Consider the following 72,089-nt stretch of genomic DNA (forward strand, 5'->3'; position numbering starts at 1 on the left):
TGGGAGCAGTTCTGTCCCAAGAAGTAGAGGGAGAAGAGCATCCCGTAATTTATCTGAGCAGGAAGCTCACGCCACCCGAAAAAAATTACAGTATTGTTGAGCAGGAGTGCCTAGCCATCAAGTGGGCCCTTGAATCCCTAAAATACTACCTTCTAGGTCGGCACTTCAGGCTGATCACAGACCGCTTTCTTTTAACCTGGATGTCACAGGCAAAAGAGAGAAACGCCAGAGTCACTAGGTGGTTCCTGACGCTTCAAAACTTCAGTTTCTCTGTCGAACACAGGGCAGGAAAGCTACAGGGCAATGCCGATGCCTTGTCTAGGACGCCTTGTATGGCAGCTAAAGGTGTCCGACCCCACAGGCTCGAACAGAGGGGGAGGGTATGTGAGACAGTGACGAGCAAAGTACTGGAGGGCAGATATATTTCGCCTAGGATGCTCTCCTATGAGGTTTTAGCGAGCACGTGGGCAGATACGTGCCACCGAGCAGCCTGGGCTCGGTGAAGGAAGCCGGCAGTTGTGTGTCAGTAGCATTAAGTTACTGACACGTTGTAGTTGGTAAGTGGCTCCAAGCCGCATAATCCGGGCCGGCTTTTCCTGGAGTGGTCAAAGTGAAGGGTGGGATGGCCACTCCCACGTACCAGGGGAGGCTGGTACCAGGCCTTATAAAGCCTGGACCTGCCGGTCCTTTGAGAGGTGTGCTGAGACCTCTGCAGCTCTGAGAGCCAGGCTGGCTGTGCGCAGCAAGCGTTTGTTTTTGCAAGTGAGTAGTCAGGGTTGGTCTATGTCTAGTAAGTGCTCAGACGAGCAGGAGTTACTTCATGTTGGCCTGGTGGTAAAGCCTGTTTTTCTTTGTTTTGTGCTGAAATAAACCCAGGCGAAGCCTGGACTACGAACTTTATCCAGAGTGTCACTGTCTCTGACTGTTAACGCCCAGATCGCTACCTATCCTAACGCTAAGCCCTCACAATATACAGCTGGTATAAGTTATACATCTCCCTGTATATAATTATAGAGACCTTACTGGAAGGTATAACCTGGGTATTTCCTGTATATAATTATATAAATACAGTTGATATAAGTTATTCATCTCCCTGTACATAGTGATATGGAGTATGCTGGTATAACCTGGGTATCTCTTGTATATAAATGCAAACAATTAAAAAACGTATCAAAAACATGTGGGTTTTTTTTTGTTAGTAGTTTATGCAGTTTCTTATAAACAAATGTGGTTTTTGAATATCGTATGCAGTTTTTAATGTGTTTTTTAATCGTGGTTCAAAAATACAACAAAAAGCATGAACGTAGCCTAAGGGGCTACAAGCAAATTTTCATGTAGTCCAGGAAATGAGCCATGTTTGGAAAGCTTGTGCCAAGAGGTTAGATCATGTATGTAAATTCATTTTGCAGCTGTATGCAGCACAATTTAGGTATGAGCACCTGTACAGGAGTGGAGGGGGGGGGGGGGGGAGCGAGGTGAACTTTTGCACCCGGGCCCCTGAGCCTTTAGTTATGCCCTTGATTTAGACTATTTCTAAAGCACTTGTGCCAAACACAAGGCCCGCAGGCCTGCTGCCTCATTTTATGTGGCCCGTGGCGTGCCGACAACGCCCACCACTGTAGCGATTACCAGCTGGGGTGCCACAGCTCCTCACTGGTAATCACGCTGGCAACGCTGATCCCGACACACACTTTGATGTCAGTGTGCAGCCAGGATCCTCCTCCCCTGAGGTCCCTGCTCCTCAGTGCCGCAGAAGAGGACTCAGGGAGGAAGCGTGCTGGGTGCACACTCTGACGTCAGAGTGCATCCGGGCTCAGCACGAGCAGAGGGGGACCAGCGCTGAGAGCAATGAGGGGGTAAGTATATGGGTTGGAGGGGAACTATTATTACTGAGAGGGGGTCAATATTACTGAGTGGGGTTAATATTACTCAGGGGGGTTAATAATACTGTGGAGGTTAATATTACCGAGGGGGGTTACTATTGCTATGGGGTTATTATTACTGACAGAGGTAATATTATTACTGAGGGGGGTTAATATTACCGAGGGGGGTTAATATTGCTATGGGGTTAATATTACTGACGGGGATAATACTATTACTGAGGGGGGTTAATATTAATATGGGGTTATTACTACTGAGGGGGTTGTTATTATTATTACTCTTGGGGTCGCTATTACTACGGGGGCCACTGTGGGGGTCGTTATTACTACTGGGGCCACTGTGGGGGTCACTATTACTAATTTGGCCACTGTGGGGGTCGCTATTGCTAATTGGGCCACTGTGGGGGTCGCTATTACTAATTGGCCCACTATGGGTGTCCATATTATTACTGAGTCAACTATGAGGGTCACTATTATTACTGGAGCCACTATGAGAGTCACTATTTTTACTGGGTCTACTATGAGAATCACTATTTTTTACTGGGGCCACTTTGAGAGTCACTATTACTACTGCGACCACTATAGGGGTCACTATTACTACTGAAACCACTATAGAGGTCACTATTAGGGCTCGTTCACACAGGCGTAATCGTATTTACGCTGTGTATTTGCGCAATTGAAAATCGCTTATGCCTGCATATTTTGGCACGCAAAAAAAGAACGCAGATGGGCCCACTGAAATAGTGCACAAATATGCAGTGAATACATAGGTTTCCCGCACATTCACTGCATATTTGTGCGTCCCATTCACTTCAATGGCCCATTGGGGTGCTTAGTATGCAACAAAATAGGTCATGCTGTGTGAAAGATACATTCATGTGAATTAACTAATTGAAATCAATGGCTTCTATTCACTGCATATTATGTGCGCAAATACGCTTGTGTGAACAGGCCATTACTATACTGACTTACAATCAGCCATTTAAGGGTTCAGTCACACGGGGCGCATTAGGGCGCCGATGCGCCTGTCTTCCTGCAGGATAAGACGGCCACACCACAGGTTCGGAGAAAGAACACATGACCGACTCCATTGCCGGTCATGTGTTCTTTCTTCCAGCACTGCGGCGAGTCGTCCGCACCTGCAGTGCGGCCGTCTTCTTCATGCAGGACGACGAACTCATCGGCGCCCGGATGCCTCGTGTGACTGAGTCCTGAAGGTCACCATAAGCCTGATGTGGCCCTCGGTGCAAATCAGTTTGACACCCCTGTTCTAAAGTAACGGTCTGGGGTTCCACACATCGAAGGCCAAATCCCGATTGGTGGGGTGAATGGATAAAAACCAGGAATCCCCAGCTGTGGCCTCTGAATCGAGCCGTAAGTCAAATAAGTTCTAAGGCACAAAGGATCCACTTCTGCTACATAACAATTATCTACTACAATTAAAGGGCCATTCTGGCTAAAGCATATTTTTCCATCTCTGCTCCCATCACCAGATTGCTTGTCACACTCTGGTCATTTCCTATGTATATTGTAATGACTTCCATGCAGGGGCGTAACTATAGAGGATGCAGGGGATGCGGTTGCACCCGGGCCCAGGAGCCTTGGGGGACCCATGAGGCCTTTCTTCTCCATATAGGGAGCCCAGTACAATGAATAAAGCATTATAGTTGGGGGCCCCGTTCCAGGTTTTGCATTGGGGCCCAGGAACTTCAAGTTACGCCTCTGCTTCCATGCAGTGCAGGCTCCATGTTAATGTTGCTTTTCCTTTCACAGCAATACCATGATGCATCAACATAGCATTACATAATCAGATACAGCCTATACAAGCTCTCCAACACTACCATTACATCTTTAGGCCTAATTCTCACGGGCGGATTTCTGCCGTGTATGACACGGCGGAAATCTGCGGCGTTGCCCCGCAACTATTAGGTTCTATTGAACCTAATAGTATAGAGCTCGCGGTGCGGAATTCCACCGTGGAATTCCGCCCGGTGAAAGTACACGTACATGCCGCGGGCGTACGCGCGGATGGCTTCCATTGCAGTCAATGGAAGCCGTCTGTCACGGTATCTTCCGCTGTAGCACAGCAGAAGATAGCGTGAAAACGCTTCTCTGCCCACCGACGCCCGCATCATATGACGCGGCCGGCGTGTCATGCGCTGCACTGCACGGGTTGCGGGACGTTGCGCAGCGGATCCGAAGGTGAGTATGGGGTCTCTGGGGAGGGGGGCGTAATTCCGCTTGCGGAGCCCGTCACGGCCCTGGGCACTAGGCCTTATTCTATATTCAGCTAAATAAGCTACAGTCCTGAATTATACAGTGAGGAGGATGGGTGTGATCTCCTTTGTTATAACTATGTGACAGGCACCTCTAATCATCATCAGTAACTGTGATAGGAATGTTGCATCCCCATCTCGGCAGTTTCTACTGGGGCCACTATGGGGGCTACTATTATTGCTGAGGCCACTGTGGGTGTCATTATTGCTACTGAGGCTACTGTGGGGGACACTATTGCTTTTCAGGCTACTGTGGGGATCACTGGTACTACTGGGGCTAATGTGGGGGTCACTATTACTATTAGGGGCAATATACAGAGACAATATTATGACTGGGGCCGATATAGGGGACACTATTGCTAGTGAGGCCACTGTGGGGGTCACTATTACTACAGAGACTAGTGTGGGTTCACTATTACTACTGAGGCCATTGTGGGTGACACTATTATTACTGGGGCCACTGTGGTGGTCACTATTACTACTGAGGCCAATATAGGGGACACTATTACTACAAGGGTTGATATAGGGGGTCAATATTGCTATTGATGCCACTGTGGGAGTCACTATTACTACTGAGACCACTGTGAGAGTCACTATTGCTCCTGGGGCCACTGTGGGAGTCACTATTACTTTTGAGGTCGCAGTATTGCTACTAAGCCCAGAGTAAAAATCATACATCGTGATAAGCCCTTCCCCCTGACCACACTCTTTTGTACTGCTTTGACCTTTGGAAAATCTGGTCACCTTACACTAGCTCACTTATATATACTGGAAGGAGAGCTACATAATAAACTTAAAAAATCACTGCAATGGCCCTATAACCCCTTAACTCTACTGGACATAAGTTTATGTCCTAGTGGTGGTATACTTAATGGAGCAGGACATAAATTGCGTCCTGTGGATGGCACAGGTTCAGAAGCTGAACCCACGCCATCCCGCAGCAGAAGCCAGCTATGACTGATAGCTGGCCTCCCGCTGCAATAACAGGTAATAACGGCGATCCCTGTTGCTAATCCCTACGTGCCACGATCTATGTACATTGTGGCAGATAAAGGGTTCACAGAGGGAGCATCACTGGGCCAAGAGGAAGCAAGATACTTGTTTCCCAGCTTGCCATTGCCTATGATCGCTATTGTAAGCAATGAGGTATTGCAGTACAGAAGTACTGCAATGCATAATCATAGTGATCACAGCTGTCATGGTTCAATTCACGTACAAGGACATGAAAAATATCAAACAAAATTAAAAAAAACAACTTTTTTTGTGCATTTTTCCGTACTTGTAAAAAAAATGAAAAATGTTAAAAAAAATTCAAATATTTGGTATCATCGTAATTGTAACGAGTCACGACCTGTACAATAAATTGAACTGCACAAAAAACTGATAAAAACCCTAAAAAATATTGGCAAAATGTTTACTTCGTTCATTTTGCCTCCCAAAAAAACACAAAAAACATCGAAAAAGCCAACTCGCCATGAGTTGTACCAAAATGGTACAAATAAAAACAAAAGCCCATCATTCAAAAAACAAGCCCTCAAAGAGCTTTGTCCATTGAAAAGTAAAAAAAGTTATGGGACCTCGAATGCAATGATATAGAAAAATTAATAATTTTCAAAAAATGTTTTTTATTATTGTGTAGAAAAACCTAAAAAACCTTTCTCTCCCTGCTTTCTAAAAAATAAATACAATTTTTGCACCCAAAACAGTACCAACGAAAACTACAGTTCACCACTCAAAAAACAAGCGCACATACGGCCATGTTGACGGAAAAATTAGAAAGCTATGGCTTTTGAAAAGTGGAGATGAAAATACCAGAAAATCGCTGTCGTCCTTTGGGTCAAAATAGGCCCTGTCCTCAAGGGGTTAAGCAGAAAGCTACCATCTTACACTATTATATTGGTACTGGAACTGCGCTGCCCACTTAGCCACGTAATCTATATTTTGGCTCTTATGTAATAAACAATGGGACTTCTGAGGAATTGTTCTTCATTTAAGGCCTCCTTCCCACGAGCGTGACGGGCTCCGCAGCGTAATATTCCGCTGTGAAGCCCGTCACGGCGCCCCCCAGAGCCCCTATACTTACCTGCGGGAGATAGCGTGAAATCGCTTCCCCGCCCACCACCGCCGCGTCACCGCTCGTCACCGCTCATCACCGCCCACCACTCTCGCGTCACCAGCCGTGTCACGTGACGCGGCCGGACCGCGTCATTTGGCGTCATATGACGCTCGGCGGTGGGCGGGAAAGCGTTTTTTCACGCTATCTCCCGCTGGTTACAGCGGGAGATAGCGTGAATGGACGGCTTCCATTGACTGCAATGGAAGCCGTCAGTGCGTACAGCCCGTCCTCACCCGCAGAAAATAGAGCATGCTGCGGGTGAGGACGGGAGAAATCGCGGTGCGTAATTCCGCGGTGGAATTACGCATCGTGAGCATGGAGCTATTAGGTTCAATAGAACCTAATAGCTGCGTGCAACGCAGCGGATTTTCGCCGCGAATTACGCGGCGGAAATCCGTTCGTGGGAAGGAGGCCTAAAAAAAATATAAAAAATATTAAAGGGAATCTGTCGGCACCTTTTAGCCCCGTAAACTAATCTTATGGCCTCACAGTAGTTCCCCTCTGAGTCCAGGAATGTAAGTTTTATGCTCACTTTCTCCGCCGTTCGCCAGTGCATTGAGTAGTAACATTAGATTGGGAGGACTACTTAGTGAGGTGCTCAATGTACTGCAGCGGCTTGTCTGAGCGCTGACACCGAGGGAACAACAGGGAAGTATAAGGCTAATTTCACACAAACGTATTTGCGGAGGCTTTTCCGCACGTGAACAATTCGCCAGTATAACACGACCAAGCAATGCCTTTGCTTTCAATGGCGTCATTCAGACTTACCTTTTCTTCCAAGGAAAATATTTGTGCGAGCAAAGATAGGACCTGCTCTATCTTTGCAGGATGCATCTTTTATACGGGCCGTGAAAAGGTACGTCTTGCCCTGTCTTTGTCCGGGTTATGCAGAAAGCTGCTATAGACCTCTATGGCAGCTGAAAAAAAGGGAGGGGGAAGAATTTAACATGCGTACAACATAGGAAAAATAAGACAACTCCCCATGATTAGGCATTTAATTTCCATTCCAAGCCTTTCTTTCCGGTCGTTGCTTGCGATGGTTCAGCGTGTTTTTTTACTTATGTGCTGCAGCGCACGGTTTGAGTGGCTTTAAATACGCCAATTAAGATCAAGAGATGAGCTTTGTAATTCATTCATGTGTTAATACATTCCGTACGAGCGAACGTATTTATGCATGTGTTCGTGTGAATAAGCCCTAAGGCTGGCTTCACAGGGGCCTATTTGCGCGCACAATATGCAGAGAATAGAACCTATTGATTTCAATTGCATCATTCATATTTCTGTATTTTGCGCTTACATTTTGGTTGCTCAAAAAAACATGGGGTGTCTGCAAATGCGTGCGCAATACACAAGGAGATGCATGAAACACTGCGTAATTCCACTGGGGAAAAAAACGTACAGATAGTCTTCTACTTGCGAACGTTCGAGTTACGAACTTTGCAAGATAAGAACTATCTGTCCTGCACAGCATAATGTAATGCTATGGCATTACATCATACTGTGCAGACACCGGACAGGCTTCTATTAGAGATGAGCGAAGACACTCATCCGAGCTTGATACTCATTAGAGTATTAGGGTACTCGAGATGCTCGTTACTCAAGACGAACACCACGGGGTATTCAAGTCAATTTCATCTCCCTTCCCCGCATGTTTAGTGCCATTTTCTAGCCAATAAACATGCGGGGACGGCATTACCACTTCCTGCTGTGATGTACCAGCCCTCTGCCCGCCAACAGCAATGAGTGGCTGGCGGGATCAGGTGACCGCTGAGTACTTAAACTGGTCCCGCCCGCAGCTCGCCTCAGACGCATGCTGGCAGAGGTTAGGGAAAGAGCTGATGCTAATATAGGGAAAGTGTTAGAGTAGGATCCTCTCTTCAAGAACCCCAACGGTGCTTCTTAGGGCTACTCCTCATTGTGTGCATTACTGTTGGGGCCGGCGGGGAGCAGTAGCGCACCGATTTTTTTTTTAAGCATCTAGGCCATTACAGCTATACTGTAGTGTGTGTGCTGTGCATTAGGCAGAGGTCTCATCGCTAAATAGTACGCAAACATTTCCTGGACCACTGCAGATCATTTCAGCTATACCGTTCCATGTGTGCAGTGCCTTAGGCAGAGGTCTCACTCTCATCGCTAAATAGTAAGCAAATATTTCCTGTGCCACTGCAGAACAGCATTTCACAGATACTATTCTCTGTGTTGGGTGAAGTAGCCACGGTTATTCACACTTTCCACTGGCTGTATAGCTTTCTGACCCTGTGCAGAGCGTGTCGCAATAACTTTTTCTTGGGTGTGGTGAAGTAGCCCCAGTTAGCAGCACTATCCACTGGCTGTATAGCTTTCTGCCCCTGTGCAGAGCATCTCACAATAACCTTTCCTTGGGTGCGGTGAAGAAGCCGCAGTTATTCGCACTATCCACTGGCTTTAGAGTTTTCTGCCCCTGTGCAGAGCGTCTCGCAATATGTTTTTCTTGGATGCGGTGAAGTAGCCGCAGTTAGCAGCACTATCCACTGGCTGTATAGCTTTCTGCCCCTGTGAAGAGCATCTCAAAATACCCTTTCCTTGGGTGTGGTGAAGTTGCCGCAGTTCGCAGTACTATCCACTGGCTGTAAAGCTTTCTGCCCCTGTGCAGAGCATCTCACAATACCCTTTCCTTGGGTGCGGTGAAGTAGCCGCAGTTATTCGCACTATCCACTGGCTTTAGAGTTTTCTGCCCCTGTACAGAGCGTCTTGCAATACGTTTTTCTTGGGTGCGGTGAAGTAGCCGCAGTTAGCAGCACTATCCACTGGCTCTATAGCTTTCTGCCCCTGTGCAGAGCATCTCAAAATACCCTTTCCTTGGGTGCGGGGAAGTAGCCGCAGTTAGCAGCACTATCCACTGGCTGTATAGCTTTCTGCCCCTGTGCAGAGCATCTCACAATACCCTTTCCTTGGGTGCGGGGAAGTAGCCGCAGTTATTCGCACTATCCACTGGCTTTAGAGTTTTCTGCCCCTGTGCAGAGCGTCTCGCAATACGTTTTTCTTGGGTGCGGTGAAGTAGCCGCAGTTAGCAGCACTATCCACTGGCTGTATAGCTTTCTGCCCCTGTGCAGAGCATCTCAAAATACCCTTTCTTTGGGTGCAGGGCAGTAGCCACAGTTAGCAGCACTATCCACTGGCTGTATAGTTTTCTGCCCCTGTGCAGAGCATCTCCCAATACCCTTTCCTTGGGTGTGGTGAAGTAGCCGCAGTTAGCAGCACTATCCACTGGCTGTATAGCTTTCTGCCCCTGTGCAGAGTGTCTCACAATACCCTTTCCTTGGGTGTGGTGAAGTAGCCGCAGTTATTCACACTATCCACTGACTTTATAGCTTTCTGCCCCTGTGAAGAGCATCTCACAAAACCCTTTTCTTGGGGGGGGGTTGAGGTAGCCTCAGTTACCAGCACTATCCACTGGCTTTCTAGTTTTCTCCCACTCCATAGAGCCTCTCTTCTCTACAAGTCTCTGTGAGTGGTCAATGATCCCTAGGTATCAGCGCAAGATAGCGGTCTAATTTTTCCCAGTCACAGCATAGAGCCTCCGGTATCTACAAGTCTCTGTGCGTGGTGAATTAGCCCCAGTTCTCAGCGCTGTACGGTGGGGTAATTTGTGCAGCAGCAGGACAGGTTGGAAGAGGCAGTGGGGTGGCCAGGGGGAGAGGCAGGCCCAGAGCCAAGAATCCGCCAACTGTTTCCCACAGCACCCTCTCGTGGCAAGCCTCCATGCAGACGGCTAGGTGTTCAAATGTGTGGATGTTTTTAAGTGAGAGCGCGGACGACTAACGAACAGTGGTGTGCAACCTGTTCCGTACCAAAATCAGCCACCACTACCAGCCTGACCACCACCAGCATGCGCAGGCATATGATGGCCAAAAATCCCACAAGGTGGGACGAAGGCCATTCACCGCCTCTGGGTCACACCACTGCCTCTTCCCCTATGCCACAACCTGCCACACTGATCCAATTCACCTCCCAGGATGCAGGCACGAGCGCTTCCTGGCCTGCACCTACACCCTCACCTCCACAGTCCTTCACTCCATTCAGCAATGTCTCTCAGTGCAGCGTTCAGCTGTCGCTAACACAAGCGTTGGAGTGAAAGCGGAAATACGCCGCCACCCACCCGCATGCACAAGCTTTAAACGTGCAGATTGCCAAATTAATTAGCCTGGAGATGCTGCTGTGCAGGCTTGTGGAAACGGAGGCTTTCAAAAACATGATGGCGGCGGCAGTCCCGCGCTACTCAGTCCCCAGTCGCCACTATTTTTCCCCGCCCCACACCAGCACGTCTCCCGCAACATTAATCGTGCCCTCACCAACGCAGTTATTGGAAAGATTCACTTAACAATGGACACGTGGACAAGTACTGGCGGGCAGAGACACAATATCTCCCTGTCGGCACATTGGTTGAATTTGGTGGAGGCTGGGACCGAGTCAGAGCATGGGACCCCTCACGTGCTACTCACACCAAGAATAGCGGGTCCTACCTTGGTGCTGGTATCTGCGGCGTATTATCCCACCTCCTCCAAAACCCCCCCCTCCTCCTCCTCCGCCACCTCTCCCTCTCAATTAAGAAGTGTGAGCACGTTGCCAGCAGTCGGTAGCGCACGGCAGCACAGTGGTGGGTAAGCATCAGCAAGCCATGCTGAAACTAATCAGCTTAGGTGACAAGAGGCACACGGCCCCTAAGCTGTTACAGGGTCTGACAGAGCAGACCGATCTCTAGCTTTCGCTGCTGAGCCTCCCATCGGGCATGGTCGTGTATGACAATGGCTGTAACCTGGTGGCAGCTCTGCAGATTGGCAGCCTCACACACGTGCCATGCCTGGGCCATGTCTTTAATCTGGTGGTTCAGCGGTTTCTGAAAAGCTACCCCCACTTGTCTGACCTGCTCGGCAAGGTGCGCCGCGTCTGCGCACATTTCCGCAAGTCCACCACGGATGCTGCCACCCAGAGCACCGACTGCTGTGCGACGTGCCAACGTGCTGGAATTCTATGCTGCCCATGTTGGCCAGGCTGTATGAGCAGCGTAGCGCAATTGTGGAATACCAGCTGCAACATGGGCAGCAGACTGGTAGTCAGCCTCCGCAGTTCTTTACAGAGGAGTGGGCATGGATGGCAGACATCTGCCAGGTCCTCAGAAACTTTGAGGAGTCTACCTAAATGGTGAGCTGCGATGCGGCCATCATTAGCATTACCATTCCGCTGCTTTGCCAGCTGAGAAGTTCTCTGCAAAGCATAAAGGCCGATGCTTTGCGGTTAGAACAGGGGACAGGGGATGACAGTATGACCCTTGATAGCCAGACCACCCTCATGTCTATATCTCAGCACATTTTGGAGGAGGGGGAGGGAGAGGAGGAGGAGGAGGAGGAAGAGACAGTTGGCCACACTGCAGAGGGTACCCATGCTGCTTGCCTCTCATCTGTTCAGTGTGTATGGGCTGAAGAGGAGGAGGATCCTGAAAGTCATCCCCCTAGTGAGGACAGCGATGTGTTGCATACTGGGACCCTGGCACACATGGCTTACTTTATGTTAGGCTGCCTTTCCCGTGACCCTCGCGTTAGACGCATTCTGGCCAACATGGATTACTGGGTGTACACCCTTCTAGACCCACGGTATAAGGAGAATCTTTCCACTCTCATTCCCGAAGAGGAAAGGGGTACGAGAGTGATGCAATACCACAGGACCCTGGTGGAAAAAGTGATGCTAAAGTTCCCATCTGACAGCGCTAGCGGCAGAAGACACAGTTCAGAAGGCCAACTAGCAGGGGAGGCGTGGGGATCAGGCAGCATGTCCAGCACAGGGAGAGGAACACTCTCCAAGACCTTTGCCAGTTTTATGGCTCACCAGCAAGACTGTGTCACCACTCCCCAGTCTAGGCTGAATCGGAGTGAGCACTGTAAAAAGATGGTGAGGGAGTACATAGCTGGTTGTACCACCGTCCTCCGTGATCCCTCTGCTCCATACAACTATTGGGTGTCAAAGCTGGACACGTGGCATGAACGTGCGGTGTACGCCCTGGGGGTGCCGGCCTGCCCTGACGCTAGCGTCTTGTCAGAGAGGGTGTTTAGTACAGCTGGGGGGATCATCACGGATAAACGTACCCACCTGTCAACTGCCAGCGCAGACATGCTAACACTCATAAAGATGAACAAAGGCTGGATTTCCCCAGACTTCTCTTCTTCACCAATGGAAAGCAGCGAATCCTAAAGATTCTTTTAGCTGCAACAGGAGAAATATGCATCCTCTATCATCCCAAAAAAGGGGAGAAGTAGATTGGTCTAGCCCTATCGGATATTACTCCTCCTCCTCCTCAAACAGCATGTCATCATGCTGAACCGCCAATTTTTCTGCAGGCAAAAAGGCTCTGTTAAAACCAATATTTTCAGAGGGCTGCCTCCAGGCTCTGTTACAGATTAAGCAAAAGCGAGCTGTTTTGGGGTTTCACCTGCCCTTGTGGTTAGGCAATTTTTAAGGGGTACACTTGTAGTCTTGGTACACCAATTTTTCAGGCCTTCGCCTATACTCTTGGCAAACTAATTTTTTCAGATGTTCGCCTATACTGTTGGTACACCAATTTTTCAGGCTTTCGCCTGTACTCTTAGTCAACAAAGTTTTCCTGCCATCGCATATACTCTTGGCAAACCAATGTTTGTGGAGTTCGCCAATACTCTTGCAACAGAAATGTTTGAGGGCTTCGCATATACTCAAGCTACAGAAATGTTTCCGGTGTCTGCCCATACTCTTGCTACTAAAAGGTTTGAGGGATACGCCTGTACTCTTGCTACTGAAATGTTTCCGGGGTCCGCCCATACTCTTGCTACTGAAAATTTTGAGGGGTTCGCCTATACTCTTGCAACAGAAAAGTTTCAGGGATTCGCCTATACTCTTGCTACAGAAATGTTTCAGGGGTCCGCCTATACACTTGCTACTGAAAGGTTTGAGGGGTTCGCCTATACACTTGCTACTGAAAGGTTTGAGGGGTCCACCTATTCTCTTGCAACAGAAATGTTTCAGGGGTTCACCTATACTCTTGCTACAGAAATGTTCCCAGGGTCCGCCCATATTCTTACTACTAAAATGTTTGAGGGGTTCGCCTATACTCTTGCTATAGAAATGTTTCCGGGGTCCGCCCATACTCTTGCTACTGAAAGGTTTGAGGGGTGCGCCTATACTCTTGCAGTAGAAAAGTTTTAGGGGTTCGCCTATACTCTTGCTACAGAAATGTTTCAGGGGTCCGCCTATACACTTGCTACTGAAAGGTTTGAGATGCTCGCCTATACACTTGCTACTGAGAGGTATGAGGGGTTCGCCTATACTCTTGCTAAAGAAATGTTTTTTAGGGGTTCGTCTATACTCTTGCTAAAGAAATGTTTCAGGGGTCCTCCTATACTCTTGCTAATGAAAGGTTTCAGGGGTTCGCCTATACACTTTCTACTGAAAGGTTTGAGGGGTACGCCTATACACTTGCTACTGAAAGGTTTGAGGGGTCCACCTATTCTCTTGCAACAGAAAAGTTTCAGGGGTTCACCTATAATCTTGGTACAGAAATGTTTCCGGGGTCCGCCCATATTCTTACTACTGAAATGTTTGAGGGGTTCGCCTATACTCTTGCTAAAGAAATGTTTTTTAGGGGTTCATCTATACTCTTGCTAAAGAAATGTTTCAGGGGTCCTCCTATACTCTTGCTAATGAAAGGTTTCAGGGGTTCGCCTATACACTTCCTACTGAAAGGTTTGAGTGGTACGCCTATACTCTTGCAACAGAAAAGTTTCAGGGGTTCACCTATACTCTTGCTACAGAAATGTCCCCAGGGTCCACCCATATTCTTGCTACTAAAATGTTTGAGGGGTTTACTTATATTCTTGCTATAGAAATGTTTCCGGGGTCCGCCCATGCTCTTGCTACTAAAAGGTTTGAGGGGTTCGCCTATACACTCGTTACTGAAAGATTTGAGGGGTTCGCCTATATACTTGCTACTGAAAGGTTTGAGGGGTCCGCCTATACTCTTGCAACAGAAAAGTTTCAGGTGTTCGCCTATACTCTTGCTACAGAAATGTTTCAGGGGTCCGCCCATACTCTTGCTACTGAAAGGTTTGAGGGGTTCGCCTATACACTTCCTACTGAAAGGTTTGAGGGGTCCGCCTATACTCTTGCAACAGAAAAGTTTCAGGGGTTCACCTATACTCTTGCTACAGAAATGTTTCCGGGGTCCGCCCATACTCTTGCTACTGAAATGTTTGAGGGGTTCACCTATACTCTTGCTATAGAAATGTTTCCGGGGTCCACCCATACTCTTGCTACTAAAAGGTTTGAGGGGTTCGCCTATACACTTGTTACTGAAAGATTTGAGGGGTTTGCCTATGCACTTGCTACTAAATGGTTTGAGGGGTCCGCCTATATGCTTGCAACAGAAAAGTTTCAGGGGGTTCGCCTATACTCTTGCAACAGAAATGTTTCAGGGGTCCGCCTATACACTTGCTACTGAAAGGTTTGAGGGGTCCACCTATACACTTGCTACTGAAAGGTTTGAGGGGTCCGCCTATACTCTTGCAACAGAAAAGTTTCAGGGGTTCACCTATACTCTAGTTACAAAAATGTATCCGGGGTCCGCCCATACTTTTGCTACTGAAAGGTTTGAGGGGTTCACCTATACTCTTGCAATAGAAAAGACTCGGGGCTTCGCCTATACTCTTGCTACAGAAATGTTTCCGGGGTCCGCCTATACACTTCCTACTGAAAGGTTTGAGGGGTTCGCCTATACACTTGCAACAGAAAAGTTTTAGGGGTTCGCCTATACTCTTGCTACAGAAATGTTTCGGGTTCCGCCCATACTCTTGCTACTGAAAGGTTTGAGGGGTTCGCCTATACTCTTGCAACAGAAAAGTTTCACGGATTCGCCTATACTTTTGCTACTGAAATGTTTCAGGGACCCGCCTATACACTTTCTACTGAAAGGTTTGAGGGAATCGCCTATAGACTTGCTACTGAAAGGTTTGAGGGGTCCGCCTATACTCTTGCAAGAGAAAAGTTTCAGGGGTTCGCCTATGCTGTGGGTGCACAAAGATTTCCCATTTCGGTCTTTTAGCTATCTGGCACAAATACACTGAATGACATGGGCAGAAGTGTGGGCCGAGGTCCTGGGTGGGGTGAAACTCTGCCATGTTTAAGCACTCTGATTTCTTCATGTGTAATACTGTCTTTGAGTTTCATGGGCTCGTCTATGCTGTGGGTGCACAAAGATTTCCCATTGCTGAGTTTTACCTGTCTGGCACAAATATACTGACTGACTGGGTTGGGCGCAGAAGGCTTTCCCATTGCGGTGTTCAGCTATCTGACACCTACACAGAACGAAGTGTGTGGGGACACATGGAGTTCCCATTGCTATGTAACTCGCGGCACCTTGAGTCACACAAGGTGGAGTCTGTGACCAAGCCTGACTCTGGTCTCGCTCACGTGCTTCTCACACAGAGCATTGCGGGTCCTACCTCGGTCATGGTTTTGCGGCCTTATTATGCCACCTCCTCCTCCTGCTTGGGGCCTCTGGATCAGCGTTGCTCGGCATGTATTATCTCGCGTGCTACAAATTCCCAAAGTTATCCGAGATACTGGATTGGAGCATTCACAGGAAGCGTAACTGATTTCACAGGGTCACTGCATATGTGTGCTGGCTACTTTTGCGACACCTTCGGCTTCAAACCAATCTGTGGTGTTAGTATGCGCTGCTGCGTTGTGGAGATGTGTAGAAGTGCTGGCACCTGAATCTCCTTTATGCCCATGTTTGCGGCTCCTGACAATTTTGTGACGGAGGTGGCACGGGATTGGAATGATGATTGTACGTCAATTTATCATGTGTGTGGCATGAGGCCAGCTGAACACTGCGCAGGGAAACTTTTGTGTGCGTTGTGGATGCAGGCTCGTGCAGGGGGTTGGACAGCAATACCAGCATGTAACCCAGGAGAAGAGGCAGCGGTGTCACCCACAGGCGGTGATTGTCCTTGGTTGCAGCTAGTGTGGTGCCTAGCTAAGATGTGCCAGCGCGTGTGCCTTGCTAATGAGGGTCTGTCCCAAGTAAATAGTTAGGGGGGTGACCGCTAGGCTCTTACCCCATTTTGGCTTAATAGTGAGACCTGGGAGCCTCAGATGCAGCCATGCATGCTGCCCCTGCCGTTCCCTATCCATTTCTGTGGTGTTTCCATGACTTTCTGATGTTTTCAGGAGTTTCTCAAATCAACCCCTATGCAGAGCATCGGTCTCATACAAAATGCTCGAGTCGCCCATTGATTTCAATGGGGGTCATTACTCGAAACGAGCTCTTGAGCATTACGAAAAGTTCGACTCAAGTACCGAGCACCCGAGCATTTTGGTGCTCGCTCATCTCTAATCATAACCATGTTATTTGTTATTTATATTTTTTAAAAATTCCAATCTTTCCAACAGTCATATACTCATTAGCCTACTCGATTTACTCATATACTATTTAGGAGAAGGATAGTTAAAATCTTTTTTTGTATCGAAAGATGGCAGTGATTTTTTCTGTTTTTTCCATTCATTTAGGGAGGTGTCCGGTTTTCTGAAATCAGCATACTCAATTACATAAAACCTGAAATGTGCCTTCAATTCAGACAAAAAGGTCTCCGACATTACAGGCTAATGCACGTGTATATTTAGGTGTGTACGTATTTGGATGTGTAAAGAAAATAAGGGTTGGGTGAGTGTCATTAGTATGGACAAAGCAAATAAATATATGTTATACTATGATAAAACCTTCATGAAACTCCTTAAAAGGCATCAATAGAAAAAAGTAATACAAAAATTATAGGTAGTAACAATGAGGGAAATAATCAGAGACCCCAATAACGCCTTTGTAGGGAGATACTGCTGAAGAGCCTCAGCTTTAGGCCTCTTTAACACGGGCAACAGTGATATCGCCGCAAGAAAATTGCTGTGATATCACATCTGTGTTCTGTGCGATATTGCTGCGATTTTGTAGTGCTACAAAGTCACGCATGGCACTACAAAGTCATGATGGCTGTGATTGGTTCATCGAGTGCTGACGTGATTGCCTGAGCCGTGGCGCTCTGGAACCAATCAGAGCCAGTACTTCCTGGAGGCGGGGTTTGAACCCCTGAAAAGGAAGCGCTGGGGAAAAACTACAAGCAAGTGTGCCAGGGGCCTGCAAGGAGACGTGCAGTGGAGCAGACAGCGCCTCTTAGGTAATGTATTGTGGTACACGGGGGGTGGGGTGCTCAGCAGACTTGCTCTACTAGCAGAGACGGAAGAGACATCTAATTCCCGCTATTAAACTCTTCACACGCCGCGGTCATGGCAAAATGAGCTAAACAAAAAATAAATTTCTTTTAAAAAGTCTAAAAAAACTGTCGCCAAAACCCCCTCAAGACTATATAAATTTGGTATTGGTGTAATCGTACTGGCCTGCAGAATTATATTAACATGTTACATATACTGCATGGTGAACACTGTTATAAATAACATTAAAAACACATCAAAATTGCAGATTTGTTTGTATAATTTCTTTATTTATAAATTTTGGGGTGGATATTGGAAGACAAAAAGGAAATCAACTTCTTGGGATCAAAACCCGGCAAGCATGTGGGAAAGAAAAACAAGAAACAGTTTCTCTGCGAACATGCAGAGCATTATTAGAATAACTAATTAAAAGTGGACGATTCTGTTTAATTAAGAGGGATTTTTTGCTCCCGGACTACATTCAGCAGATATACTGTCTAACTCAAAACTGCAGATTTTGTTAGTCTGAAATAAAAAGCAATCAAAATCTTATATGTTCCCAAAAACTGGATAAATGAAGACTAGAGTTCATCTCACAAAACACAAGCCAAGCCTTTATAGAGCTGCGTCTAAACTTTGTGTCTCCGGATCGTGCTGACCCAGAGAATAATGTTATCATGGGATTTATTTTGCTAAATATTTTAAAGATAAAATCCAAAAAACTAGATGACAGAATTCCCTTTTTTTCCCCCAATCCCCCTAAAAAAATTAATAAAGGTTCTACAGGGCATTATACATATGTAAACATGATGTCATTAAAAAATGAAACTTGTCCCGCAAAAAACAAGCCCTCATACTGCGATGTCAACTGAAAAATTAAAAAGTTATGGCTCTTGGAATGCGAAGATGAAAAAAACTGAAAAACTAGTTGGTCATTAAGGCGCAAACAGTCTGGGTCACTAAGGGTTAATATTTCAAACTTTATACACACAACAGCAGCGACATGACAAGCAGATGACATCATAGACATCACGTGATGTCACAATTGGTGCAGATGGTTAAAGTTCTAATGCTGAACCACCTTGTGTCATTTCAGCCTGACATCCTGAAGAGGACGAATCCAAGTATGTGACTCCTCGCTTAGTGCTGAGGCCTCGTCACACATCGTATAGCTGAGAAAGGGTGTACATCTGGGGGTTGGGCCATTAGGTTGTAAGCTCTTAGGAGCAGAGTTTCTACTGTATAGTATTAGTCTGTAAGCTCTTAGGAGCAGAGTTTCTATTGTACACTAGATTGTAAGCTCTTAGGAGCAGGTTGTATAATATGTTGCTTTCTTTACAGGATCCTGAGCTTATAATAATATACAGATACAGCAATATGCAGCAGGACAGATTAGATCCGGGGTGATATCCGATCGCCACATCTGGGGTCAGGAAGGAATTTTTTTTCCCCCTGATGTAGAACTTTCCGGGGGGTTTTCTTCGCCTTCCTCTGGATCTCGGGGGCCAGGGATTCTCATCTCAGAACAATGGTGTGAACGGGTGCAGCAAGTTCTGTGGTCTCCACCGGGCTGACATTAGAGTCTCTGAGAGCCTTCTGTTATTTATTAAAGGGCCAGTAATGTTTTATTACAATGTTGCTTATTGCTATTTCAATAAAGACATTAAAATTATACATATTGTGATGCTTGTTTTTTATCCGCTCGTCTTACGTGCTGGCCATAATGAGAGCGATTGCTGCTGATCAGTGTTCCAGAAGTACAAATAGACTTATCCTGCATACATAAAGACGTGTATCATCTCCTAAAGACATGGCGGCAGCTGCTGCGGGACAGAAACTCTGGTGGACTCCATATACAGAGCAGAGAACATATCACTCCACCCATAATGGCAAATCCTGTCTTAAGTTACATTACAAGTGTTATGGGGTTTAGTCTCTATACTAGGGGGCACTAACATTGTGTGTCCTCAAGTCTACACAACATACTACCTGATAGCTGAAGGTTGGGACAGGAAGAGTAACTGAGTACAGAAGACGAAGAGGTCTTGTATGAAAACAGGAAACATTGGGGATGCATCCTGTGGCTATGAGGAAATGTTGTGTGGGGCAGAGTGTTAAGGTAGCAGAATGCAGTCTTAAGCTCTCGCTCACAAACTGAAGGTTGCGGGTTCAATCCCCACATGCTTCTGTTACGTCCGCTGGGTGCACTCAAGCGCTGCTCCACAGGTAGGATGCAAACGTGTCCATTTGAAACTGCAACCACACAGATATAGTACTTGCACGGACCAATTGCATCTCTCCAGGAGGAAGAATGAACAACTCTCCCTAACTGATCAGGGAAAGAGGGGCACCTCTGCCTAAAAGCGGAGCCATAAAGCGGAGCCATAACCCCACTGTCTTTCTCTACTGACTTGGCTATCCCTAATCAGGGAGCTAGAGAGATACACTAAACACTCAGAACACAACACTGTTCACACACACACTGTACACAGAACAGTACTGCACAGACCTAACATACGTCGCTGTAAACACCAACATATAGTGTAACACATACCACATAGAACAGGACTGTACACATCAAATGTCTGGCCACTTGCACAGACATACAACACAAGTCACTGTTCACACTAACATACAACAGGTAGTGCATACAACACGGACCCCACCCAGAGCTCACATGCATACCAATGGCAAACCAAAGCAGCCAAGTGTCCCCACTCCAGGGGAATAGGGAGAGTCAGCCACCATGCTGACATAGGGAGCAGTGTCAGGCATCACCCATCTGACCCACACATAGGACATCAGACGTCTGCGGGCCGCACCTGCCCAGGGATAGGGAGAAACCTGCAGGTCGCCTGCTTCTATGTGGTCACAGTACCGCACACTACACAATGCACTGACCCCAGAAACTGTAAGAAGGGGAGGGACAGTAGGTGTCCAGACCATCTTCAGAGGAGGAGAGAGACACTTCAAACAAGCATGCAACCACTAGCTCTGTGTGAGATAAACAGTGATACATAAGGCACTAAAATGACCAGCAATCTCTCCCAAGAGTTTGCTGGTATTTATCTGCTGCAAACCAGGGGGATTGGCTGCTGGAGGATACCACATCCAGCTAGCTCAATTAACCCCTACCTGTGAAGGTGTGCACGAGGAAGCCTGTAGAACCACAGGTCCCAGATGCACAACTGTAATAGGTTCGGGTAGCCGGCTGAAGATTAACTCAGCCTTCTATCCTTCTGAAGTTGGTAAAATGAGTACCCAGCTTGCTGGGGGGGTAATAAATAAAAATTATTGGAAAGTGCTGCGGAATAAGTTAGCGCTATACAAATAACAAGCCTTCCCATTTTGGTGTTTTAGCTATCTGGCACAAATACACTGACTGACTTGGGTAGGGTGCAGACGGCTTTCCCATTGCAGTGTTTTACCTATCTGGCACAAATACGCTGAATGACTTGGGCAGAAGTGTGGCCCGAGGTCCTGGGTGGGGTGAAACTCTGCCATATTTGGGCACTCTGATTTCTTCATGTGTAATACTGTCTTTGGGTTTCATGGACTCGCCTATGCTGTGGGTGCACAAAGATTTCCCATTGCAGTGTTTTAGCTATTTGGCACAAATACGCTGAATGACTTGGGCAGAAGTGTGGCCCGAGGTCCTGGGCGGGGTGAAACTCTGCCATGTTTGGGCACTCTGATTTCTTTATGTGTAATACTGTCTTTGGGTTTCATGGGCTCGCCTATGCTGTGGGTGCACAAAGATTTCCCAGCGCAATGTTCAGCTATCTGGCACAAATACACTGAATGACTGGGTAGGGTGGAGGCTGCTTTCCCAGTGCAATGTTCTGCTATCTGACACCTACACAGAATGAAGTGTGTGGGGACACACAAATTTGCAATAGCTATGTAACTCATGGCACCTTGGGTCACACAAGGTGGAGGCTGGGACCGAGCCTGACCCTGGGCCCGCTCACATGCTTCCCACACAGAGTATTGCGGGTCCTACCTCTGTCATGGTTTCTCAGGCTTATTTTGCCACCTCCTCTTCCTGCTTGGGGTTTGGGGATCTGCACTGGTCGACATGTATTATCTCTCGTGCTACAAATTAGCACAGTTATCTGAGATACTGGATTGGAGCGTTCACAGGAAGCGTAACAGATTTATTGAGACTTTCACAGGGTCACTGTATAGCTGTGGTGGCTACTTTTGCGACACCTCCTGCTTGAAACCAATCTTTGGTATTAGTATGCGCTGCTGTATTGTGGAGATGTGTAGAAGTGCTGGCACCTGAGTCCCCTTTATGCCCACGTTCACACGGGTGACAAAGTCGCACGATTTTGCAGCATTGCTACACTGCTACAAATCACATGTATAAGAAGCCCCTGCTTTCCTATGGGTTACTTCACACATGCGATATTGTGCAGCATGCGACAATCAGACACAAAAACCTCGTGGGTCCCGCTATATGCACGCGACTCGTAAGGTTTCATAGTTCATGTTTCCCTATGAAGCCTTTCTCTCTGTTGCATTGCATGAAAATGTGATTTTTGCACGGTGCGATGCAACTATGACAGTAGGAAATACTGCTTCCAAAGCTAAAATTTAAGCCCTGGCTGCAGAAAAGAAAAAAAAAAACACACACATACTTCACCTCTCTTGCGCTGTCAGCCCGGCCGCATCTGCTCCCCAGGTCCTGGCATTGATCTTCTTCTCTTCTCGGCGGGGATTCAAAAATCACAGCCATTCATCGAGTGCTGGCTGTGATATGAATCCCCAGCCAGAAGAGAGGAAGATGATCACTGCCGGGGACCCGAGGAGAAGATACGGCCGGGCTGACTTTGTAGCACCACATGTGACTTTGTAGCGCTACAAAGTTGCAGCATCACCGCGATAAGTAGCAGCGATATCGCATGGACCAGCGAAGCGCTATCACTGCAATTTTCCAGCAGCTATGCCGTGTGAACGAGCCCCTAGCAACACAGATTTCCTGCTGCTGTTGTCAGTCACCAAATAATCTGTCCGTGGAGCGATGAGATTAATAACTGAAGTCCCTAATCTGCATGAAACAGTTCAAGGTTAGGGCTCATACCCACAAGCTTTGCGGTATACGCTCGTGGATTTACGCCATGGAATTAGCAGGTTTAAAAACACTGGTGCCGGCGAGTGGTCGCGGAATTCCGCCACAGATTTCCGTGGGCTCCATTAATACTATATTTATGGAGACCTCGGCTGTGGAAATCCACAATAAAATAGAGCATGCAGCGTTTTTTTCCCACAGCAGAAATCCGCGGCAAAGTTCCGCATGTGAGCACTGGCAGGCAGAAAGCTATTAGGTTCAATAGAAGCTAATAGCTGCGGAATTCCATCATCGGAAACGCAGAAGAAATCCGTCCGTGGGCATTAGCCCTAAATCGCAGAATGAGACTGAATTCATTGTCTGGTAAGAGCATTTTCTTATCTAGAATCTTATTTAGAGGTTCAGATCTATAAAAGTTTCTTTTTATTGCAGGTAAACAGAATTTTTAAAAGCTTGAGGTAAGAGAATAAATATCAGGGCTTGCAGATAACCCGTTAAAGAACAGAAACCTCTCAAAGTTTTTCAGGAGCTAGAACTGTTTTTAAAATTTTCTGTCAACATGCTGTATGAGGGTTTGTTTTTTGTGGGACAAGCTGTATTTTTTAAAAGCTTTATTTATTTTGCCATACGATGCATTGAAAAACTTTTAAGCATTTTTAAGTGGAATGAAATAGAAAAAAAATACACATTTAACCCTTTCCAATCCAATGTCGGGCCTGCCCCGACATCATAATTTCCCTCCACAGCTCCGATGTCGGGGCAGGCCCGACACTGCAGTGCAGGAGTGCATCTGCACCCGATCATCAGACACATCGGGTACAGATACACTCCTGCACTGGTCCTCATTGAGGACCCCCGAGGAGAAGGCAGAAAGGGTTTTTAACCCTTTCTGCCTTCTCCTTTACACATTACATAGCGCTCAATTAGTGCTGTGTAATGCACAGAGATTCCGGCCGGCGATCATGTGACCGCCGGTGTCATCTGATCCCCAGGGGTCACATGAATGCCGAGCCGGGAGCCTGCACCGTGGGGGGGCCTGCTTACCTGTCCGGCGTCTTCCGCATTCTCCCTTCTGTCTCCCGCCTCGGCGATCATGTGACCGCTGGGTGCCACCTGACCCCAGCGGTCACATGATCGCCGAGCTGGGAGGCAGAGGGAGAATGCGGAAGATGCCAGACAGGTAAGCAGCCCCCCCCCCCCCCACGGTGCAGTGAGCACCTGCACCCTCCTGAACTCTGTCAGTTCAGGAGGGTGCAGGGCAATGTATTTTTTCTCATCTATTCTCACCAGCTCCAATTTATTTGGAGCTGGGGAGAATGAATAAGAAAAAATAATTGGATTGGAAAGGGTTAACGATTACGGTTCGAAAATATTTTATTGTTATTTTTATTAACAAACGCCAAAAGTGGTTCCATCATAAACTGTCGCAAACATTTTGTGGAAACATAATGCAATACAAATCCTCATAAAATCAAGTGAGATATAACAATGAAGAAATCCAGTGTTTATCTAGTCAATGGCCGCGGCGGGATTTCCCACAGAATTTCCGCCCTTGCCCGCTGCCATAGGATTGCATTAGATAACGCAATCCTAGGCAGATGGCCGTGATATGTCAGCATGAAAATACACGCAGAAAACAAATAGGGGCATGCTCTCTATCTGTGCAGGTCTCGCAGAGGCACACAGAAATGTCAGTAGTGACTGCCCGGCTCCTCTCTGCGCATGCGCCGGCTGGCCTGCAGCCGGCACACAGGGCAGAGAAGAGACGCCAGGAGCGGGTAAGCCGCAGGGCTGTGCAGGGGCACGGGTCCGCATCCGGCTGCGAGAATTCTCGCAGTGGGATCCGACCCGGCCGTCTGCAGGCGCCAATAATGTTCCCTATCCCTCCGCATGAAATACAAGGACCAAAGAAAAAAAGGCCCTACGTAAAAACGAGGGAGTATTTCAAAAAGGAAAATAAACACCTGAGGCGAGAACAAAACACAAACAAAAAATAGCAGATGAAAGTGACTAAAAAAGGATAATTATATCCTGGGGATGATGGGAATTGCCCAATGTGAACCCATCTCCAAACAACTAAGTTAGAATGAAGCTTAGAAACCCAGACCGCCGATTATGATGTTTAAACACCATTATGAAGCCCGGACTCTAGAAGAAGAACGGAACTGAATCCAAGTCGCCCAGCTACTATTGTGTTTAGTAAGTTTGTTTCGTCTCCCGCACATAAGTCTCCATGTATTTAAGATTATCCATAGCCTCCAGTCACATCAACCTCATGGAGGCGTGGGGGAATCTCCATTTTCTGGGGATAGTTTGTCTCATTGCGATTAGGAAGCAATTTCAGAGTGATCGTTGGATCTTTGCGACCGAGCCCGCTAACCATTGCACCATTAAAAAATTATTTCTATGGCAATATACTAAGACCCATAACTTTTTTTAGTTTTCCGTTGGTAATGCTGTGTGGGCGCTTGCTTTTTGCAGGGCGACTTTGTAGTTTTTATTTGTACTATTTGAAGGTACGTATGACTTTTTGATCACTTTCACTGGTCAACACTGAAATTGTTACTGACTTTAAAAGGCCCTAATGTGTAGTATCTTGGTGTGCTGAACACGAATATGACCATGAACATTTTTTATTGGCTCTCGTTTTGACGTTTCAGAAAGGACGGTAATCTGGTGTTCTGTTCCGATATTGAGGGCCTCATGAATGCCTTAGAAATCACTCATGACCCAGAAGAATGGAGACTATTTGTAGACTCTTGGAAACTGAGTCTTAGGGCTGTGCTTTTGCACAATGGAATCCATCTTCTATCAATTCCAGCAGCGCATGGTGTCCACATGAAAGAGACGTACAATAACTTAGAGCAGCTACTGAATTCCAAGTACAGCTGACACCTCTGTGGTGATTGGAAGGTAGTTGCCCTTTTAATAGGACTGCAGCAGGGATATACAAGATACATATGCTTCTTATGTGAGTAGGATAGCCGAGCAAGGGCACTGCACTACTTGCGGAAGGAATGGACTCACAGACAAAATATAGCAGTTGGAGAGAAGAATATCCAGCACCCAGCTTTGGTCAAGGCTCACAAAATCCTGCTACCACCCCTTCACATCAAACTAGGTTTGATGAAGAATTTCATAAAAGCCATAGACCGGACTTCGCCAGCTTTCCGATACCTTCATGAAGAATTCCCATGCTGGCAGACTCTTGCTGGACACTCCACAGAGATGCTCCCGAACAGCTGGACAAGAGACAAGCAAGGAAATCTAAGACGTAGTCTATGACGTGATGTTCTTACAGGTGTTAACCAGAGGCCTATTACTATTGGCATGCATTTTGTGATGTAAACGACTATTGCAGATTACAAAAAAAATTTTGCATTTTGTGTTGAACACATGTGAAGTGATAAGAAATGACTCATTTTATTTCAATAACATGAATTTTGTAAACGTTTGTTAACCAGTGTTTCTATTCCAATTTCTTTAGGAGATGGGATGCACAATAAAAAAGCAATTTTGGCATTGTTTTTTTTCCTAAGACGTTCTCCGTGTAGGACAAATAATTATATATTTTAATAGCTTGGACTTTTACAGACGTGACAATACCAAATAGGTTTATTATATTTAGTTAACTTTTAAGTGAAAAATGGTCTAGGGCTCATTCAGACGAATTTAATGAATGGCTGACTACTGCCTCTGATTGGCTGAGTTCTCTGACCAATCAGAGGCAGCGCTCAGCTGTCATTCAATGAATAGCTGATCGCTCACTCTGATTGGACACAGCGCTCAGCTAATCAGAGGCTGCGCTTTCAGGAGGCAAGGACTTTTCAATCCCCGACCCCCAGATACAGATGCAGACTGACAGGGATGGGGAGAAGAGCCGAATAGCGGTTCAGGAAGGGGGGGGGGACATTTTTTTTTCTTTTTTCACAGCTAGGGATGATTTTCAGGGTAGGGCTTATATGTCTAGCACCCCTTCTGAACATCATCACTGCAGGGGTTGCCTTCATCCCATTGCTTTCAACGGGGTGGCAGCAGCGCTGGCCCCATTGAAAGTAATGGGATAGCAGTGACAGGATTCTTTCGTCCCAGCTACAGCCCCCTCATCACTGAACACTGTGACAGTCCTGTCAACAATCTCCTGCTTTGTTTACAGGTTGCCATAGAGACCATCGGCTTGTCAGAAGCAAGCCGATGGTCTCTGTGGCAGGGAGAGCTAGCGCTTGGCTGTGAGAGGACAGCTAGGTACTAGCTCTTACAGCAGAGATCAGAGAAAACCTCCGATCTCTGCTGTGTTAACCCTTTACATGCTGCAGTCTATGTGACTGCAGCATGTAAAGGGCTGTCACTGCATCATGTAAAGGGCTGTCACCATCGGACCCCTGGAATGTGATCAGACAATTAGACCATTTTAAAAAACCTGCCCTGGTGGGCACGACAGTGGTAGGAAACCCGCCACTCAAGGGGTTAATGCCCTGTAGATTAAAAGGATCATACTATGCAGCATTACACATAAAAACGATATTCTGCTAACCTTTTTATTCCTTATCTTCTCCTTGTAAAGCTGACCTAAAGATGGCGCCACCAGGGTAGTTCCCATGATGCGCTGCTCTCTCTCCTCTTGAGCGTGCGCGCTCCTGACGCCGCCGGTCACATGACTGAAAGACTGGCGTCATTAAGAGAGGCGCGTGCTGTGATGGGAAAAGCAATATCAAGCTGTGAGTGACGGCCTGATATCGCTCTCTCCATCCATGTGAGTCTCCTGGATGCGCGGCGTTTCATGTGAAAACAGCCACGTACCCCTGAGGGGAATCCCTTTACTGCTTTCAACGGGGCCGGCAGCCGTGCGGGACATTGCCTGTCTTTTCAATGCGGCCAGCGGCAGCCCCGGGCACGGCGGGGATGAAGAAATCCTCTGCCACAGCTGTGACAACTGTGGCAGAAGTGCAGCATGCTATCCCATTGCTTTAAATGGGATCGGCGTTGCTGCCGATCCCATTAAAAGCAGTGGTTTTTGGAAAACCCTGCAGCATGATTTTCGGGGAAGGGCTTGAAATATAAGCCCTTCCCTGAAAATCATCAATAAGTGGTAAAAAATTTTTTTTTTAAAGTACTCACCTATCCGCTGCTCACACGCGATCTCCAGCTGGCTTCCCGACACTGCTATTGGCTGAGCGCTCAGCCAATTACAGATAGTTCTTAGCTATTCATTCATGAATAGCTGAGATAGTGCTATTCATTAATGAATAGCTAAGCACTATTTGTAATTGACTGAGCACTCAGCCAATAGCTAAGCACTAGCTGCTATTGGCTAATCGCTCAGCCAAGCAGCACAGCCCTTTCAGGAGGCATTTTTAAATCCCCGCCTGCTGAAAGTGCTGGATAGCAGTGTCGGGGAGCCAGCCGGAGGACGCGTGTGAGCGGCGGATAGGTGAGTACTTTTTTTTTTTTACATTTTTTTACCACTTATTGATGATTTTCAGGGAAGGAAGGGCTTATATTTCAAGCCCTTCCCCGAAAATCATGCTGCAGGGTTTGCCAAAAACCACTGCTTTCAATTGGACCGGCAGCAGCGCCGATCCCCTTGAACGCAATGGGATAGCATGCTGCACTTCTGCCACAGCTGTGGCAGAAGTCCACGGTATTCTCCTCATCTTTTCAATGGGGCTAGCGTAGCTGCCGCTTGCCCCATTGAAAAGACTGGCGATATCCCAGTTTCATTGCGGCTTCTTTCTTGCGCTGTGAGGCAAGCGTTTTCACTTGCTCTCGCAGCGCAAGATAGAAAATGTCACCAGTGGGTGTCCGCCCTCAATGGGAGAGCATTGCGATCACTTACCACTGCTGGTGATAGCTCTGACAGGAGATTCCTTCAACTCCCCGGCATGTCCCCTCATCACTGAACACTGTGACATCATTGTCACATCATTATCACATCATTGTCACATCACTGTCACAGTGTCCAGTGATATGGAGACATGCTGGGGAGATGAAGGAATCTCCTGCTACAGTTGTCACCAGCAGGAGCAGGAGATCGCAATGTTCTCCCATTGAAACTATTTAAAAGTGAGAGTATTCCCACAGTGGCCCACACAAACACACAGTGGCCCCCACGATGCACCTACATAGTGCCCCCACAGTGCTCCTACAAGGTGTACCCACAGTGCCACCACATGGTGCACCTAGTTAGTGCCCCCCATGGTGCACTTAGATAGTGGCCCCACAAGTAGCACCTGCACAGTGCCCCCACATGGTGCACACACAGTGCCCCTACATGGTGCACCTTTATAGTGCCCCCACACAGTGCCCCTATATGGTGCCCCCACATGGTGCACATGCATAGTGTTCCCCTCAGTTCTCCTACAAAGTGCCCCTACATAGTGCCCCCATATGGTGCACAACACGGTGCCCCCATGCTGTTCGCACAGTGCGCCCCCACATAACATAGTGCCCCCACAGTGCGCGCCTCCCTGCACAGGCAGGATTACACTGAGAGGAGACACCTATATATAGATAAAACAGGACCCAACATTCACAATAGTCACTGCTCACCTCCTCCCATCACTGCACAGACAGGATTACACTGAGAGGAGACACCCATATGTAAAAAACACAGGAGGCACCATTCACAATAGTCACAGCTCACCTCCTGCCATCCCTGCACAGACAGGATTACACTGAGAGGTGACATCTATATATAGATAACACAGGAGCCACCATTCACAATAATCACAGCTCACCTCCTCTCCTCCCTGCACAGACAGGATTACACTGAGAGGTGACATCTAGATATAGATAACACAAGACCCACTATTCACAATAAGCACAGCTCCCCTCCCTGCACAGGCAGGATTACACTAAGCGAGAACACCTATATATAGATAACACAGGACCTACCATTTACAATAGTCACAGCTCACCTCCTCCCCTCCCTGCACAGGTAGGATTACACTGAGGTGCTCCCAAATAGTACCCCCATAATGCACCCCCAACATAACATAGTACCCCTATACTGCTCCCGCATAGTGCGCCCCCACATAACATGGAGCCCCATAGCGCTCCCACATAGTGTTCCCACATGGTGCTACCACAGTGCCCCCACATAACATGGTGCTCCCACATAGTGCCCCCACACGGCGTACCCACAGTGCCCCCACATGGTGAACCTACATAGTGCCCCCACAGTGCCTCTAGATGGTGCACGTACATAGTGCCCCCACAGTGCCTCTACATGGTGCACCTATATAGTGCCCGCCCATACAGTGCCGCCACATGGTGCTCCCATAGAGCCTGCCCACATATCATAGTGCTGCCATATTGCTCCCACATAGTGCTCCCACAGTGTACCCCCACAGTGCACCCCCACATAACATAGTATCCCCACAGTGCTCGCCTCCCTGCACAGGCAGGATTACACTGAGAGGAGACACCTATATATAGATAACACAGCACCCAACATTCACAATAGTCACTGCTCACCTCCTCCCATCCCTGCACAGGCAGGATTACACTGGATGGGAGGCTGGCTGGGTCAGTCAGTGGCAGCGCCAGTAATACTACCCCTCACAACTCTTATTGTGCCCCCACATGGTGCTACCACAGTGACTTCACCTAGTGCCTCCACATAACATAGAGCCCCCATAGTGCTTCCACATAGTGCCCCCACATGGTGCTACCAGTGCCCCCCCCCCACAGTGCCCCAACATGGTGATCGTGCAGTGTGCCCCCAACTAACATAGTGCCCCCACATAGCATAGTGAAACACTCCATAATAGCCACAGCAGCATCAGCGCCCCCTCCATATTAGCCTCAGCAACATCACTGCCCCGACAATAGCAGCCGCAGCAGCATCAGTGCTCCCCCAATAGTTGCTCCAGCAGTAATAGTAACCCTCAATAATTGCCCCAGCGGTAATAGTGACCCCTAATAGTTGCTCCAGCACTAATAGTGACCCCCAGCAATTACCTCAGCACTAATAGTGCCCCCCAATAATTGCCCCAGCGGTAACAGTGCCCCCCAATAATTGCAGAAGTGATAGTGACCCCCAGTAATTAGCACTGCTGGGACAATTATTGAGGGGTCACTCACTGCTGGGGCAATTATTGGGGGTCACTATCACTGCTAGGGGAGTCACTATTTTTGCTGGGGCAACTGCCCTAGCAATAATAGTGACCCCCAATAATTGCCCCAGAAGTGATAGTGACCCTCAATAATTGCCCCAGCAGTAATAATATGGGGCTTCACTATCACTGCTGGGGCAATCATTGGGGATCACTATCACTGCTGGGACAGTTACCCCTTAATAATTGCTCCAGCAGTAATTGTGACACACAGTAATTACCCAGCAGTGATAATGACACCAAGTGATCATCACTGCTGTAGCAATTATTAGGGATTACTATCACTGCTTGGGCAATTACAAACCTGTCCCAGTACTGCACCCGAACCGAACAGTGACAGCCCGACAGCGACCACCCCGCCCTCGGCACAACAAGTTACAGCAACAGCCCCCCCTCCGGCCACCAACCCGCCCCTGTGCAACAAGTAATGGTAACAGCCCTCCCTCCCCACACCCCGTGCGACAAGTTAGGGTAACAGGCTCCCCTCCCCCGTGCGACAAGTTTATGTGACAGCCCCCCCACCCCCTGTGCGACAAGTAATAGTAACAGCCCTCCCTCCCCACACCCCGTGCGACAAGTTAGGGTAACAGGCCCCCTCCCCCGTGTGACAAGTAATAGTGACAGCCCCCCTCCCCACACTCACCCACGCCCCATGCGACAAAAATGGTGACATTCCCCCCATGCAACAAGTAATGGTGACAGACCCCTTTCCCCCACCCAACCCCCGTGCGACGGGTAATGGTGACACCCCCACCCCCCAAACGACAAGTAATGGTGACAACCCACCTCCCCCTACACACCCCCTGTGCAACAAGTAATTGTGACAGCCCCCCATCCCACCACCCACTTTCCCCCGTGCGACAAGTTATGGTGACAGCCCACCCCCCTGTGTGACAAGTTATGGTGACAGACCCCACACCGACACAGCCCCCGCCCCTAGTAATAATACTTACCCTCCAGCTGAGATCGGCAGACCCTCACCGCGAACTGCCGCGCGAACCCGAGACAGCAAGCGCTACTGCGCATGCGCGAAGACACAGGCACGCACTCACAGTCCAAGGAGCTCTACTACGCATGTGCAAACAAACGGGACGCAAGTCCACAGTTCGACTAGAGGAGAAGACAGAAGCAAGAAATTTGTCGGAACCAGGGACAACAGGACCGTCAACACAAGAAGGGGACACTCCTGTAAGTATATATCTTCTGTATGGCTCATTAACAATGCACAATGTATATTACAAAGTGCTTTGTAATTGCCATACAGAAGTGCATGCATACACTTGTCTTGCCCAGACAACCCCTTTAAGGTTTTTTTTTTATTTAAATAGATTTTATTTTTGTAATATTTAAAAAAAAAATTAATAATCCTAATTTTTTTTGGTCCCCATTGGTGATTTGACCTTGCAACAGTTTGGTCACTTCTACAGTAGTATATAGTATTATTAACGATGCTTTATTGAGAGCTGACTGTGACAGAGCTTAATAGACTGCAATACATGGCAGACCCAGGAACCTTCCCTTGATTCTGGGCTGCCATGTGAACCCATCTGCACCTCACAATACCTTCATGTAGAAGCTCCTCTTTTCATTTTACCCATGAACTCATAACCTTTTTACTTATTTAAATAAAGAAAATATCAATCTCGTAATTGTTCTATCTTCCTTCATTAAATAACATGAGGTATTGGTTTATATCTTGGCCAAAATACGCAAACATGTCAAGTTCCACCATTGTGTTAACTTATCCAGGTCTTAGGGCTTCTTCACATGGCCGTGTTTGTGCACGTTTTTTCATCACTGAAACTTATTCTTCATTGTGTGGATGCAAATGAACAATAAATAATATATTGAGGAGATGCCAGTGACTGCTCAGTGTGTTTATATATGCACTGGGTATGGTCTGCCAGTAAAAAAAAGTCATGTACTGACAATGCAGTGGCATGAATATATGACCTGGCAGATACTCCAACACCCCAAGTGCACCAAACGTACTAACACCACGCTATGCCAATATAAAATCAAAGTGTATGGACAAAGTAGAATGCAATACAGAGGTGTTAGTTTCCACCGCTTTTGGCCAAGATATGTAAGCTCGCAACCCACGTCAAGGGTCCTCATTACCTTGCGAGTTCCCTATCCTAAAAAAAAAACAACAAAAAAAAAACCAGGCAAACACACGGAAAACAAGCTCCATGCACAGCAGATGTTGCCATAGCCAAATTTCTAGGGGTTGTTTAGTTGTGAACTTTTGGTGGCCTATCATCAGTTTAGGTCATCAATAGTAGAGTGATGTGGATCCATCACACAATACCCTTACCAATTAGCTGTTTACCAGGCCAGGGTGATTGTACACTGAGCTGATTTCTGTAGGAAGCATATAGCTCCTTTCACATTGTAGCGGCCTTGCTTTGTGGTGCAGTCCAAATTCCCTTTGAAAACTGCCCTGGGAATAGAGCTGTCTTCTTTCTGCAGAAATCAGCTGAGTGCTTGACTACATTAACCTATGTCTGTGAATACACCCTGGCGGATATGCTAGCGATGGCCTATTCTAAAGATAGGCTATCAATCATTTGCAAATGGACAACCCCTTTTAATTATGGCCCTACAAGGCAGCAGTGATAATCTCTAAGACACCATGCTGCCCACAAATACATAATAACACAGGCTGAAGAGAGACAATGTCCATCTAGTTCAGCCTGCCCCCCCCCCCCCTGTTGATCCAGAGGAAGGCAAAAAACCCCCAATGAAGCAGAAGCCAATTTAGCCCATTGGAGGAAAAAATTCCTTCCCGACTCCATAATGACAGTCAGAATAATCCCTGGATCAACATTTTGAAAGTTGGTACAGCAGATTGATGTTATCTATGCAGCAAGACAAGATGGCCAATATTTCTAGCAGTAGAGGAAGAGTTGAAGCATGGAGAATGTCAGCTGAACTGATAAGCCAATGGTGAATGTGGAATGAGTGGTTGTTGAGAAAAAGTAGTAAATTAGATTGATGTTTTCTCAACTTCTACACATTCTCCATCGACTTATCAATTAAGCCCACATTCTCCACGGTCAATATCTTTCCCTTCTGCTCCCAACATGGGGCATCTTCTCCTGCTGTATAGAAAACATCAATGTGCTGAACCACCTTTTGTCACTTTCCACACATTCTACATTCTCCCTCGGCTTGTCATTTAAGTCCATGTTCTATATGCTCAAAATCATTCTCTACTGCTCTAAATGTGGCACATGTTGTCCTGATGCATAAATACCATCATTCTGCTGTACCACCTTATCATGTTAATCCAGAGGAAGGCAAAAAAACCCCAATGAGGCAGAAGCCAATTTAGCCCATTGGGGGAAAAAATTCCTTCCCGACTCCATAATGGCAGTCAGAATAATCCCTGGATCAACATTTTGAAAGTTGGTATAGCAGATCGATGTTATCTATGCAGGAGGACAAGATGCCCAATATTTCTAGCAGTAGAGTAAGATGTGGAGCATGGAGAATGTCAGCTGAACTGATAAGCCGATGTAGAATGTGGAATTAGTGGAAGTGGAGAAAAGGTGGTAAAATAGATTGATGTTTTCCCAACTTCTACACATTCTCCCTTGGCTTATCATTTAAGTCCACAGTCCCCATGATTAAAATCTTTCTCTACTGCTCTAAATGAGGCACATGTTGTCCTGATGCATAAATACCATCATTCTGCTGTACCACCTTATCTTGTTGATCCAGAGGAAGGCAAAAAAACCCCAATGAGGCAGAAGCCAAATTAGCCCATTGGGGGAAAAAATTCCTTCCCGACTCCATAATGGCAGTCAGAATAATCCCTGGATCAACATTTTGAAAGTTGGTACGGCAGATCGATGTTATCTATGCAGCAAGACAAGATGCCCAATATTTCTAGCAGTAGAGTAAGATGTGGAGCATGGAGAATGTCGGCTGAACTGATAAGCCAATGGTGAATGTGGAATGAGTGGTTGTTGAGAAAAGGGAGTAAATTAGATTGATGTTTTCCCAACTTCTACACATTCTCCCTCGGCTTGTCATTTAAGTCCATGTTCTCCATGCTCAAAATCTTTCCCTACTGCTCTAAATGTGGCACATGTTGTCCTGATGCATGAATACCATCATTCTGCTGTACCACCTTATCTTGTTGATCCAGAGGAAGGCAAAAAACCCCCAATGAGGCAGAAGCCAATTTAGCCCATTGGGGGAAAAAATTCCTTCCTGACTCCATAATGGCAGTCAGAATAATCCCTGGATCAACATTTTGAAAGTTGGTACGGCAGATCGATGTTATCTATGCAGCAGGACAAGATGCCCAATATTTCTCGCAGTAGAGTAAGATGTGGAGCATGGAGAATGGCGGCTGATCCAAAATAATCCCTGGATCAACATAAAATAGATTGATGTTTTATCATTGCCCATTTCCCCTCCCTTCCAATCGCAGGCTTACCTCTTGTTCCTCCCCGCTGGTTCTGTGCAATGGAAGGGGCGGAGCTAAGCATAGGAGCCCATGCAGCGGCCGATGTTCCTGGACTATCTTTTGGGCCCAATGTAAAAACGCCCGGAGCTATATTGGCTTGGAAATACGCCCGTGTGATCTGATGCATTGGAACACAGGTTGTGTTAAATTGCTGTCTGTCAAGGCTCTGGACGATATTATGGTCATTTCCATATGCGGGGAGCAGCCCATGAATACATTGCGGCAGAAGGAAAGGCTTCTTCACCTCCGTCCAGAAGGGATTCCCAATTCTGAAATCACGTGGGAAACGGCACATTCATCTCCAATATTGTCTTTAACCCAAAGTCTGCCGGCCAATCCAAGGAGCAGACTTGTTGTTCCAGGTACTGAGCCAAAAACTGAAGAGGAAGATACATGGGAGTGCTGGCATAGCTCTTGCCCAGTGAGACCAACTTCAGGTTCAGCAGTTGCATCCTGTCGGCAGCATCCATCTCTACGCTGTCCTTCAACTCTGTTTGTATGATTTCCTTCCATATCTGCTGCACCAAGAAAGCATTAGAAAAAGAAGCACATCTAAGGATTGCAAGCTTGCACTCTGAAAGCTGGAATGGGTCTGCAAATTTCTCATACAGAGCTGTAAGGTCCATTACCTGTGAATCAAGCTGCGCCGCAGCAGTCTGTGCTGGAGGATGTTGGGAGTATTTCCTGAGTAGCACTTTCTGGATTTCAAGCTGTACTTTAGCGACATCCATTAAGTCTTCCAGCTCATGTATGAGTTCTGAATCTTCAGCACGTCCATACTGGCCATTGGTGGTTCTGGCACACAAGATGGCTCTAGATAAGTATTCAATCCTTCCTTTCAGAGAGATGTTGGGGCTCTCGTAGTCCGCTAGTTTGGCCATCACCCTGGCAGCTTTGATGGGACTTCCCTTCTTCTGGTAGTAACAGAACAATAAATTCATGTAGCGCACTTCGTTGTCCTCATGGTTGGACATGCGCACCAAATGAGACTCCAGAAAAGGTGACTTCAGCTCCAGCAGGACGTCTGTGAGATCAACCTTGATGAGCCAGTTGAATAACACAATATGGAAGAATTCATCTGCAGAGCGCGGAAGCAATTCCAGTATCTGGTGAAAAAGAAGTCCAGAGGGGCCGTGCTTTGTGGTTACTCTTCGGGGAGCAGATTTCCTTTGGTTGACCAGCTCTTGCAGTAAATCAATGATGATTTTGTAGCTGTGCATCTTGGTTTCAAATGCTTGTAAGCCCAACTCATCGCCTTCGGGCTCACCGTTCTTCAGATAGCGCAAACCAAGGCCTTGCGGATCCTTGTTTCCAGCATATGTAAGGCACAGCTGTACTACACCCTCATAAAAACACTGCTGTCTGTACTTGCCACAAACACTAGCCAAGTCAAGAAGGTGACATACTTTCTGGTACTCCTGCAGTGACGCGCGCAGCAATTGTTCTTTATCATACTTGTTGTTGACTTGAAGGGATCGTTGTATAAGTACATAAGCCTTGGACAATATGGCATCTTCACTGCTGTAAAATATCGGGCACATGTGCTGCAGGTAAGAGATCACCTCATCCGTATTTACATTGTGACGGATATGGCAGTCGATCAATGATGCGATGAGAGTTTTGGTCAGCTTCTTCCCCCGGATGACTAGATCTTTAAAGGTCATGTTTTTCAGCTGCTTCTGCAACTCCTTGCGAAGCCCAGACACTACCTGGTGAAAGTGGGGCTCACAGAACTGGTTCCACACCGCTAAGGTTTGGCAGGTCTTCTTCACCAACTGGTGAATTCCTTGAAGGGAGATCTTCTCAGTTAGCAGGGCCTCAGTGTGACACTCGTCATGTACCTCTTGGTGATGGCAGGTGTTGGTATCACGCTTTAGGAAACTGAAGGCTTTTCCAGAACTGTTCTTCAGCTTCTGCCTTGTGTCGGTGGTCGCCCTGTTGCCACGAGGGATCGTGCTCTCATATTTAGACTTTAGATCTCTGAGGGTGCCCGTTCCAAAATTAAAATTTCTCTCCAGAAATTCTTGTAAGTCTCTGAGGTCTCGTAGAGCTGATTGCAGAAGTTCTCCGGAGATGCCACTATCCATTTTTATGAAGTCACCGTTGTCATTCTTGCATGTTCTTTCGACTATGAGGTCTTTATCCCAGATGAGGTGAATAATGCTGGTAAAATAGATGTAAATCCCATTGTGTCCTCCAGAAAAATGTTGTTGAGTTGAACCCTGGAAGCGTTTATTTGGTATCTGGCTACGTGTGGGTAAGGGTGACCCAACAGATATGGTGTTATTTGCCCTGGTGTTATTGGGTGCGGGAAGTGAAGAGTTATTCTTCACCTGCGCTATTCCTCCATATCTGAAAAATACCTCAGTAGCCCAGGTAGACAGCTTCTGATCGGAGGCAGCAGTAGAACACGCAAGGTGTAAACTAGCTGCACAGGCCTGGTCCGGGTGATACACCTTAAAAAGTTGTTCAGTCTTCTGCTCATCTTCATCTTCATAAGCGTCGATGAGAGGATCCTGAAGCTGCTCCACCGGTCTGACCAGAGAGAAGATATGGCTTCCATGTGCGGAGAGCACAACAAACATCTTGGCTGGAACCATATGTTGTTGGACGGAAGAGTCCTTGACAGACGCAATTACACAGGAATGACCCCGCAGATGTTTTACGGCATGTGTTTCCATTAATTGGTTCTGAAATGGGACGCAGTTATGGTTGATGCACCATAGTTGGTCATAGACGGCGTTTTCAGCAGCTGCCATAAGGAAAACGCCATCGCTATAAAGCACTTGATGGACGTTTGATGGCTTGTCCACGGTGGCAGAGTCTATAAATCCGGGCGGTAGGCGAATATGGACTAAATCCAATCGCCAGGGCTGAGCTGCGGGCCGCTTTGACGGGGCGGATGTAAAGTAAAGGCGGACGCCGGCGCCAGTAATAGCCACCAAGTCACAATTCACAGATTCTGAATCTTCAATGACAGCAATCTGAATGATGGGCCTGAAGAGTGACGGGTCGGCTGTCTTGGCGATCCCTACAGCAGCGGATACAATGGCGTCCTGGAATACTGACGCCTTTTTGGTTATTCCGCTGCCATCTGGACCCAAGTCATAGACCTGTAGTACGCCGCTCTCAGAGCGGGTATACAAGATGTTCCGGCTGTCATCCACAGCGATCTGAACGACGGGGTCATGTCTGCTTAGAAGCCAGGAGGCGAGCAGCACGCCGGCCGCGCTCCGCGTACAGTTAATAATCTGCCACTTGGGGCTAAGCCAGCCGGCTTCAGCCCGGTAGACCACTTCATACAAGCAGCCGGATGTACCAGACAGAAAGATGCGCCCATTGTGTGTGCCGGCGACAGATACGTAGGTATCTTCTGCAGCGGCAGAATACAAGGGCTCTTCTAGCAGCTGGATCTGCCCAGAAGGGTTGTCATGGGGATCTTCAGGCTGCAGACAGCTCACTCCTAATACAACAAGTGTGACCGGAGTGGCAATGATTAGCAGATGGGATGTCTGTGGCTGGACGACACCTTCTTGAGGTCTGACCAGTCCAGCACACACGATTGTGTCCCTGAGGCCACCAAAGCGAGTGACATTCCGGCCGGTGCGGAAGTCCCACAGGAAGAGGTCACTGCTAATGGCCAGCCAAGCCTGGCTGATCTCAGGGAACACTCCCATCATGCAATGAGTGTTCTTCATGGGGTTAAAATAATCTAACATCTCCGGGGGAAGCGGCACTGTGTGCACAGCGCTGACCACCGGGAGTGTGGGGGCGACACCGAGCAGATGAGGGGCCTGCAGAGGGTAATCAGCAGGGGAGTTACCTGACAGAGCAGGGCTGTCCCGAAGGTCCAGGGCGGATGACAAGTCCCTGTAGGCTGAGGCCTCGTGCAGCAGGCGCTGGATCCTCTTCTTGGCTGCGTCCATCGCGTCGTCCATACGGGTTGAGCGCGACTGTGCAGTCTGTTGTGACATCAGGTGCGCGCGGGAGGACACGTGACCCGCGGAGCTCGAGCGGGGTTTGACAGCTCACGTGACTACTGTCTCTTCTTCCTGCAGAACTGCAACACAGAGTAGCCGGGAGGCATATTTGGGATTTCAGCCGCAGTTCAGTAGCAGTGAGCGATTCCAGCGACCTGATTGGTTGTTGGGGACACACCCCCTTTGGAGATGTGCACGTGTGGCCGGGTAGTTAAACAAGCAGCAGCACGGCCGTAGGAGGGTCGGCAACTAAGCCCAAGCCTAAACCCTAACCCTAAGGTTGCTTGAATTGCTGAGTTTAGGCAGAACTGGGGAAGAAAAAGTTAATATGCCCTCCGCAGGATTACATCATGGTGAGCGGCTCTGCGGAGCCTCGGAGCTCCTACTGCCGAAGGAGAGAAGCTTCACTCTGCTGCACGTCTGGTGTATGTAGTCTGCTCATATGTGTGTATATTTGCTGTATACTATGTATGTGTTAATATGCTGTATACTATGTATAGTGTGTGTATATATGCTCTATACTATGTTTGTGTGTGTATATGGCTGTATACTACTGGTATGTATAGTGTGTATATATGATGTATACTATGTTTGTGTGTGTATATGGCTGTATACTATGTATGTGTGTGTATATGGCTGTATACTACTGGTATGTATAGTGTGTATATATGCTGTATAGTATGTGTAGTGTGTATATATGCTGTATACTATGTATAGTGTGTATATATGGCTGTATACTACTGGTATGTATAGTGTGTATATATGGCTGTATACTATGTATGTGTGTATATTTGGCTGTATACTACAGTGTGTGTGTGTGTATATGGCTGTATACTATGTATGTGTGTGTATATGGCTATATACTACCGGTATGTATAGTGTGTATATATGGCTGTATACTACAGTGTGCAGTGTGTGTATATATGGTAGTATAATACACTGTGGGCATAGTGTGTATATTCTATATGTAGTACACTGTATATAGATATGCCTGTATACTATGTATAGTGTGTATATATGGCTGTATACTATGTATGTGTGTATATATGGCTGTATACTATGTATGTATGTATATATGGCTGTATACTATGTATAGTGTGTGTATATATGCTGTATACTATGTATGTGTGTGTATATGGCTGTATGCTATGTATAGTGTGTCTATATGGCTGTATACTACCGGTATGTATAGTGTGTATATATGGCTGTATACTACAGTGTGCAGTGTGTGTATATGGTAGTATAATACACTGTGGGCATAGTGTGTATATTCTATATGTAGTACACTGTATATAGATATGCCTGTATACTACACTGTATAGTTGGTATACATTGTATATGACTATGGTCCCCTGCACACGGGCGGAAATTCCACGGCGGGATTTCTCGCAGAATTTCCGCCCGTGCCCGCCTGCATAGGATTGCTTTGCAAAACGCAATCCTATGCAGACGGCCGTGATTTGTCCGTGTGAAATCACACGCGGTAAACAAATCATGACATGTTCTATTTCTGTGCGGGTCTCACAGAGGCCCACACAGAGATGTCACCCCTGGCACGCCGCCTCCGCTCTGCGCATGTGCCCGCTGGGTGGCAGCCTGCACATCACAGAGTGGAGAAGACGCGGAAGAAGGTGAGCCGCACTGCTCACTGCCGGGGCGCGGATCGGATCCTGCTGCGAGAATTCTCCGACCCAGCCGTCTGCAGGCGGCCTAAATAATACACCGTGTGCATGCTGTGAATGCACATTATACCTTGTGTGCATACTGTCTGTATATGATTGTCTGGATGTTGTATAACGTTTGTATATGTGTGTTCTATATAAATATTCCCAGCGCTGCAGTGAACGGACTCCAACAGACATATAAATGTGCCGGACCTACTTCACAGGGTGCCTCACACCGAGTGCACCCCTCATCTAAAGAAGCGTTGTATAATCCCCTGGGCCCGCCCCTTCCGCATGGTCCGGACCGCTCGCTGGGGATTTTTATTTAGTTTCTGCTATTGTCTATCTCTCTCCGGTTTATACTTATATATTCGTATTTCCCTCCGATGCTCTCCATGATGTGATGTCGTAAGGACCGGCGACCAGCATATCTATCACCTCAACCACCCGATTATCTGGTTCTTCCTGCCGGCCTGGATCTTTGACCCAGCGGCGCTCCCCAGGGAAACCCGGTTACCGCAGGGTGAGATAAAAATATTATATTTATTAAATTGGTAAATATAAATCCCCCCCCCCCCCCTACTCTGGGGCGCTGCCTTCTGATCTCTGTTCTGTATATATATATATGATAGAGTATATGTGTCCGACCCCATATTCCTGTGTAGAAGGCGTGTATGGCCGGTGGATGATGGTGCTGTATGTATGGTGTGAGCGCTATGCGCATACGGGTGTTGTGTGTGTGTGTATATATATATATATATATATACTGGCTGATATACTCGGCTTCGCCCCAGTTAGTTTGGTACAGAGAACAGGAACCGAGGATTATAGTATGTTCCCCATTTTGCCTGGTTCTTCACGTTACCCAGGAAACACCGCGTGGAGGTGACCACGTGCTTCCTTGGCTAGAATTGTATAATCCAGTTGTGACCCCGTTACTTTTCCTACTTAGGATCTAAGGAACAGTTGCGCCAAATGTCATGTTTGTCCGCCATGGGGAGTAAGGCCGCTCTCACACAGCCCGCTTTTTACTGCGATGCTTAATCGCGGCACAACGCCTCCATTGATTTCAGTGATGTTCTGCCGACTAGCGCTCGGACGCAGCATGTCTAACGCTGTGATTTTCAAGCGCTGTCTGCTCTATTTTCGTGCATTTTAGCACTTTTTAACGCACCTCATCACCCATAGTGGGGCGCTTCAAAAAACGCTGACAAATAGTGGAATGCCTTAGAAAAGGCCGCGCGAAATCGCAGTAAAACGCCATGATGTGCTAATGCGTGCGTGAGAGCGGCCTTAGGGAATTAGTGATGAGTCAGGCCGGCTTCACACGGGCAAGATTCTCCCACGAGTCTTGTGCCTTGCGGGATGTGAATATGATCCCCATTCTTTTGAACGGGGTCATACGCATGAGCGATTGTTTACCCACATTGCACCACAAAGCGATACAGGAAAAGAATCGCGACACGTACCGTCTTTGGGCGCGCCTTCACATCGCAGCGGCCATTGTTGTCAGTGGGGCCGGCGGCAGCATCGCTCCATGTGCTAGATGCACGCGATGCAATGAGGCGTCTCACCAATGAGAACGATGGGAGAAACTCCGTGATCAGCCGCGGCGGAGGATCGCTACTTCTCTGAAGTGATGCCAGATGTTTTTAATACAAAAGACGCCTCGCATCCGCGGTGAAATCGCACGTTGACGAGCGCAGTGTGAAGTCAGCCTCAGAGTCGGTCAGTGAGGGCTCACATTATATATAAAATGTGTGATAACTGTCGTTATCTGTATATACAGGGGGCATATGGGATGTACAGAAGTGTATATATGATGCAAGTGATGGTTATATATTTTTTGCTCTGTATATATGTGTTTTAACCCCTTAATGACACGGCCCTTGTTTTTCCATTTTCGCTTTTTCCTCTCCCCTTTTAAAAAATCATAACTCCTTCATTTATTCATCGACGTCGCTCTATGAGGGCTTGTATTTTGCGGGCCGAGTTGTGTTTTTCAGTGGTACTATATAATGTACTATATAATGTACAGAAAAACTTCTCAGTGGAGTGAAATGGAAAAAAAACTAAATTCCGCCATCTTGGGTGTGTCTTGTTTTTACGGCGTACAGACTGCAACAAGAATGACCTGATAACTTTATTCTATGGGTCAGTACGAATACTTATAATACCAAAGTTATATAGGTTTTTTTTGGGCTGTACTCCTTTTTTTTGTTTTTCGAAGATATGTAATTTTTAAAAATTATTTCCTGCTGCCATCGTCTGACAACTATAACTTTTTCATTTTTTCGACATAGTTGTGTGACATCTCATTTTGTGCGGGACGCCCCGTTGTTTCCATTGCTACCATTCTGGCGTACATACGGCTTTTTGATCATTTTTTATTAAATTTTTTCTTGGATATAGGGGTGACCAAAAAAGCACAATTCTGGTGTTCTTTATTTTTATGTTCTGAGGTGAGCGAACCTACTCGTTTCGAGTAATTACTCAATCGAGCACCGCGATTTTCGAGTACTTCTGTACTCGGGTGAAAAGATTCGGGGGGCGGCGTGGCGGAGCGGGGGGTAGCAGCGGGGAACAGGGGGGATCCCTCTCTCTCTCCCTCTCCCCCCCACTCCCGCTGCACCCCCCCACTCACCCACGGCGCCCCCCGAATCTTTTCGCCCGAGTACGGAAGGTCTCGAAAATCGCGGTACTCAGGCAAAAAAGGGGCTTGGCCGAGTAGGCTCGCTCATCTCTAGTTCTGATGATGTTCACCATGCAGGGTAAATAATGCATTACTTTGATAGATCAGACTTTTACGGACGCTGCGATACTAAATATGTATTTTTGTATTACTATTTAGATCCCTTTATTATAAATATGGCAAAAGGGTTTTTTTTTAACTTTTATTAGCTTTTTTAATTTAATAATCAGTAAAAATGTAATTTTACCTTTTTCTTTAGTCCCCAGAGGGGACAACAACTTGTGATGCGTTGATCGCTCCTACAGTATGATCTAATGTATAGCATTACATCATACCGCGATCTGTGGTCCTGTGATGTTAAGCGGTTAACCCCTTATGGACATGGCCTATTTTGGGCTTAAGAACGCAACGATTTCTGAGGGATTTTCATTTAGTTTTCAAGAGCCACAACTTTTAATTTTCCAGTCGACACAGTCGTATAAGGTCTTATGTTTTGCGTGGTCAACTATAGTTTTTATTAATTAATTCTGCCATTGTTTTTAATTTTTTTTTTTTTACAGCGACAATCTAAGGCCTCATGTCCACGGGGAAAATCAGGCCCGCCGCGGATTCTTCATGTAGAATCTTGCAGCGGGTCCCTCCTGCCCCGCAGACATGATGCCTAAACATCAGAATAAACTCACCTGCTCCGGAGGATGCGGATCTTCCTTCCTTCGCGGCCGGATCTTCATTCTCCGACCCGGCGGATGTGCTCGACACGCCGGCGGCGTGCAGCGCATATGCGCCGGGCACATCTGCCGGGCCAAAGAAAGAAGATCCGGTCGCGAAGAAGGGAAGAACCGCATCGTCCGGAGCAGGTGAGTTTAATTCTGGTACGGGTCTCCCGCGGATCCGGACGGCTTCGATAGGCCTCAATAGAAGCCTGCGGGAGCCGTCCCCGCGGGAGACCCGCACGAAAATGGAGCATGTCCATTTTTTCTCCCGCACACGGATCCACGCCTGACGCGGGAAATGACATCCAAAGGTATTTAACTACCTGCGGGTGTGCAATGCATCCCTATGAGGCGCGGATCCGCGTGCAGGAGAAACGCTGCGGATTCTAAGCGCGTGGACATGAGGTCTAACAGTATAAATGACGCAATACATTTTTTCTGCAGTTCGATACGTTTACAACGATGCCAAAAACATAATTTTTTTTAGGTTTTTCCACTTCATCACATTCAAAGTCACATAACGTTTTTGATTTTTTCATGGACAGAGCTTTGTCAGGGCTTGTTTTTTGCGTCACGAACTGTAGTTTTTATTTGTTCCATTTCGGGGTACATATGGCTCTTTGGATTGCCTTTATTGCTCTTTTTTGGAGGTATTTGCTGCGCAGGATAGTTCGTGTGCTCATTACGGACACAATGATACCACATATGTGAGGTTTTTCTGAAATTAGTAATTTTTTTTCTTGCAAATAGCGGTAAACAAGTAAAAAACCAAGGTATTTTATTTCTTTACATTATTTCTTTAGTTTATTTACACTGTTTATTTCCCTGAGGGCTTATTCAGACGTCCGTATATTGTCCTGGTTTTTACACCCGCCCAATATACGGTGTCCCTTTCTGCAGGGGGAGGAGGCGGGCCGGGAGCAGTGCACTGAGCTCCTGCCCCCTCTACGCCCCTCGCCACTGTTTACAATGGGAGGGGCAGGAGGGTGGGGATGGCAGAGATAAGTTCCACCTCATCCTGCCCCCTCCGATTGCATATAGTGGCGAGGGGCAGAGATGGGGCGGGACCTCAGTGCACTGCTCCTGGACCAGCCCACCTCCTCCACCTGCAGAAAGGGACACCGTATATCGGACAGGCGTGAATAAGCCCTGAAGCGGACCTGCTCCATAGCAGCAGTGATTGCTATGGTAAGGCATTCCATGACTTCTGTACAGCAATACCTTATCGCTGGTTATAGCGCTCATAATCAGTGCGTGAAGCACAACAGCGCCGCTAGACTTAACATAGGAGCTTTGACCCGGCCTGAGAGTCACTCAATGCATCAAACTCTAATTTCATGATTTTACGGCGGTGGTGAGGATGTCACAAATCTAATGACACCAAAATCATCCACCAAAGGTCACACAAAGGGGTCAAAGTGCGGTGCAAGAAAAGCCTGCAGGCGGTTTTATATAAGATTCGTTTCTCTTCCCCACATTCAGAAAATCCGAACCGTTTTATTTTTCCGATAACGCAGCTGTCTGAGGGCTTGTTGCTTCTTGTGGGGCGAATTGTAGTTTTTTATGGTTCTCTTTAATGCACCATATAATGTATTGTGAAGCTAAATAAATCCGCTGTGGGATGTCACTATGAACACTGAGGTCGCTGTGCGCAGTCACTATTACCGCTGGGGCGATAAATAAGTGGGTTTTGGGTTCCAGTTTGGGCACTCGGTCTCTAAAAGGTTCGTCATCACTGCTATAGGGTGTCTGGGGGACGCCAGGTCTGATTCTGCTGCGATATTTCACAGGTGGAAATGGACCCGGCCATGGGCATGAGGCCATACTGTGTAATGCAGTACCATAGTATTGCATTATGCTGTATGCTGACAGTCAGTCTCTTCATGGTAGCCTTGGGAATCTTCAGGAGGCCCAGGGTGTCATGACAACCAAACCGCACCTTGCAATCTCATCGCGAGGGGGCTGTTTTGGACCACTAAATGCCGATTGGGGCATTTAAATGCCGCTGTCAGATCGATTTAAAGGATTAACAGCTGCGATCAATGTGAACGCTGATGGCGGCTGTTACAGGCGGGTGTCAGCTGTCAGAGACAGCCGCCCTGCCATGGATGGAGTGGATGAGGGGTAAAGTGGTTAGTCTTCTCCACTGCTCCAGGCTTCTTCGCTGGCTTTTCTTGACATGCTGCTGGGGTGACATGTTCATATACACACATGACTGCCGTGGCCAACCCCTGACCCCAGCCGTGTGCGGCGGCAGCGCTATCCCAGCACATGAGCCAAGGGGGGGCTATAGCATATTTCCATCTGCGTGGAATTTGTGTTTTTTATGAAATAGTGAAAGGAATGTAGCCGCGATCTGCTGTCAGCGCAGTTCTGTACGTTTCTGGTCTTGTCATCTTTTGCTAGGATATAAAGGTTTTGTGGGCTGTATACATGTGAGTGCGGCGCATAGGTGCCCATGAGAAAATGTACACCACCTACCATAAGGCCTCATGTCCACGGGCGGGTCGGATTCCGTGGCAGTAGCCCGCAGTGGATTCCCACTCTGTCCGTGGACGAGGACACTGCTTACCCGTCCGGGTCTTCTATTTTCTTCACTACGTATGTGTGCGGCAGTGCCGGCTGGCGTGCCGCCGTACATGCGCAGTGGAGGATTTTTTTCAAGTCTCCTGCTTTCCCGCGGGATCCGCTGCCCGGCGGCACAGTTAGATACGCGTGGGCCGCGGGTCAGACTGCTTCCATTGACTGCAATGGAAGTCGTCCATGAGGGATCCGCACTGAAATGGAGCATGCTGCAACTTGTTTCTGGACCGAAAGGTCCGCAAATCAAATCCACATGCTTTATTTCATTGCGGACGGCCATGTTTCCCTTTGTGTATCTTTCGGTTGGGGACATTGGGCCTCAGTGTTTGCCCTTGAGCCTTATTGATGGTCATTACAAATGCTCTCGTCATCAGATGCGCTAGAGCTGACTTGTCTATATGCACTCCTCACTCAGTAAGTAATGGCCATGTTCTGTGATTGACTTGTCCTTGTGAGGCGAATTACAGGAAGAGCAAAAAATGGATGGGAAATACAATTGTCAAAATCATTTCTTACACAGCTAGGGTAAAGTAAAAGCTATGCTGTGATTGGTTGGTATGTATTATACTACTGATGTAAAGTAAAAGCTGTGCTGTGATTGGTTGGTATGTATTATACTACTGACGTAAAGTAAAAGCTGTGCTGTGATTGGTTGGTATATATTATACTACTGACGTAAAGTAAAAGCTGTGCTGTGATTGGTTGGTATGTATTATACTACTGACGTAAAGTAAAAGCTGTGCTGTGATTGGTTGGTATGTATTATACTACTGACGTAAAGTAAAAGCTGTGCTGTGATTGGTTGGTATATATTATACTACTGAGGTAAAATAAAAGCTGCTCTGTGATTGGTTGGTATTTTTTATACTACTGAGGTAAAATAAAAGCTGCGCTGTGGTTGGTTGCTATGGGAAACCCAGATTTTCTTTAAAATCTCAATCCATGTTAATGTGGCATTCATTCAAGTTTTAGGCTGGGTTCACACAGGGCGGATTTGCCGCGGATTTGCCGCAGCAGACTCGCCCGCGGCCGCTAATCTCGGGATTAGCCAGCCATGTGGATGAGATTTCTCAGAAACCTCGTCCACACGGGACGGCTAATCCGCTGCATTAAATCCGGTTGAAACCGCGGCCGCGCTCTCCTCTATGGGAGCGCCGGCCGCAACGGAAAAGCATGCGGCCGAGCTGCTTCAAAGCCTCCGCAGCTTAAACCGCGGCGGTTCTCCCGGCGGAAATCTCGCGGTTTTTGCTGCGGCCAAACCGCGAGATTTCCGACGGGAATCCGCCCTGTGTGAACCCACCCTTATCCGGGGCAACGCTGGTACCCCTGCTAGCCTAATAATCACATACGTGCGGCAACGACGTCTGCCCTCAGGTGTCTGCCCGTTTGTGGAGGCCTAGCTTATGATGTGCACTCCGCTCCACCGCACTTTATGGCGTTGTCTGGCCCTGACAAATGTATGTATGCACTTCTGTATGGCCATTACAAAGCACTTTGTAATATACTTTGTGCTTTGTAAATCAGCCATACAGAAGATATATACTTACCTACAGGAGTGCTCCCTATCTTCAGTCTTCTCCTCTTGTCGGGCCGTAAACGCACTTCTCTTTTTTTCTGGCATACGTAGTAGCACTCCTCGGGCCAGGGGTGCGCGCCTGTTTTTTTGCGCAGGCGCAGTAGCGCCTGCCGGCTCAGGAACACGCGTCAGATTATTTGCGCATGCACAGTCCGTACTAGAGACGATCCGGACCGGAGTGTCAACCTGTCATCAGCTGGAGGGTAAGTATTACTACTGGGAGCGGGGGCTGTCATAACTTCTCTCATGGGAGTGGGGGAGGGGGCTGCCATAACTTATTGCAGGGGGGGAGGGGAGTGGGTTGTATAACTGCCCCTGCCACTGACCTGCCCAGTGAGCCAACAACCCACCCACTATAATCCTGCCTGTGAAGGGAGGAGAGGAGGTGAGCTGTGACTATTGTGAATGGTGGTCCTGTGTTATCTATATATAGGTGCCACCTCTCAGTGTAATCCTGTCTGTGCAGGGAGAGGAGAGGTGAGCTGTGACTATTGTGAATGGTGATCCTGTGTTATCTATATATAGGTGTCACCTCTCAGTATAATCCTGTCTGTGCAGGGAGGGGAGGAGGTGAGCTGTGACTATTGTGAATGGTGGCTGCTGTGTTATCTATATATAGGTGTCACCTCTCAGTGCAATCCTGTCTGTGCAGGGATGGGAGGAGGTGAGCTGTGACTATTGTTAATGGTGGGTCCTGTGTTCTCTACAAATAGGTGTCACCTCTCACTGTAATCCTGTATGTGCAGGGAGGAGAGGAGGTGAGCTGTGAGTATTGTGAATAGTGGTCCTGTGTTATCTATACAGACGTGTCTCATCTCAGACACAATCCTGTTTGTGCAGGGAGGAGAGCCATGACTATTTTGAATGGTTGAGGTGCGGACAACTAGTTGCTGTGTGGGTTAGGGTGCTGACAACTTGTCGACGCGGGGGTTGGGGTGCTGACAACTAGTTGCCGCAGGAGTTGGGGTGCTGACAACTTGTCGCCGCGGGGGTTCAGGTGCTGACAACTTTTCGACACAGGAGTTGGGGTGGTGACAAATAGTGGACGCAGGAGTTGGGGGGTGACAACTAGTCCCCGCGCGGGTTAAAAGCTGACAACTAGTCGCCGCGGGAGTTAGGGTGCTGACAACTAGTCGCCGCGGGGGTTGGGGTGCTGACAACTAGTTGCCTCGGGGTTTGGGGTGCTGACAACTAGTCGCCACGGGGTTTGGGTGCTGACATCTTGTTGCCGCGGGGGTTGGGGTGCTGACAACTAGGCGCCGCGTGAGTTGAGGGGCTGACAACTTGTCGACGCGGGGGTTGGGGTGGTGACAACTAGTTGCCGCGGGGGTTGGGGTGCTGACAACTAGTTGCCGCGGGGGTTGGGATGCTGACAACTAGTCGCCTCGGGGGTTGGAGTGCTGACAACTAGTCGCCGCGGGGGTTTGGGTGCTGACATCTTATTGCCGCGGGGGTTGGGGTGCTGACAACTAGTCGCCGCGGGAGTTGGGGGGCTGACAACTTGTCGACGCGGGGGTTGGGGTGCTGACAACTAGTTGCCACGGGGGTTGGGATGCTGACAACTAGTCGCTGTGGGGTTTGGGGTGCTGACAACTTATCGTCATGGGGGTTTGGGTGCTGACATCTTGTTGCCGCGGGGGTTGGGGTGCTGACAACTAGTCGCCGCGGGAGTTGGGGGGCTGACAACTTGTCGACGCGGGGGTTGGGGTGCTGACAACTAGTTGCCGCGGGGGTTGGGATGCTGACAACTAGTCGCTGTGAGGTTTGGGGTGCTGACAACTTATCGCCATGGGGCTTGGGGTGCTGACAAGTAGTTGCCTCGAGGGCTGGCGTGGGCGGGAAGAGACTTAGATTAGTTCACTAGAGGTGGGCGTGGCCAGGACGGGAGCTGAGCGAGGCCAGTCATTGGGAGCTCGCACACCGAGGGGGGAGAGCGCAGGGCATTGTGGAAAGTCAGCACAACGGCGCCATCTTTGAAAGCTGCTTTGAACATCAGATATCAAAATAAGAAACTGACCTTCCGGCTGATCTGCCTGCCTGAGCCCTGTATGCGGTGTGTGGGAAAAATCACATCTGCATGCTTGTCATTGCTTTGCGAACATCCATGCATCCCTATGGACGGCTTGATTTGCGGTTCTCCAGCACTGGTTCCACAAATCGAATCCGCCTGTGGACATTGGGCCTTACTTTAGCATGTATACTATTAGTATGGATATCCGGCAGCGGACGTGGTACTTGTGTGACAGAATATATGATGTGCTGCAGGGATATGGTGTATTATTGGGAAGCCCGTCCCGACGGCGACTGCAATCTATATATATATATCCATGCTCAGGAGAATTCCTCAGCGGCCTTAGGGCTCATGTCCACAGGTGCCCTCGCAGCGTTTTACCAGTGTTTGTGATACCGCGTACGGGCAGCTAGTGTACTGCGCATATCTGCGTATCTCACGGCCGCGGTCATGCGCAGTGTGGCTGTCTTTTTTTTAATCCCCCGCTGTGTCATATCTGCGTTGCGTATGAATCGCCGCCCGTACATAATGTATTGTGTATGGACAGGTTTGCATACGCTGCTTATACAAACGTATACGGCTCACTCTGCGTGGTACGCCGGAGAATAGAGCATGCTGCGATCTAGTTCTCGCTGGTATCTACATGCAGTGTCTATACGCTCATGTGCAAGGACTAATGAAGGTCCATTTACTCTCATTAGCTCCATTCAGCACGCATTACGTGGCCGTGCAACGCATGTGTAATAGGCGGTGAAAGACCACCCGAGGACACGAGCCCTTAGGAATAATAGTTATAATGTAAAGGCGTCCTTTGTTCCTAATCCACAAAGTACTCGGGGTGAACCAACATGGAGGTCCCTCTGCATGCCCCCTCCGCCATATTTCTGTAGCCACGGGGGGACTGTTCAGCAGCTTCCAGACTTTTGTTATATTCTTGGCGCATCTAATTACAATATTTCCCAGTAAGCAATATTCTAATGAAGCTTCTTGTACAGGATGGGCCACGGAATATTAGCCCGTCACCACACTCTCATCAAAGCTGTCTAAAAGAAAATCTTTGTTGCCATAGCAACCAATCACAGCGCAGCTTTCATCTTACCTCAGCAGTATAAGAAATGAAAGCTGCGCTGTGATTGGTTGCTATGGACAACATTGATAGACTTTCTTATAGACAGTGTGGGCTGCCGTCCTTTTCCGTGGACCGCCCTGTAGATGCTATGGTGATGATGAGTGAGTGTGAGGCATAGCGTGTAGTTACATCATACGTACACAGGGGGCGCACCGCTTCAGCCTAAGATTGAGCCAGAATTTTGCCTTATTCAGTTTAGTAAATCTCGCACTTATATTCGGAGAGATCGCTCAGCTGTTTGAGAACAACGGTCATATTGCTTTATTGTTACTGCATTGTAGATAGTAAATATAAGGTATATGTCTATGTTTAAGGACTCTCCGGTTACCGGACAACCCCTTTTCAGTAGGACGCCCTGTGTGAAAATAATATACAGAGATACACGCGTACGCCAGGACTCAGCACTGCAGTCTGCTGCAGACTCAGGGGGAGGGGCATAGGAAGTCACGTGACCTCTGTAGCCAATGATAAATGCAGCATCATGTTCTTGAACTCCTGGCATCGCAGCTAGCAGGGTCTGAGCGCCGATGCCAGGAGAATGGATGGTGACACTGCAGCTTCTCATTGGCTGCAGCGGTCACCTGATTTCCTGTGACATCATCTGTCAGTGGGATTATGGGCATCTGTAACAATTTACACTTTCAACTTTAACCTCTTAGTGACGGCCCCATTGCCTTTTTACGTCCTAGCTAAGTGGGCTTTAATCCTGGAGGACATAAAAACATGCATCCTCTTAGAATTAAAGCCCTATTGCCCTCCCCCCCCCCCCTCCCCGGCAATGTGATCCGGTGTATAGCGCCGATCGCAATTAAATGAATAAATAGTTAAAAAAAGATTAAGATTCAGCTGCCCTGATGGATCCGATCCATCAGGGCAGCTGAGATTACTCACCCGCCTTGTCCGTGGTGTCCCACGGGGAATTGGTTCTCTGGGACCCGTCACTGCTCTTCTGCATATGTGTGCCAGATGTATGACGTCACGCGCATGCGCAGAAGGCCAGGAGCCCCGGCAAATTTAAAGTCTCCTGGATGCCGACTCCTGAAGGTAGCCGGGAACCAGGAGATGTCACTGGAGACCGAGGTGACCGGTCCCCTGTGCACGTGATTGCCACTATCCAATGGAAAGCGGCGATTACGAAAAAGTTTTAAAAGGTTGGAAAGAAGTTTGTTCCATCTCCTCTCATGGATCGGATCCATAAGGAGAGGTGAAAATACTCACTCCGGGTCCTCCGCGATGTCCCAATCTTCTGGGACCTGAAGTATCCTTCTGCGCAGAGGGGCTCGTGCCCCGGGAAATTTTAAATCCCTCTGCTCCTGGGTACCATGTGCAGAGAGATGTCACCGGGGACGTGATCACTGTTATCCAATAGATAACAGTGATGATTTAGAGTAAAAAAAAATGGCACCGATAAAAACTATAGTTCGCCATGCAAAAAATAAGCCCTTATATGGCCGTGGCGACAAAAAGTGGCTTTTGAAAAATGGATATAAAAATCTGCCAAAAATAGCTGCATCCTTAAGCCCAAAATAGGCCGTGTCCTTAAGGGGTTAATATAAGACAGGGTCTTCTTTTTAAGGAAGCACGGTATCTTAGTGTCTATTACGCACTGTAGAAGCCTATTGAAATCAATGTGCATGCGCAAATGCACACAAAATACACAGGAAACCTGCGTAATCGCTACGTATTTACCCACAAAATCAAGAAGATTTCGCACGTTTCTATTACATGCGGAAATACGCTGCATATTTATGTGAAGTAAAAGAATACCAATACGCCGCAAAGCACAAGGCAACAGCGTATTTACAGACCGAAATACGCAAGCGCCCATGTGAATGCGGAGAAATGGTTACTTGTGCTGGTCTTCATTTTCTTGTTACCTCTATAGCTCCAACATATTCTGCAGCAATGTACAGAGATTGTCGTCCCTAATATCTGTCATGGTCGCCGGTAACGCTAACAATGTAATGTTTCTATCGCAAACACACACTACACGCGCCTGCAGATGCGGGACAGTTTCATCAACGGCCATTTAACCTAGACATGTGTTTGGCGCTAGTAGTCCATAAGCGTGCACGGGGGGCCATAATATGCACATGTCAGTAAAAGTAGGTGGAAATGATTGGAATCCTGGCCAGTGTCCGTAGATGTTCTACAACTTGTAGGCAGGACATACAATAGTGCAGTCTGGTCAAGAACGTTGCTTATGCGTTTTTCTATCCTTCTGTTTGCAGATGGCTCAGAGGGATTCCTTTGTGAATCCGTGTTCAGTTATCAAGTCGCAACAGCGCTGAAGCAGGTGAAACATGGTAAGTAACGAGTGCAAATCATGACCGTAATCCAGTCTACACCAGCAAACAGAAACTCATGCTACAGATTTCTCTTCTATCAAACTGTATTAAGTAATGCATGCCTGTTTTATGGCTGAGGGAAGTGAATTAAAGAGTTTGTAAACTATTGGTGACCTATCCTGAAGATAGATCATCAATAGTAGCTTGGTGGAAGTCCGTTACCAGGAACCCCACCGATCAGTTGTTTGTAGGGCCAATGCACTAAGTTTAAATCTGCAGGAAGCAGACAGCTTCCTTCTCAGTGCGGTGGCCAGCCCTGGCATTGCAGTCATTGAAATGAATGGAAAATTTGATGCAATACCGAGCCCTGCCACTGCAGTGATTATGGAGCTGTCTGCTTCCTGCAGAAATCAGCTCAGTGCACCAGCCCAGAAACAGGTGAGATGGGACGGGGAGCTGGTGAACTGAGATCCCGTCCCCTCTCTGACCCTCGCCATTGCTTGCAATGGAGGGGGCAGAACAGGATGGAACATAGCTCCGCCCCTGACCCAACCCTCCATTGCAAACAGTAGCAAGAGGCAGAGAGGGGGCGGGAGTTCAATGCACTAGCTCCTCCCCTTGCAGAAAGGGGCAGCGTATATCAGCCGGGCGTGAAAACCTGACCGATATATGCCCGTCTAAATAAGCCCTAAAGGGAGAATGGTGGGGTTTTGGCATTTTTATTGTTGTTTTTTTTATAATTTTTTTAACTTTTCCATTTTTTTTACATTTTTGTCTTTTTTAAGGAACTTGCATAATCCTTTTTTTTATTCTTCTAATACTCTGGAATGCTGAGGCATAGTAGGGTATTAGACAGGCTATGAAGCTCAGAAAGAGTCTTAGCGCCATAGCCTAATTTAGCTGGCAGACCCGGAGGCTATATTCAAGCCTCCGGATGCAACTGAGACCCTTCAGAACCGCCTGATCACATTGCGAGGGTTCTGATGGTGACACGGCTTTCATTTGACAGCCGATCACCAGCTCTCCCTGCCATGGAGACCATCGGCCGGCTTCTGACGAGCCGATGGTCCACGTGGCAGGGAGAGCTGTCCAATGGTGACAGAGGGAGCCCTCTGCTTCTGTCAGCCCTTTACATGCTGCAGTCGCACAGACCACAACATGTTAAAGGGTTAAACAGCGGAGATCAGAGGTTTTCTCCGTTCTCAGCTGTCAGCACTTTACATGCTGCGGTCACAGTGATTGCGGTATGTAAAGGGTTAAACAGCGGAGATTGGAGGTTTTCTTTGTTCTCTGCTGTAAGAGCTGGTGCCCGGCTATCATCTGACAGTTGGTCACCAGCTCTCCCTGCACGCGGACCATCAGCCGGCGTCTGAAAAGCCGATGGTTTCCGTGGCCAGATGTAAACAGTGCAGGGAAGAATCGTGAAGTTGCCGGTAGATCGGTTATATCTTCCCGCTTCTTTTTTTAAAGTCCTGCACTGGTTCTTTGTGGGACTGTGCAGGCAGAGCACAATGCCACAGCTTATGGCATTGTGTTCTGCATGGTCCTATAGTGAAACATAGCCAGGAAATCTTCTGGGCTATGTCACTATGGGCAGCGCAGCTAGTCCTGGAAAATTTCCGGGCGTGCCACTGAAGAGGTTAATGCTATAACTTACAGATCTTGAGATATACAACTATAACAAGAGGTATGAGTTACTACAAATGACTGGTCACTTTTGTACTCCTATGACTTATGATTTAAGAAAACTATAAGACTAGACTGTGCTAATGTCATGAGGTGGTAAGGACTTCTGCAAAGGTTGGGCTACATTTGGAGCCTTCATCACTAATTCTGACTGGAAAAACAGCGTTGTATGCAGAGCTATTTTTCCAATCAAAACGAGAGACACTTCAGAAGGCACAAAATTTGGCAACAGAAATATCAACTTAGCTTTTTAAAGGCTTACATTAGCAGCACATTTGCAGTATGATATTTCCTTCCCCTTCCCCCTCCACCCCATGCCATGTTCATTTTCTGCACCAACATTTTGAAATATGCACCATATCTTGGGATATGCATCAGTCAGAGACGGTCCTCCAATCAGCATTGCCAAGACAGCTGGCGCAGCCCATCAAGGCGTTGACTGGTCTAGAACAGTGTTTCTCAACTGTAGTCCTCAGGGACCCCCCTATATGACCTGTCAGGGGTCTCTGAGGACTGGAGTTGAGAAAAGCTGGTCTAGAAGTCTTGATTTTCACAGCCAATTACACTGTAGAAAATCTCCAAGATTTTGTTGGCTTTCAAGGAAATGCACCATTTGAGTTGTACTTTGCTATCGTTGACTGCCTCTGCTTATGCTACACCGTAATTTACTGACCATAAGTCAAGTAAGGCACCCACTATTTGTATTTTTGATAAAGGCATTTTATGCAAAATTAAAAATGGGGTATTTTACATTTGGATGGACCTCCTTTTCTCAATCAAACTATCCACTTCCTCTGAATATCCAGCCATATTTGATCCTGATAGTATAATAAACCCTCCATCCACAGCCAAAAACTAGGCTGGATTCACATTTGCACTATTATTTCCATTGTTTGGCTCCATCATAGGAGCTAAACATTGGAAGTGCTGGACCCCATGCTTAACTGACATGAATGATGTCCATAGGACCCAGTTGACTAGCATGGTGTCCTCCGGGCTTCCGCCAGGCTGCTCGGGAATCTATGTCAGCTGTGTGCCGAAGACGCTTGCACAGATATGAACAGTCTAACCTGTGCCTACACTAATTGGGTAAAGAAGCATCCCTAAAGAACCTTCTAAGTCTTCTAACTGCTCAGACAGTCTGTCACCAGCTTGAGAGCACCTTGTAAGTGTCAATGTACACTGTTATAAGACTATGTTCCTGTCAAAAGCAGTGATTTCTTATGATCCTTCTCAGTGATTACCCGACATCATGGAGCAACCTGGAGAGACTGGAGAGAATCCTGTTCTAATTGCAGTAACATTTGTTTAGGTCTAATCTTTTCAGATCAACAAGTATCCCGGATGGAGAAGTTGGCCGGATTAGTGGAAGAGTTGGAAGCAGATGACCCCTAGCCCACTTCCACCCCTGAGCCGGACCATACTAAACGATTAAACTGTTGTGTGCAAGCATGAGAAGGTACTACCAGGGCTCAACATCCTCTACCATGTCTTCAGTTGTTCTTCTAAAACCAGCATCTTATACTGCAGTCGTTGCCGCTCCATAGAATGAGTCTACAAATCGCTACACGTTGAAGTCTTCTACCATTTGTGACTATCCCGACCCATAAAGCCGTTTACCATTGTACCTTCACTGGGAATGAACAGGGATGATTGTTTTCAGATTTGTATACAGTGAAAACTTGTGTATAATGTTACATTTTTGCTAAATGTTTTTATTTTCTAAAATAAAGATGAGTATTGTAGTTACATTTTTATTAGTGTTTTAATTGTGAGGAAAGATGTAATGTTGTGCCAGCAAGAAAAAACTAAAGTGTAATTTAGAAATCCACTGTCCAGGGTGTAGAGGTATCTAATGACCTCTTACAGTGCGATGATCCCTATACTTCTTTAATTTGCTCATTTACATTTAACAAAAGTCTCTCTCAACATGCATACATGAGCCTATGGTGCCCATGACCCTGTCACCAGTTGTCCTTCTTCGAACCGCTTTTGGTAGGTACTAACCATTGCATCTTGGGAACCGCCCTCCCTGGTATTCTGGAGGGCTCTGTTCCAGTCGTCTAGTCATTACTACTTCGCCAAAGTTACTCAGTTTCCTACACTTGCCCATTTTACCTGCTTCCAACACATCAAGAGCTGACTCTTCACTTGATGCTTAAAGGGTTGTACCAAGATATGAAGTTATTCCCCTGCCTACAGGATAGGGGATAACATTATGATCCGACCACCGATTACAATAATGGGTGTTCCGATGAACCCCTCATGGCTGGATGTGAGGATGAGTGTGATGCGTGCTGCAGCTCCATTAACTTCAGTGACAGCGCTCAGCAATCTCTGGCGCTCATACTCGACAATTTCAGGCACTGTCATTGAAATAAACGTAGCTGTGGCATGCTCGTGTGTCCTTTGCTCCATTCACGTGGAGACCATTGGGACCCCCATTTTTGCGATTGGTCAGGGTCCAACCACTAGGACCCTAATCAATCATATATTGTGGATAGGGGAATAACTTTATATCCTGGTACAACACCTTTAACCCCTTCCCGCCATAGGACATAGGGTTATGTCATGGCAGGGTGGTACTTAAGGCAACATTACATAACCTTACGTCATGTGGATCTCGCGGGATCTAAAACAATCCTGCGCCATCTGGCAGCAGGAGCTGGCTTATACCGATAGCCTGCAACAGCGGGGGTGCATTGGGACAGTGATCCCCGCTGTTAACCCTTTACATGCTGCAATCTATGTAGATCGCTGCGTTTAAAGGGTTCACAGAGGGAGTGCGCTGCCTCTGGACATTACTGGACCCACGCAATGTAATTGCGAGGACCGTCGGGTTGTCGTGGCAACAGGACGCCAGATACAGGCATCCTGCTTTGCCATTGCCTTTGTTCGCTAAAACCAGCGAAAAGCCATAGCAGTCCTGCAATGCCCTATCATAGCTGTTATGAATGAGGTCCCCTTCAGGGACATAAACAGTGTAAAAAACAAAAGACATGGTGTAAAAAAATACAGAAAGAGAGAAAGAAAGAAAACCCTTTCTTGCTCATTTTCCCCTATTTCTTGTTTGAGCACCAATTTGAGCACACTAATTATCCTGCACAGCAAAAAATGGTAAAAACAATGGAGGCAAAATGCTTATTTTATTTATTTTGGTCGCCTGCAGACGGCCGGATCAGATCCGGCAGCGAGAATTCTCGCCGCGGGACCCGACCCGAGCGCCTGCAGAGAGCAGCGCATACTCACCCATGCCCCGCAGCTCCGGATCTTTCATGTACCGGCAGCTGGCGCATGCGCAGACCGGAGCCAGCAGCGGGTGAGTGACGTTTCTGTGCGGGGCTCGCAGAAATAGAACATGCCGCGGTTTGTTTGCCACGCGAGATTTCACAAAGCCTAACTGCGGCCGTCTGCATAGGATTGCGTTTGTTAATGCAATCCTATGCAGGCTTCCAGCGGCAGAAATCCCGCCGCAGAATTTCCGCCTGTCTGCAGGCGGCCTTTACCTCCAAAAAAGCAAAATAAAAGCAATCAAAAAAGCCATATGTACCCCAAAATGGTATATAAAGCACTACAGCTTGTGACGCAAAAAACAAGCCCTCACAGAGCTCCGTCCATGGAAAAATAAAAAAGTTATGCGACTTTGAATGCAATTATGCAAAAATAATCATCAATTCCAAAAAAGGGTTTTATTATGCAAAAGTGGAAAACATTAAAAAATTATGTTTTCGGTATTGTTGTAATCGTACTGTTTCGCAAAAAATATATATTGTGTCATTTATGCTGTTTGATGAGAATTAAAAAAGAATGGCAGAATTGATGTTTTCTCTCCCTGCTCTCAAAAAACATTATAAAAGTTTTATAATATATTATATGCACCCAAAAATGATACCAATAAAAACTACAGTTCGCCATGCAAAAAACAAGCCCTTATTTGGCCGTGTCGATGGAAAAATAAAAAAAAGTTATGTCTCTTGAAAAGCGGAAACGAAAATCCCCAGAAAATCGTTGCGTCTCTAAACCCCAAATAGGTCATGTCCTTAAGGGGTTAATATATCCCACCCCTTGACAGGTGAGATTATAACAAGAAAATGTTTTTCACTTCACACTTCACGTGTGACAGGTTTTAATTTTAACCCCTTAACGACCAGCCCATAGTGTTTTTACGTCCTGCCCAAGTGGGCTTTATTCTCTGAGGACATAAAAACATGTGTCCTGCAGAGAATAAAGCCCCTCAGGCTCTGGACGTCACAGCTCCATGCTGTCGGTGTCCGCAGGTCGCCGACAGCATGGAGCTGTCATCCTGGGCTGCAGGGACCCCCCCCCCCCCCGGCAATGCGATCGGCATTAAAGTTAAAAAAACGTTTTTAAAAAGTTAAAGATTCAGCTGCCCTGATGGATCGGATCTATCAGGGCAGCTGAAATTACTCACCCGAGTCCGCTGCACTGCTCCCCGCTCTCCTGGTCCTCCGGGCCCTGGAGCCGGCCTTCTGCGCATGCGCGCCAGGCGGCATTACGTCAGCAGCATCCCCCGGCGGCCCGGGAAATTTAAAATCTCCTGGCTCCTGGCTCCTATAGGTCGCCGGGAGGCAGGAGATGTCAGCGGGGACCGCGGTGAGTGGTCCCCGGTACCGCGATCGCCGTTATCCAATGGATAACGGTGATCGCGGAAAAGTGAAGTAAGATGTAAAAAAAAGAAAAGCTTCACCTTCCCTCATGGATCGGATCCATGAGGGAAGGTGAAAATACTCACCCTGCTTTCTCCATGTCCTCCGGTCAGTCTCGGGACCCTCCGCTGGCTTCTGCGCATGCGCCGATGTGGCGCACATGCGCAGAAGGCCGGTGAGTCCGTCAAATTGAAAATCTCCCTGCACCCGCTGTCACAGATAGCCGAGTGCAGGGAGATATGACTGGGGACCGCTGTATGCGGTTTCTAGTCATATGATCACCGTTATAAATCGTATAACGGTGATCATATAACGTTAAAAAGTTTTTAAAAAAAAGTTAAAAGTTTATAAGGTTAAAGTTTCATCTCCGCTTACGGATCGTATCTGTAAGGGGGGATGAAATTACGTACCCAAGATCCCCGGATTTGTTCCCTGGTGGGATGTTGATCCGCGGACCTTACCCCAGCTTCGGCGCATGCGCCCGTCAGCATGATGGCGGATGCATGCGCAAAAGTGAAAGATTGCCCAAGAAATTTAAAATCTCCCTGCTCCTGGCTACCAAACGTAGCTAAGAGCCTGGAGATGTCACGGGGAGCTGCGGTATGCGGTTACTGATCACGTGATCGCCGTTATCCAATGCATAATGGCGATCACGTAAAAGTTCTTAAAAAAGTGGAAGTTTCATCTTCCCTCACCAATGCGATCGGTGAGAGGAGATGAAACATCTTCTCGGAGGCTTCCGCATTTGAATCCAGATGCGATTATCCTCCATGGATCCTGCCGGCTACTGGGTATGCACCCACCGGCAAAATGCCGGACACATTCACAGGAGCCGGGGAGTCCAGGAAATTTTAAATCTCCTTGCGTTGGTCGCTGAGTGCTTGCAGCAGTGATCGGAGGCCTCGTTGAGCGGTCCCCGGTCACGTGATAAATTAGCGATATAACATTAGGCCGGTCACGCATGACTGGAGAGGAATTCTGGGTTCTGCATGCGCTTGATCAGCGGTAATCCACGGATCAATCACATGCATTGGATTACACAATTCCCCCCAATTAGTGGGTCGGAATTACGTAATCCACTCGCAGAAACAGAACACTGCATGCTATATTTTACCGCGGATATCCGTGACCTAGAGCCCATTGTGCTCTATGACCGCGGATATACTCGCAGCCCATGTGCAAATACATTGTGTACGGGCTGCGGGTACCCGGGTCATCTCTAAGCAACAGCACGGGAAATATAAACAAAAACCGGTGTACTGCGCATGACCGCCTGTGTGAGTAGGCAGTTATGCGCAGTACATTACGCAGCCATACGCAGGGTCACGTCCGGGCTCACAGCTGGGATCCGCTGCGGGCCTCCGCAAGCGGATTCTGCATACGGCCGTGAGAGCCCGGCGTTATTCAGATCGCTACCTGTAATCCGTAATTTACAAGAAGCCCTGGGAACGCTCGCCTACCTGCAGTTCCAGGAGCAGCTTGTTGAGCGCCTTCTGTGTGAGACCGCCGCACCGCAGCAAGCTTACGAAGCTTCACAGAGCGCCACTTTTTACACCCCCATCCCTGCCGCTGAGGTCACAAAATACCCCCAAGCGAGAGAGAAGGGGGGATACCCGGTTTTCTTGCCCCATGTGCCCATCCCAACCAGCCACCGTAATTACCCCTGTCTTCGGACATAAAACGCAGTTTATATTATTACTTTTATCTAATATTTAGGGAATGCCAAAAAAATGGGGATGGCGGGGGGGATTATTTTTAGGAAGTCAATTTTTTTTCCGTATAAGTGGGCAATGGAGCCTTGAATTTATTCAGTTGTACCCTGAAATCCAGCGGGCATTCCCTCCATTATGGGCCTAGCCATGTGTCCTGTAAGTAGATTAGGGCCACAATGGGTATGTTTCTGAACACGGGACAAATGGGGGTATCCATTTTGGGGTGACCGTCTTCATTCCTATGTACACTGTACAAAAAAAAACAATTTTTAAATTGACAAAATTGCCAAAAAAATGAAAATCGTAATTTTTTCCTTCTGCTTTGCTTAAATTCATTCAAATACCGTGGGGTCAAAATACGCAGTACACCCCTAGATAAATTCGTTAAGGGGTCTAGTTTTCAAAATGGGGTCATTTGTGGGGGTTCTCTAATGTTTTGGCCGCTCAATGTCTCTACAAGTGGGCAATGGGGCCTGGAATTTATTCAGTTGTACCCTGAAATCCAACAGGTGCTCCTTCCATTATAGGCCTAGCTATGTTTCCTTTAAGTAGATTAGGGCTACAATGGGTATATTTCTGAACACGGGACAAACAGGGGTATCCATTTTTGGGGTGAACGTCTTCATTCCTATGTACACTGTACAAAAAAAACCTGTTTTTAAATTGACACAATTGCCAAAAAAATGAAAATCATAATTTTTTCCTTCTGCTTGGCTTAGATTCATTCAAAAATTGTGAAGTCAAAAAAATCATCGTACCCCTAGATAAATTCGTTAAGGGGTCTTCTTTTCAAAATGGGGTCACTTGTGCGGGTTCTCCATCGTTTTGGTCACGGGCTCTACAAGTGTGCAATGGGGACTAAATCTCCTTCAAGCAAAATTTCTGTTCCGAAAGCCACCGGTTGCTCCTTTCATTTTGGGCCCCATTGTGCATACAGACGTAATACTAGGGCCACAATGGGTATGTTTCTGAGCACGGGACAAACAGGGGTATCCATTCTGGGGTGCAAATCCTCATTTTCATGTGTACTATAGAAAAACGTCCTGTCTAAGGATGAGCGAGTATACTCGCTAAGGCACTACTCGTCCGAGTAATGTGCCTTAGACGAGTATCTCCCTGCTCGTCCTTAAAGATTCGGGGGCCGCCGCGGAGCGGGGAGCTGCGGGGGAGAGCGGGGAGGAACGAAGGGGAGATCTCTCTCTCCCGCCTGCTCTCCCCTGCTCCCCGCCGCGACTCACCTGTCAGCCGCAGCGGTCCCCGAATCTTTATGGACGAGCAGGGAGATACTCGTCTAAGGCATATTACTCGGACGAGTAGTGCCTTAGCGAGTATACTCGCTCATCCTTAGTCCTGTCTTTAAAATAACATATTTGCAAAAATATGAAATTTTTGTTTTTCCCTTCTAAATTGCATTGACTCGTGAGAAAAAACTGTGGGGTTAAGATACTCATGACACCACTCAGTGAATACGTTAAGGGGTGTAGTTTTTAAAATGGGGTCACTTGTGGGGGTATCTATCATTTTGACTCCTATGAGCCTTTCCAATCTTGGCTTTGTGTAGGAAAACAAAGTGTTCCTCAAAATGCTGAAAAGTAATGTTAAATTTATACGTCTCCTAAATGGTTAAAAAAACCAAAAGTTTTTCCAATGTGCGCTCAAAATAAAGTAAACGGGTGGAAATATATATCTCAGCAAAAATTTCTGGATAATGTTTGCAGATTATTTGAGATATTGCAGTTGGAAATGTGAAAAAATGATGATTTTTTCAAAATTTTCCCAATTTTGGCACTTTTAATAAATAAACACAAATTCTATCGGTCTTTTTTTTCCGCCTAAATGAAGTACAACATGTGGCGAAAAAACAATGTCAGAATCGCTTGGATATGCAAAACCTTTCTGGTGTTTTTCCATGTTAAAGTGACACATGTCAGATTTGCAAAATTTGGCCTGGTCATTAAGGCGCAAACAGGCTTCGTCACTAAGGGGTTAAGTAAAGAGAAAAAGAGGATGACTCCTGCGCTCAGGGTGACCCGTATAGTGCCAAATGTGACTGCCTAGGGATGGACATGTGTAGGTGTGTGGACTGGTGAGGTCCGTAGGATGTACTAGGAAGTAACAGAGCCCTCTGTGGTGAAATAGATAGATTTATTAAACAGAGCTCCAGTGGACTTTTCATTTTAATTAATTTTATAGCTAATCAGTGAGGCTACCTATACACAGGGGCGAACGCGATATCCACGGCAAAAATGCCTCAAATCACTTCAGTAAAGTAGCGATCCTCCGGCGCAGCTTTCAGCCGTGTCGGAGGATCGACAAGTGCACTGTGGTTTACTGTCCAACTGGAAACAATGGCAATGCGTTCCAAGGAACGTGAAAAGATAGAACATGCAGCGCGTTTTACATTGCTTATGCGTATGACTCCCAAGAATAGGGATCATATTCATGCGGGATTTGTGTGCAACGCACAAATCTCATGTGAGTTTCTTGGTCGCGTGAAACTGACCTAAATGTATTGGGGTTTCTTTCTTTAATTTTTTTCTAGGTGTTTTATAACAATACAAAAGAGTAATAAAATCTATTAATAAGGAATATGAGCAGTTTTGTTTCATAAGGGAGGAAATGTTAGAATATGCATTGCACACCGCTCTCCTTGTACGCTTAAAGGTGCGTTAAGACGCAACAATTATCGTTCAAACAATTGTTAAGCCTAAGGCCTCCTTCACACGGGCGACACCGCATCGCTGCGAGAAAATCGCAGCGATATCGCATCGCTGCACTGTATGATATGGCTGCGATTTTCTCGCAGCAATACCGCGATTTTGTAGCGCTACAAAGTCGCAAGTGACGCTACAAAATCACTCGACTTTGTAGCATCTGCTACTGTCAAAGTCGCACCGCATCGCATGCAAACCGCGTTTTCGTGCGATGCGATGCAACAGAGAGGAAGGCTCCATAGAGAAACATGGGCTACAAAACCTAGCGTGTCGCGGCATATCGCCGGACCTGTGAGGTTTGTGTGTCGTTTTGTAGCATGCTACAAAACATCTCATGTGTGAAGGAACCCATAGGAAAGCATGGGCTTCTCATACATGCGATTTGTAGCATCGTAGCAGTGCTACAAAATCGCGCGACTTTGTCGCCCATGTGAAGGAGGCCTAATGAAAGTGAACAAATCGCTCAGTTTAAATGCGAGCCAACGACTAACCTATCGTTCATTGTTCAGTTTCAGCCAGCACAATAATCATCTTTGGCTCGCTCACTTCTCGGTGGATTTAAACACTCCCCACTCAGTGTTTTATATAGGAATGGCGGTCAGGGTGCCTTCACACTTGCGATCGCGATATCGCTGCGCTTTCTTAACGTGCATGTCAACGGGACTTTCTAATGTTAAGGCATTGCACAAAAATCACAAAGCATAAACTTGCGATTTTTGTGCAATGCATTTTTAACATTACAAAGTCCCATTGACATTCGCGTTAAAAAAATGCAGCAATATCGCGTTTGCAAGTGGGAAGGCACCCTCAGAAAGTGTATCGTTTCTCCTTAAGGTTATAAGTTATAACCTAGAAGGTCAGTGAGGAGACCAGCATTCCTGCAAGGCATTGTCTGACTCTTTATGTAAGTCTTTATAACAATGACTTGCATGAATGTTGTCTTCCAATAGGTGGTGCTGCAGAGGTATTGTTCCATGTTCCCTTTTTGCATATTTCCAAAAGAGTATCGATCGTCTTATAAGTCTTCACACACACCTAGGTCAGTGGGTAGGTCACGCGTACTAGAGGTGGCATGCAGAGCCCTTCATAGTTGTGCCGCTGGCAGCGCTGATCACGGCGCATGTTCTGATGTAAACGTGTGCATCCGGGATCCTCCTCCCCTAAGTCCTGTCCTTCATTCCGCAGGAGAGGACAAGGGAAAAAATGTTCCGGGCACTTGCACTGCTGTCAGTGTGTACCCGGGATCAGCGCCAAGAAGAGGAGGAGCTGCGCTGACTGCAAGGAGGAGGTAAGTATATGCGTTGGGGGGACTATAACTACTGGTACCGATATAGGTGTTCGCTATTACTACTGAGGCTACTGTAGAGGTAACTATTACTACTTAGGCAACTGTGCGCGATACTATTACTACTGGGGCCACTGTGGGGGTTAATATTGCTTCTGAGGCCACTGTGGTGGACTCTATTACACATGGGTCTACTGTGGGAATCACTATTGCTACTCAGGTCACTGTGGGGGACACTATTACTAGTGGGGCCACCGTGGGAGCCACTATTGATACTGAGGCCACTGTGGGGGTCATTATTACTACTGGGATCGGTATAGGGGGTCATTATTACTACTGAGGCTACTGTGGAGGTAACTATTACTACTGAGGCAAGTGTGGGGGATGCTATTACCACTGGGGCCACTGTGGGGGTCCCTAATACTACTGGGGCCACCGTGGGAGCCACTATTGCTACTGAGGCCACTGTGAGGCTCACTATTACTACTGGGATCGGTATAGGGGGTCACTATTACTACTGAGGCAAGTGTGGGGGTCACTATTACCACTGGTTCTACTGTGGGGGTCACTATTACTACTTGGGCCACTGTGGGGGTCACTTGCTACTAGGGCCACTGTGGGGGACACTACTACTACTATGGCCACTGTGGGAGTCACTACTGCTTTTGAGGCCACTGTGGGGCACATTATTACTACTTAGGCAACTGTGGGGGTACTATTACTATTGGCACCACTATGGGTGTCACTGTTACTACTGAGGCTACTGTGGGGACACTATTGCATTTGAGGCTACTGTGGGGGATACTATTACTATTGGGGCCACTATGGGTGTCACTATTGCTACTGAGGATACTGTGGGGGTCACGATTACTACTGTGACAACTGTGGGGATAATATTACTACTGGGGCAACTGTGGGGGTCACTATTACTACTGAGGCCACTGTGGGGGACACTATTACTGCTACGGCTACTGTGTGGGTCGCTATTACTACTGGGGCCGATATAGGGGACACCATTACTACTGGGGCCATTGTGGGAGTCACTATTACTACTGGGTCTACTGTGGGGTCACTATTATTACTGGGGCCAGTGGGGGACACTTTATCCACTGGGGCCACTGTTGGAGTTACTATTGATTTTGGCGTCACTATTACTACTGGGTCTGCTGTGGGGGTCACTATTACTACTGGGGCCAGTGGGGGACACTTTATCTACTGGGGCCACTTTGGGAGTCACTATTGATTTTGAGGCCACTGTGGGGGTCGCTATTACTACTGGGGCTGCTGTGGGGGCCCTGTACGTTTTGTAACAATTGTGATGAGAATCATACATCGGATAAGCCCCACCCCCTGACCACACCCCTTTGTCCTGGTTTGACCCTTGGAAAAATCTGATCAACTTACACTAGCTCACTTTTATATACTGGAGGGACAGCTATATAATGAATGGATAAAAAAATCCCTGGAATGGCCCTTTAACCTCTTAACTCTAGAGTACGTAAGTTTATGTCCTAGCTGTCATATACTTAACGAAACAGGACATAAATTAAGTCCTGTGCATGGCGGTGGTTCAGAAGCTGAGCCAATGCTATCCCACAGTGGGAGCCGACTGTTACTTCTCGAAGAGAAGAAGCGGCGCTGACTGTAAGGAGGAGGTAAGTATATGGGTTGGGTGAGTACTATTAATACTGGGGCTACAGTGGGAAATAATATTACTACTGAGGGAGTTAATTACTGGGGCTACTGGAAGGGGTAATATTATTACTTGGGTTGCTGAGGGGGTTACTATTACTCAATGTATGTTACGGTACTAGTGGGGTGCTTAGGTACGCAAGGTGCGGGGCTCCCTGATCTACACCCACGCCACTGTCCCTTCCTGGAGATATCCCTGATGGTGAACTCGTCCAGGCCGCCAACTCTAACCCTGCGCTTACTAGGGGGGACAGACAGGGACCGCAGTACCTATGCAAGAGACTACTACCCACTAGCACCGACAGGAAAGGCAGATGGTAAGGTGTGGCTGATAACAGCGAGGCTTAGCAGACAAACTGACAGAAGCAAGATACAAACAGAGGTGGACTGGAAAACAGTGGCTGATAACAGTGAGGTCTAGCGGACAAGGTGACGGGAGCAGGATACCAAAACGAGGCAGACTAGCAAGCAGACTGAGGGAAGGACACAAAGTACCAGGGCCAGATTGCCAGCAGGTCAGAGTAGCTGAACTACACAGCAGACACTGAAAACTGAAAATAAAAGCAAGGTCTAGCAGACAGGCCTGGCAGATAACAGAAAGTAAAGCAGACAATAGCAAGGTCCAACAGACAAGAAAATTAGAACAACAGAACAATAATTGGCAACTTCCAGGCAGCATAAACTGGATGTTATAGGAAGGCAGGAGGAGCAGATAGGTAAATAGACCTGTCAATCACCAGCACACTCCTCAGACACATAGCAGGATAATTAACCTGACTGGGAGGCACGGGAGATGTTAACCCTGGCTTGTCTGGACAGAACGAGGTGTGCTGGCAAAATAAACTATGAGCTGACAGGCGTAACAATGTACTGTGGTGTTACTACTATTACTGGGGGCAGGGGTGTAACTATAGGGGGTGCAGGGGATGCGGTTGCACCCGGGCCCAGGAGCCTTAGGGGGCCCAAAGGGCCTCTCTTCTCCATATAGGGAGCCCAGTACTATTATTAAACCATTATAGTTGGGGCCCTGTTACAGGTTTTGCATTGGGGCCCGGGAGCTTCAAGTTACGCCTCTGACTGGGGCTACTGCGAGGGGTTCATATTACTACTGATGCTAACGTGGGGTTAATACTACTTAGGGGGTTATTTTTATAACTGTGGCTACTTTCGGGTTAATATTGCTACTGAGGAGGTTATTACTGGGGCTAATGTGTGGATCACTATTACTACTAAGCCACTGTAAGAGACACTATTACTACTGGGATCACTGTAGGAGTCACTATTGCTGAGGCCACTGTGGGGGTCACTATTATTACTGAGGTTGATATAGGGGACACTATTACTACTGGGGCTGATATAGGAGGTCACTATTACTACCGTGGCTACTGTGGGGGTCACTATTACTACTGAGGCCACTGTGGGGGACACTATTGCTACTGACGCCACTGTGGGGGTCACGATTACTTCTGGGGTCGATATAGTGCACACTATTACTACTGAGGCCAATATATGGGGTCACTATTAAGGCTGAGGCAACTGTGGGCATATTATTATTACTGGGGCCAATGTGGGGATCACTATTGCTGCTGAGGCCACTGTAGTGGACTCTACTACACCTTGGTCTACTGTGGGCGTCACTATTGCTTCTAGGGTCACTTCGGGGGACACTATTACTACTGGGTCCATTGTAAGAGTCACTATTGCTTTTGAGGCCACTGTGGGGGTCACTATTACTACTGCGTCTACTGTGGGGGTCACCATTAGTACTGGGGCCACTGTTGGGGACACTTGCTACTGAGAGTACTGTGGGGGGGTCACTATTGCTACTAGGGCCATTGTGGGGAACATTATTACTGCTGGGGTCAATATTAGGGACACTATTACTACTGGGGCTGATATAGGGGGTCACCATTACTACTGAGGCTACTGTGGAGGTAAGTATTATTATTGAGGCAACTGTGGGGGATACTATTACTACTGGGGCCACTGTGGTGGACCCTATTACACCTGCGTCTGCTATGGGGTACATGATTGCTACTAGAGTCACTCTGGGGGACACTATTACTACTGGGGCAACTGTGAGAGTTGCTTTTGCTTTTGAGGCCACTGTGGGGATCACTATTACTACTGGGGCCAATGTAGAGGACACTATTACTACTGGGTCTACTGTAGGGGTCACTATTGCTACTAGGGCCACTGTGGGGACACTACTGCTTTTGAGGCTATCATGAGGGTCATTATTACTACTGCAACAACTGTGGGGGATAATATTACTACTGTGGCAACTGTGGGGGTCACAATTGCTAATGAGACCACTGTGGCAGATATTATTACTGAAACGCTACTGTGTGGGTTGCTATTACTACTGGGGCCACTGTGGGGGCACTATGACTACTGGGTCTACTGTGAGGCTCACTATTGCTACTGGGGCCACTGTGTGAGTCCCTTTTGCATCTGAGGCCAGTGTGGGGGGTCACTATTACCACTGAGGCAACTGTTGGGGTCACTATTACTACTGAGGCCACTGTAGGGGACACTATTATTACTAGGTCCACTGTGGGGGTCACTATTGCTACTGGGGCTACTGCAGGACACTATTACTACTGGAGCCACTGTTGGAGTCACTATTAGGGCCACCGTGAGACTCACTATTTTTACTAAGGCCACTGTGGAGGTCACTATTACTACTATGGTCAATATAGGGGGCACTATTACTACTGAGGCTACTGTGGGTGTCACTATTTCTACTGAGGCTACTGTGGGGGACACTATTACTACTGGGGCCACTGTGGGGGTCCCTAATACTACTGGAGCCACTGTGGGGGTCCCTAATACTACTGGGGCCACCGTGGGAGCCACTATTGCTACTGAGGCCACTGTGAGGCTCACTATTACTACTGGGATCGGTATAGGGGGTCATTATTACTACTGAGGCTACTGTGGAGGTAACTATTACTACTGAGGCCACTGTGGAGGTCACTATTACTACTGAGGGCCACAGTGGGAGTCACTATTGCTGAGGCTACTATGGGGGGGTCACTATTACTACTGATGCAACTGTGGGGGACACTATTGCTACTATGGCCACTTTGGGGGTCACTGTTACTACTGGGGTCGATATATGGAGTCACTAATATTACTGAGGCCACTGTGGGAGTCACTATTGCTGAGGCAACTGTGGGGAGTCACTATTACTACTGCAGTCGATATAAGGGACACTATTATTACTAGAGCCATTATAGGAGGTCACTACTACTATTTAGGCTACTGTGGGGGTCACTATTACTACTGAGGCCACTGTGGGGGACACTATTGCTAATGAGGCCACTGTAGGGGTCACTATTACTTCTGGGGTTGATATAGGGGATACTATTACTACTGGGGCCGATATGTGGGGTCACTATTACTACTGAGGCTATTGTGGGGGTCACTATTACTATTGAGGCAACTCTGGGGGATACTATTACTACTGGGTCTACTGTGTGGGTCACGATTGCTACTGGGGCCACTGTGGGGGACACTTGCTACAGTGTCTACTTTGGGGTCACTATTGCTACTGGGGCCACTGTGGGAGTTACTATTGCTTTTGAGGCCACTGTGGGGGTCACTATTACTACTAAGGGAACTGTTGGGGATACTATTACTACTGGGGCCACTGTGGGTGTCATTATTGCTACTGAGGCTACTGTGGGGGCACTTTTGCTTTTGAGGCCACTGTGCGGGTCATTCTTACAACTGATGCAACTGTGGGGGATACTATTACTACTGGGGCCACTGTGGGTGTCATTATTGCTACTGATACTACTGTGAAGGGACACTATTACTATTGAGTCTAATGAGGGGGTCACTGTTAGTACTGCAACAACTGTGGGGGTCACCATTAGTACTGGGGCCACTGTTGGGGAAACTTGCTACTGAGTCTACTGTGGGGGGGTCACTATTGCTACTAGGGCCACTGTGGGGAACATTATTACTACTGGGGTCAATATTAGGGACACTATTACTACTGGGGCTGATATAGAGGGTCACTATTACTACTGAGGCTACTGTGGAGGTAAGTATTATTATTGAGGCAACTGTGGGGGATACTGTTACTACGGGGGCCACTGTGGTGGACCCTATTGCACCTGCGTCTGCTATGGGGGTCACGATTGCTACTAGAGTCACTCTGGGGGACACTATTACTACTGGGGCAACTGTGAGAGTTGCTTTTGCTTTTGAGGCCACTGCGGGGGTCACTATTACTACTGGGGCCAATGTAGAGGACACTATTACTACTGGGTCTACTGTAGGGGTCACTATTGCTACTAGGGCCACTGTGGGGACACTACTGCTTTTGAGGCCACTGTGAGGGTCACTATTACTACTTAGGAAACTGTGGGGGATACTTTTACTACTGGAGCCACTATGGGTGTCACTATTGCTGCTGAGTCTACGGTAGGGGACACTGTTACTACTGAGGCTATCATGAGGGTCATTATTACTACTG

The 72,089-nt window shown here is 47.4% G+C and overlaps 1 protein-coding gene and 1 pseudogene across 3 annotated transcripts; one reads left to right on the top strand and one right to left on the bottom strand.

Moving 5' to 3' along the window:
• Positions 1 to 25,747: 25,747 nt before the first annotated feature.
• On the bottom strand, positions 25,748 to 39,153 carry LOC136626634 (nuclear pore complex protein Nup155 pseudogene; annotated as a pseudogene).
• A 102-nt stretch (positions 39,154 to 39,255) lies between these two features.
• On the top strand, positions 39,256 to 57,281 carry LOC136626094 (anaphase-promoting complex subunit 16-like). Of its 3 annotated transcripts, none has more exons than XM_066600834.1 (3): positions 39,256 to 39,613; positions 53,788 to 53,862; positions 56,843 to 57,281. In XM_066600834.1, the coding sequence occupies exons 1-3, from the start codon at positions 39,517 to 39,519 to the stop codon at positions 56,923 to 56,925; spliced, it is 255 nt and encodes an 84-aa protein (XP_066456931.1). In that variant the 5' UTR covers positions 39,256 to 39,516; the 3' UTR covers positions 56,926 to 57,281. The 3 variants fall into 3 exon arrangements, 2 of the variants coding, with proteins under 2 accessions (XP_066456931.1, XP_066456932.1); XM_066600835.1 differs by having other exon boundaries at positions 56,858 to 57,281; XR_010792631.1 differs by lacking the exon at positions 39,256 to 39,613 and adding an exon at positions 40,976 to 41,375 and having other exon boundaries at positions 56,858 to 57,281.
• The last annotated feature ends 14,808 nt before the right edge of the window (positions 57,282 to 72,089 follow it).

The sequence above is a fragment of the Eleutherodactylus coqui genome, chromosome 4 (assembly GCF_035609145.1).
Source record: "Eleutherodactylus coqui strain aEleCoq1 chromosome 4, aEleCoq1.hap1, whole genome shotgun sequence".
NCBI classification, from domain to species: domain Eukaryota; kingdom Metazoa; phylum Chordata; class Amphibia; order Anura; family Eleutherodactylidae; genus Eleutherodactylus; species Eleutherodactylus coqui.

Bases quoted from the DNA above. Each gene is read 5' to 3' on its own strand.
- LOC136626094 (XM_066600834.1), top strand. From the start codon at position 39,517: ATGCCCTCCGCAGGATTACATCATGGTGAGCGGCTCTGCGGAGCCTCG. The intron at 39,614-53,787 runs GTATGTAGTCTG...TTCTGTTTGCAG, and splicing joins CACTCTGCTGCACGTCTGGT to ATGGCTCAGAGGGATTCCTT. The intron at 53,863-56,842 runs GTAAGTAACGAG...ACATTTGTTTAG, and splicing joins GCTGAAGCAGGTGAAACATG to GTCTAATCTTTTCAGATCAA.